We start from the raw sequence: 72,089 nt of genomic DNA on the forward strand, positions 1-72,089 counted from the left end.
CTAGTCTAAGTCCAGAATTTACCTCAACTTGAAGCTCAACACACGCGACAAGCAGCTGCAATTTTTCTCTCCTCTCGGCTTGCTAAGGAACTCGGATATAACTGGCTGAGCTCAGTTTGGCAGGCTGTGGTGTTGGTTGTTGGGCTGATCGCAACTGGTTGAAGATGAGGAAGGAAATTAACAGGTCGGCAGTGATGGAGGAGATGAAGACAGATAGCTCGCACACTACCTCTTGCTCTCTCTCTCTCTCTCTCTCGGACAGTTCAGAAATGCAGCTCACCGACTCTCTCTCCCTTGCTCAAGCTTACAAACGAAATGATGGAAGTGTTGGCTCTCGGTCCTCTTCACCAGCTCACGGATGAAATGAAGGAAGAATGGCAGGTCTCTCTTTTTTTCTTTATAGCTTACGGACAGAGAGAAAGGAAAGAAAATAAAGAGCTCGGCTCCCTCTCTCTCTCACTTCACTCTCGGTTCACGGCAGGAGAATGAAATGGAAATGGAGTGTTGTGGTGAATTGAAGCTGATGTAGTGGAGTGTGTGTAGTGAGGGTGAGCCGGCAAAGATGGAAGGTTGAGTGTTGATGTGGAGAATGGAACCGGCAAGATGGAAATGCTTGGATTTGAAGCTTACCCAAGGAGGTTCCATGGCTGCATGGTTAATTTGAGATGGAGGAAGGCTAAATTGGTCTTTTAACATCTTGTCCGACCTTCCACTTAAGTCTTCACTCGTAATCAAATTCCAAAATTTTACCCCAAATGAAATTTGATAGCCTACTAGTATACTAATCTCGCCAAAAATTCAATTATCGAGATTTTAACGTCCTAAGTGAAATTATAAAGGGTTTTGACCTAAAATCGATTTCGTCTTAATTCTAGGTTCCCGTTGACACTTAACATTATTAACACTTAATATTAGCTATCGGAATTCAAAGAATTAATATTAAAGCAATAAAATAATCTACATCAAGAAATATTAATTTAACTTGGCAAAAATCAAATAATTTAATATTTTGCACAATTAAATTAGTTGTAATCTAAAAATTATTTTTATATACTTATTTAAGAACAACTAATAATAAAATTTATTAAAAGTCTAAAATGCAGTTGCAACATGTATATATGTATATATATATATTTTTTTTTTCAAGGCTCTCACATTACATCTCCCAAGATATAGGGGAAAACCCAAATAATGAACTGGAAAATTCTGCCTAGGAAATTTAGTCACTCGTTCAATAACCCTTCTCCGAGCAAGTGACAATCAGGATGCACCAAGTAGCCACTTTTTGGGCATTAATTAGCTATCCAGAGCTCTTTTGATACATTTCCAGCACCTGCATGATGCTCTTTAGAGAAGTATAAGATCCATTACCAAAGATGCGCACATCGTTAGCAAACACCAAATGAGTTACCGGAGGACAACCATGCGGCACTCTGAAACCCACAAAACCAAACTTAGTAACAAGGTCATTAGGTGCTCTCAATAGAACCTTTGCCCCAATAACAAACAAAGCAGGCGATAAAGGGTCCCATGCCATAGACCCCTACTAGATTTAAATCCATACACCATCCCATTTATAATAATCGAAAACCACACATTGAAGATCAACCTCCAAATCATAACTTTGAATCGTTCCCCAAAACCAAACTTGCGTAATACATTTACCATAAAAACCAAGACACACGATCATATGCTTTGGACACATTCAACTTCAATGCTACATTTCCTCCTCTATACATTTGCCCAATCCCAATCATAATTTCTTGAGCTAGCAAATAATTTTCTCTAATATTACGGCCCTTTACGAATCCATTCTGTTGTGGTGAAATAATTTTTGGCAAGGTGAAAAATAATCGATCTACTAAAATTTTGGATAAAACTTTATCGTAAAAGTTGTAAGACTAATAGGGCAAAACTGAGAAAATCCTGAGGGTTAGAAACCTTTGGAATCAAAACAATAGCAATAGATTTAATAAACTGAGGCAATTTTGCTCCACAAAAAAAACTCAAAACTGCATTATAAACGTCTTGAGCAATGACTTCTCATGTGTAAGTAAAAAACTTATCCGTAAAGCCATCAGGACCCACCGCAATCTCTCCATCCATTTCAAACACTACTTTCCGAATTCCATCCATTGGATCAGCCTCCAAATTAATGTTATCCTCATCCGTCACAAGAGGAGGGATTACATTCAGTAATTTAGAAGAAGAGAGCGAGGTCTCAGAAAACAAATAAAAAAAAAAAACTTAATAGCTTCATTTGCTATATCCTTGTCCTAATCCACCGAAGAACCATTCGAATCCTTTATCAGATGAATTGCCCTTTGCACTCTCCTCTGTTTAACAATCGAGTGAAAGTACATTGAGTTGCAATCCCTATGCTTCAACTACTTCACTTGAGCTTTTTGGCTCCAGAATTTTCCCTCAATTAAAAGTGCATGCCGTAATTTCGCTATGGCCTTATTTAAGTTCGTCTGGGCTTCATCTGAACCATCATTTTCCAAACTTGTTTCAGCCATTAAAACCAAAGATTCTGCTGCCTTAATAGATGCAAAATTTTTTCCGAAACACCGGTTATTCCATTGTTGAATAGCTTTTCTAGCAGCCAACAAATTGGAGCACAAAATACGCAATGGTGAACCACTAACCTCCAGCTGCCAGGTATCCCGAATCACCTCCAACAGCGAGGACTTTGAAGTCCAGACATTCAAAAATCTGAAAGGCCTCGAGTTATCATCGAAACACGACACAAACGAAATCTTCAATGGCGCATAATTCGATAAATATTATTAGTCCTTTTCGTTGCAAGACCGTTTTGTTTCCATTTACTCTTTTTCAAATTTTAATTGGCTACTCTTTGTTTGCCTTTCTCGAATAACATGATTTAGAATGGCAAATGATTATTGACCACGAAAAACTGCAAATAATCTAAGCCTAGTTAACTGGCTATTAGCAATTATATCAGTCTAAAATCTTCTCTTAAAATGAAAATTTTTGAATTATGGGTGATTAAATTTTAGCCTGATACACAATCAGTAGTTCAGGTATTTCTGAATTATTCGACTATTGCCGTAAAATGAGCAATGCTCTTACAGAAAAATGGTTGGATGACTAAAAAAGGAAATGGCAGATTAATGGAGGAGAATTTCGTGACTAGCACTCAAAATTTTTTGTAATATTCATTTAAAAAGTCAGGCACACTAACCCTACAAGAGCTTGTTGGGACTTATAGCATCTAAAATAGGGTCAGTCTTTCAACTTTCAGAAAAGGCCCTCTTGATTTTTGATCAAACATCTTGATTCTTATTTGAATCTCAAAGAAGTGAACATCCGGTAGTGCATTAATAATGCATCTGACAAAAGTGCCAGTCTGTTACTAAGGAATTATAGACGGAAAAAAACAACTCTTAAGAACGGTAAAAGTCGAGGTATATGCTTTTCATGAGCATAGAGGAGCCCAACCAATTTCAAGATTTGGAAGTGGACTTGAATTGATGTATGAACGTGAATAGTATTAAACAGAATACAAAACTTTAAACCAGCAATAGGAGCTGAAAATATCTTTTATTAAACAAAAAGCAACTACAAAAGCCAAGGCCTTAATCTGATGTAACTCGAAGACGATAGTTGCAACACTGAGAAATAATATCAGCTAAGTAAAAATGTCAGCCCCTCCCAAGGAATTAAGAGGAGGAGAAGAAACGAAATTAGTAATCTATGTCTGGGGATTTCTATACTTAGAGATCATCGATCCAATCTTATCAAGTAGTTTAGTTGCACTTTTCTCTCCAGATGGGGAAGGTGTAGTCCATTCCTGATACTGGTGGAGGCTGCCTGTAAAGTCTGTGAAGAGTCCATCCACTCCAATCGTATTAATCCAGTAATCATATTCCTTATATGGATCTTGGCTGAAGTTGAAATGCAAGAATTGGTTCTCATTGCGGTAAGTGTAGGGGTGCACCTGGAACAATCCATCATAGTGAATAAAAATTTTAGCATATGCACTAAAAGATATCCAGCAGCAAGGACAAAAAAATGCTAAACGGAGCAGAAGTACTGCTGATTGACACAAAATTAGCAAAGCACAATAGGTAAACACATCTCATTTTGCAAACAACAGGCCAGAGAAATCAAGCGAGAGCATATCATGATCAAAAAGACAGTACACACTTCGGAGAAGATATGAAATTTGGCTCCTGAAGAATAGGCAAATTTTTATTAGACTAAAATAAAGAAGGCTTCAGAGTTCACTCAAGGAAAAAGGAATGCAAACTATTGAATCAAGAAAATGTCTAAGACTTTCCCACATGCAACACATACTAATACTTCAAAACGCTAAAACGAGAGTGAGTTTGGTACAATATTTACAGAATTATTCTTCTTTTTCCCTCCTCTGATCATGCTGAGGATGTAATTTGGTTAATATTTGTCCAAGTGTAATGCTCCTATCCACTACTAAAGTTGAAATTTCGTTGGATTCTCTGGTTAATAGTGTAGCTACAAGCAGTCAACAACAGTCCAAGAAACATAAGAATTTCACAAGGCAACCCAAACCATACCTGAAGGTTTAAAGCATGTGCTCTCGCAACAAGATCAGTAGGTAGCTGCAAATAATTCTCCGATACATATACTATTGTATCCTTCCAAGGTCCAATACCCATCACATAATTCTTGATGAAGTTGAGATATTTGTCAGAAGTGATTTCCCAGTATGACTGATATTTGAAAATACAACGTTTGTCAAAAGCAGAAAAAGGAAAGCAACTGAGTCACTTATTACATTCACAAATAATAACCACAATCTGGAGATCCAGTTACAAGTCATGTAAAGGGGCAAGAAAACCCAGTGCATCAGTCTTCAAATACATAATCAGAAAAGAGGTACAAGTACATGAGATTAACAGAGAGACATTTACAGTAGCCATAAAAGTGAACTCAATAGAAAATGATGGGATATATTAACAATTTCCTTGGTGACCTCCAAATAGGCCATGGACACAACAATAAGCATCAGGATGACAACAACAGCTTTGTGACTACTAACTTCAAAGTCAAATCTACCATTCTTGAATTATCAAGTAACTTTCATGCTACAATTTTGCCCGAAGAATTTTCTCATAATTTGCCTTTAAGATTGATATTGGGATAATATATGTTGACAAAAGGCTAAAGAGGAAATTGTTAAACCTGATTGGTATCCTGTGTAGGTATAGTTATGTCATCAATTAGGAAGACTTTTGGCAAGTCAGTCAGGTTTGATACATAAATCAGAGATGTTGGAGCAAAGGACTGAATAAATGCTGGCTGTTTCAACCATTGCTTTGACATATACTCTCCCCTGTATCCATACTTATGGAGTGTCTCAACAAACTTGTCTTCAAATTTCTTACCACCTGGCCACTTCACCTGTTGAAAACAATTGTTAAATACTACTACAGTAATAGAAAATTGCAAGACTCGTGAACTTTTTGCATTTGTACACTCTAATAGGAGCCCTCAAGTTAAGAAGCTGAAAAAACGAAGAAAAAAAAAGAGACAACTTACATATTGGTTGACCATTGCAGGATTTTTTATCTCTGGGTAAATTCCTACAACTCTGGGGGCATCTAGTGCTATAGATATGAACTCCTCAAATGTAATGATAGGAAATTTTCCTGCACAACATTTTCACAAAGTAATCAAGTTTACATATGTTCAGAGTTTATTTCCTTAGTACTAACAAAAAAACTCATATGTCAGAAACACATAATTTGATCATCATCTATGAAAAAGTTACTCAAGATTATATTTTCGTTATTTGTGTCATAAAAAATTAAAATAATTGAAATTATGACCTATCATAACATATGTCATAAAGTGAATTCATGCTTTTTTGTTATGCAGAAGTCCACACAGTGAACCATTTTAAACCAGTTAGCTGCAGTTATGCAGAAAAAATTCAACCTGGAACAAGGATGAAGCAAGAGCTATGGAACTTGTACACATTCTGACCATAAGAATCATTTAGTTTCCTTCCTAAGACCTATACCACCAGAAAAACCACCAGTATTTGCACCATAACCAAACATAAAGTTGGGGTCGCCCTTTAGCTTTTGGTGATAAAACTAATGCATAAAATACAAATTCTTTCCCAAATACATGATTAACCATTTTGAATTGGTTACTAGTGATACTAATTATTAACTCAGCACAATCATTAAAAATTGATAACTGTGGATCCCATGAAGAGTTATGACAAGTTACTTCTCTGCTCTGTTGATGCCAACAAATAGGGTAATGGTAAGTGTAAGATGGACACATGATCTGGGCACATCTCATACTATCTTAAGTTTCATGTGTCCAGACATGTTCTAAAATTATGAAGAAATGCATAATTTGACATTTGACATGAAATTTGAATAATACTAATAGGACTGCAATGCATACTGACTGTTGTATTGTTGATCCCGGAAAGGATATCTTTGCTTAACACCCAATGACTTCAGCTCTTCCAGTGTAAAATCAACTGCATAATTGCAATGGAACCAAAAAGAAATTCAGTAAATGCTTTCCTTAGAATAGACAGTGTATGTCACTGTAGAGATCTTTTGGTCATCCTCACACAAGAATATGTGCAAACATGATAAGCAAACTAGCACTTTTATGTTTTTTAATAGTAAGTTAAGCCTCTCAAATGTCAGTATGTGACTTCAAAACTAGAGACATATGACAAGTCAAAGATAACAAAAGATTTTAGTTAATAAACGAATGCCATGATATCCTACAATGGAAAAAGCCGGTTGTGTTTGTGCCTTGAACGTTACAGGCTCTCTTCCTATTTGCAAACTCCTTGTGTTCAGCAATGTCTGTAGTATCATCAAGTGTTACATCATGTTGCATTATGAGAACACCATCTTTGGAGGCTAGGACGTCACCTTCTATAAAGTCAGCACCCTCCTCAATGGCTCTCTGCAAATAAAACAGGTTTCAGGGAAGACAACTAAATGAGAAGAGCATCTTCACCTTCTATTTTAGCACCAAATTTTACTGGATGAAAAATACTGATACATTGCAAATTGTTCACTTTTTTCTGTAGTTTCAATTTACTGCTAATTTGTTCTGGGCAGTTTGAATTTGCACTAAAATTCAATAGATATCAGTATTGATGCCAGTTAGTGAAGCAATGAGTTACCTAACAACCATAAAAAAAAGTTTGGAAAACCAAACACAAAGGGCAAAGTAAAAGCCCCTTCGGTGCAGGTAGAATAAATGGTTTGTATATATGTACCATATATGCAGCAGCTGTTTCCTCAGGAAATTCTCCGTTTGAACCTCGATGTGCAAGGTTGTAAGGGCGAAAAGTCTGTAATGGTTTTTTGCTTCCATCATATCTTTTGCCAGGAAGTGGGTAAAGAGGCCTTGAAGCACAGCCAACCAGCAGGAGCAGGAAACTTAAAGGAACAAGACCTGCCACTGGCATTACCAATAAGATCACGTACTAATAGCAAAAATGAATTTTTCACATTAACAACAAATCTCTTGTATTAGACCATACTAATTCTTGCAGGTAGAACAGGAAAAATGATATCCTTCCAATCATCATCAGTAACGGGTTGTGTATAATCAATCTCATCATAGTTAATCAACATCTTCAGTCCATATCAAAGACACTTCATTTGATAATCAAAAGCCCACCTTACCAAATTGTAAAGCAAAGCCTTCTCTTTCCTTTCTGACATTAATTTTTTGAGCCTATAAAGCTAATAATTCCCAAAACATTAATCATAACCATCACCAGAACCAATTCCAGTACAAAAGGTTAAACAAAGCAACCAATTTTATCTAAATTCCTCATTCCCTAAAAAATGGTAATGACAACAAACTTACAGAAATGCAAGCCCTGTATATCAGACGTATGCAAGAAATCTAGCAAAGAAATGAGAAATTTGCAGAAATTAAGAGGTAGGTATTGGAGCTTACGAGCTGAAGCCATGGAGTCCCTCCCTTTCGCAGCTCCTATTCTTGACTTTTGTTTTGGCTGTTTGAGGATGGCAGTCAATTCAAACATTTATATAGCACTATGATGGAGACCTTCTGCAGAATCGTTGCCGTGGATTTACATGTAATTCTGGGAATATTCCATTAATCCATAGTTGTTGAGAAGTACTAGAGAATTTGGACTCGTTCTCATCTCGCCGGTGAATCAAACCAACCCGTGTTAAACTTTAATGGTTTGAATTTTTATATATTAACTAAAACGCACAAATAATGATTTATTTTTTTGGGATAAAATTTAGAGTTGATTCTTGTTTTTCATTTTTTATTTCTGGATAAAATTTAGAGTTATTATATTATGTGATTAAGAGTCTGTCTAATGAAATATCCATTGGGCCGGGTATTTCAGTTATCATATTTTTTAAGTGTAAGATTAATTAGATAAAATAAATAAATACAACAGAGGATAAGTAAAATTAAATATGAAAAGTTCATAAATGTAAGATAAGGTAATAATTATTAGTATATATATATACATAGTAAATTAGGTAAATTTTATGTGTGTTAATAAGTGTCCATTGGGCATTCATTAAAAAAAATCCTTTGATTAATAGTTTTGGTCTGCCAAAAATTACTTTTGCTTAATCTTGATCAGTGATGATTAATGACAATTATGAATTAGGATTTTAATGCATAATTTGTTTTCAAACTTTCGCCGCTGATTTTTTTTCTCATATATATGCAATACTCGTATAATGTTTGGTTGAAATCCCAAAATTTAGAGTTTTTCAAATCCTTCCTTTCCCCTCCTCACTTTTTAAATCCTATCATTTCTCGTTAGAAAAAGATTAATATATATGCAATTGAATAGAATTAGCATGTCTAATGAATGGAATAGAATTAGTGGATCATCGATATATTGGAGCATCAATGTTATCTATTTATGTGTGTTGATTTTTTAGATCCATTTTTATCTACTAATTGTCAAATATGTATGTTGTTGTGTAATGTTTGATTTGATATACTTTTCTGCCATTGATGCAATTTTATGAAAATTTTCTAATAAAAAAAGGAAAAAAAAGAATTAATGGATCAATTGGGTTTTACCTATTTTCTAAGTGAAGACAACTTTTCAATTAACCAATCATATGTGAGAACGTAAAAGTAAAATTTCACTATAAATTTAAAATTTTAAATTGTAGTAGATCAGAACAGTAACATGGAGTCCCATGTTCAATTTTTAAATTTAATGGTTTCAGATCTTAACATGCTGATATGCGTTTGATAACCACAAATTAAATATCTAAATTAATTAAGTGGTAATGAATTTTTTAGGCAAAACTTGTTTCCAAAAATAAATAATAATCTATTCACTTATCACTTAATGTGATATACACACAATTGTATCAAATTTAATAATTAACAATTGAATAACTTAATGAATTTAAACTTTAAATTTTAGATTTCAAATTTAGTTTTTAGATTTCAATTTTATCAAACGAACCCTAATACTATTTGCTCCATTTGAAATTCAGGCAGAAACTAGAAACATTTAGTTTTTGGTTTCTAAAGATTTCAAAATTGATATGTATCATATCCTAACAAACCTGAATGTAGATTGCAAATTAAGCGGTTATAGTTTTTGTAAGCCCCGATGCAACCAAATACAACCAAAATACTCAACCAGACAAGTAGTCAAGTAAATACAATGACAAAGAATATAAGCAATTTTAAAGCACAAAAATAGAGTAACAATAAAGTAAAAGAAATTCAAACCAATCAAACTCCCAAACTTCTTCCAAACTTGGAGTTGAATCCACCAAATAGCTTCTTCAATTGATGGTAGTGCTAACCAACTTGTACAAGTGAAGGCTCACTCCTTCCTCACCCCAAACATACTTTGGTTGAGCAAAGGAATTTTATTACTCTCCAAGTAAACCCTCAACTAGCTACAATTGAAAGCTTACCCACTCAATTAAGAACTACTTTATACAAGTGAGGCAACCTTTATCAAGGTTTTACCACTCCAAGTGATAGGTTCACCTTCACCAAGGTTTTACTCCTCCTAGAGAGTAACCTTCACTTGAGCAACCTCACAACCCAACTTTCCCAACCCCTTATACAACCAACAAAGAATATTTCTACTCAAAGATCTCACTTGTAAGCTTGTATTTAGTGTTGGCAAAAGTCTGTGTCTTCTTGTGTTTTGGGGTATTTATAGAAGGTGAGAAATGGCTCCAAAAAGGCTCTCCAACGGTCAAATATTAAATGCTGTCGAAACTAGTCGTTGGCCTGTCGGACGTCCGAACCATTTGCTCTGCGTCCGAACCATGCGTCCGAACCACCTATCGGACGTCCGAACCATTTGTTCTGCGTCCGAACCCTGCGTCCGATAGAAGTTAGAATGTTCAACTTTCATTCTTTTTGTGTCGGACGGCCGAAGTAATGAATGAGCGTCCGATCCAAGCGTCCGAAGAGTATCGTCGTCTGTCGGACGTCCGATCCTCTACATCCGAACCTTCATATTTCTTAACTTCTCTTTGATTCAAATCTTTTCGATTCTCTTTTGGATCAATGACCTGTTCTAACAAATTTCTCACATAAAAACATTAGTCCAAATCTACATTTTGGTTTGTTAATCATCAAAACCAAGGACTGATCAACCAAGGTCAACAGTTTTAACTGACCACATATTTCATCATCTAACACTGGATGCAACTAAAGGATACCATGGCCAGAAGGACTTAAAATCTCCGAAAATTGTGTTATGCATAAACAAATACCATCTATTGAAAGCTTTTCAAATTTTCTTTTCATAGTTAATTATGAGTTTGACTACTGGGTGACTCATTAGGTAACCTAGTTGTTAATTAGGGAAAGAATCTAAATGACGGGTTATAATAAATTTGGGTGTGTATTCATATGGTATATTGGGTATAAATTAAGTGAGCATTAACTTGACCACTAAGTATCCGTTAGAAAAATTCATTAACTTTCAATATTACGTTTACTTTCTTAAATTTCACTATCTTAAGTGGATTTATATTTTCATTTTAATTGTTTTTTTTTTCTTTTTGTTTTGTTTTCCTTTGGTTTGCATGTCAAGATGTCCATTTCTGCCAGCTACATTTAAAAGGCTATTACTTAGGAAGATGGCATCACAGGATTGTGGAAATGCATCAGAGATCCTGGGTTTGCGTTTATCAATTCAAACTGCAGAGGCCCCGTCCTGGGCCGAGACACGTGGCAGCCCAGGAAGGCCAGAGCTGGGCTCGGACCCCAGGCCCATGGCCACTGTCCTGAGGCACACCGCCGCTAGGGCTCTGAGGGGTTCCAGAGAACAATCCCGCAGAGGGCGGAAAGATCCCCCTCGGCGCGGGATTGAGACTATTCTGGGCAGGTCCCGAAACGTACGGAGGTCGGACTTACCAGCAGGTATAAATGGTAACGCACATCCACTGCACAAGGCACGCTCACCGTAGGCAAATTACCCCCAACTGTTTTACTTCTCGTGGATTCCACTCACCGGAAGACTAACTTGACCGTCGGAGTGCTCCCGGGGACAACCTCGGGGCTCCCCTGCTAGTCATCCTCTAGACCTCTTCTCATTTATTTTGCAGGGCTTGGACACGCTTTTCTCATCAGCACGCCGAGCTCATCAGGTCAGCTCGGTCCGGGGAAGCTCATCGCTTCTTCAGTTGGCGCCGTCTGCGGGAAACGAAAGGTACGTGTAGTTGTGTTGATGGCGAGAACGCGTTCCAAGCGCACCATGGAGAACACCGATCCCGGAGCCGGCGAGGGGTCCCGGCGAAGGGTGTGAGAACCCGAAATTTTTCCCATTTTCTAGGTTTTATTCGGGTTACTGGCATGTTTTCTGCATTTTCTTTATTCAAAAAGTTTCTAGATAATTTTTATGAGTAAATATAGTTTTTAGGTGAGTTTTCTAGTATTGGTTAGTTTTTAAGAAATTAAGAGCGTATACCGGACGTGGGACCCACTAAGGCGAAAAGTTCGGAAAAATTCGGCCAACTAGGTTAAGTTTTGGATATTGGGCTTAAATTATCGGGTGCTAGGAGATAATTAGAGGATACCTTATGGATTAGAGTGAGAGGGAACAAAAGGATATTCATGCATTTAATGGGGTGACAAGTGTCACCATGTGATTAAATCTTGCCATTTTGACCACTATTCATGCCTTTACCAAATTAATATCAAAATTCACCAAAAATTCACCATTTTTCTCCCTCTCTTGGCCGGCCTCTTCAAGCAACAAAAGAAAAGAAAACTCTCCACAATCTTGTCTTCAATCTTGCCCAATCTTCAATTAAACCGATTAATCTTCCAATTACTCCATAAAACCTCTTAGTTTGGTGGAGTTAAGCTTGGTGGTGAAGTGGTTTGGAAGCTTAAGGTGTTAAGTTGCTTCTTTCTTGACTTGGCAAGGTGAGTGGTGGAGGAACTCCTTTTCTCTCTTCAATAATGCTTAATTAGTGGTTAATGTGAGCTTAAGTGATGATTTTAGTGGTTATTTGTGATTTTTGGATGAAATTTGTGAAGTTTTATAATTATTGGTGATTTTTATGTTTTCATATGATTATTATTATGGGATCATGTATGATGATTGGAAATGATATTTAAGGAAGCTAGAAGGTGGAAAAAGTGGTTAATTGCAGGAAATTTCTGTTTTGGAAGAAATTTGGAAAGTTAGGGTTTCATGTTCTTACATTCTGCCCGGCACTGTAGCTCATAGTTAGAGGCCGAATTGCCCTTGGGTTAAAACATGAAAGTTGTAGGGAATGATATTTTAGAGACGCCTACAAAATTTCAGGTCAATCGGAGCAACGTACCTTGAGAAAAGACTGAAATACCCCTACTACCCTGGTTCTACCCGAATTTGATAATTGCGTCAGTAATTGGTTAATTTGGTTGGGAATGCTTCTTATTTGGTTGTTGGTGCCTTCTGATGAATTGTATCCATGTATCTTATCTTTCGTATGGCTTTGGAATTACTTGATTTGGACTTAGGTAGCCTGACTTATGATGTTTGAACCAGAATGCGGTTTGTGAACCTATTTTTTCGGTTCTGGTGTAGTATATTGCATTTTTGACCTGGTTACACTCGAAACGGGACAGAGTATCCTTCTTAAACATTGTAGCCCTATCTCTTAGCTTCGAAACGGTGTATCTTACACCTCCATCCGATAGTCGTAGTGCCAATGGTACCAAAACCGCAAACTGATGTCAAAAACTATTTTTTTTGGGTTAGAGCTTAATGCCATTTCCGGATTTTCCTGGTTTACTCTAGTGCTTATACATTCTAGTGGAACCTTATTTTGGTGGTATTTGGCATTGGTTATGACTTGTAATTGAGTCTTATTATGCTTATTTGAATGTTCTAGGCCGTGACGGTGGTGCAAGACGCTCTTAGGCGGAAGTGCATGAAATATCATTTGCTTGCTTGGTGAGTGTACCACTCACTTGTTGTTTACAATGTGGCTTTGGTATATGTGAACTTGATGCCTTGAAGGCTTATTTGCTCCGTTGAACTTAATTAAGCGAGGGTGTACTTGATCGCCCTCACCCATTTGGTATCTCATATGACTGTCTACTGTTTTCCTGTAATGATTGAATGATACATGAAATACTGAATTGGTTCATGAATTTGGTGTCGCTTGGACGAGTATCCAACGACCATTACTGATACGACTGAGCTCAACCCCATTGGTAGTCGATTGGATCGAGCCGGCGAGGGCTTGGTCGTGAAAATTGACGAGCCATGGGGACTGTTATATGGAATCTTGTAGTAGTGAGACTCTTGATTCCGGTATACTCGAGTATTACCAAATTTCTACTGTTTGGAGTTCGGGCCCGGTAGGGGTATGTTGGGTGGAAGGAATGGAAGTAAAGTGGAGCCTACGGTTGGTTACTCTTAAACATTGACGGAGGGTCAATGAGGTTCGATCAAGAATGCAAACGAGGAAAAGGGCTCTTGAGAGCCGCCCGTATCCTTTTATCACCACTATTGATGTGTGCCTTTGCTTACTTTTGATGAGTTGGAATGAAAAGCTTTATGCTTATGTGAACTTTGCTGCTTGAGTGGTATTATCTCACTGGGCGTAAGCTCACTCTATTCCCTTTTGTTTTCCTTACAGGAAAATAAATATTTTTGGACTGAATTTGATAGTTGGTTGCCGAATTGAGCTAGATGGACATATCTTTTGTATAGCTCCTTGATTGAAACCCTAAATGTACTTTTGGGTCCGTTTCTCTTTTGATTTGGCAAACCATACATGTATCCACTTTTGAATAACTTTTGTATGCCACTTTGGATTGTATATGCTTAATTTCAACATGTAAATATTTGCTTGATGTTTGGTTGGATTTTGACGTGTCGATTACTATTCATGGCCGACTCCGATTTCATTTTTTTATTTTGACATTTTGACTTGTTTACGCGCTGTTGTATGTTCCGGAACGTATTAGATCGCTTTAAACTGAACCGTTAGTCCTGGCGAGAGCTAGGCAGGCAGTCCGCTAACCCCTTTGGTTCGCCTTAGGGGAAGGTGGGGCTGTCACAGGTGGTATCAGAGCTACTTCGCGTGGTCTCTGCGCGGAGTGAGTTTGGGCCAAGTGGTGTTATGGTCCTGCTTTCGTGAATGCGTTGAAAGGTATAAGTGCTCTTTTGAGCGTAAGCTATGAACTGTGCATGTCATAAGTGTAAGGATCATTACCATGGGACTTCAGGAAGTTAGGTATGTATGTCGGGTAGGAATCTTTAATATGGATGATTTACGCTTGGGACAGGCCGGCTCGAGTTGTGAATCATCTTAGATGGGATTCTTGCGCCCGGATACGAAAGAGATGAGAGCCTAGGTTAGAAAGGATTGGGCAAACTAGAAATACGATTCTATGAAATTTCGTGTGGTCTGTTCGGGTATGGTTAAGCGTGATCAACCTTGATTAAGATATAAATGGTGTTGTTCTCGTAGATTATGGACGGAGCCCTAGGGGGGGAAAGTTTTTCGTGAGTTCTTTTGTACTCGTGACCTAGTCTGTCTATAGTACTTTTGGAGGACCCCTTTTGTTTCATGGGATAACTTTGTATGTACTTGACTGACTGTTCTGTATAATTGCTTGATCCGGTTATGTGTTCTATGTATATGTGTTATGTGTTTAAATGCTCTACGAGGTAGTTGTTTTAGTTAATTGTCCTTGTTTAATTGTTCCTGTTTAGTGCTACGAAAAGGAGGGTTAGGTGCCCTTTAACAGTATATTTATTTTGTGACCTAGATCGACTTAGTTTGATGGAAGGCACTCGTAGTGGTCGAGGCCGTGGACGCGGGGGTAGGCAACCCACGCCTGAAAGGGGCACTGGGGAAATCTCATCTGGACCTAACCCTGACCCTGAATCTAGGGTTGATCCTAACATCCAAATAGCGGCTGCTATGCAGCAAATGACTAATTTACTAGCCCAAGTGGTGCACCAATAGGGCCAAAACCCAAACCCTAATCCTGGAAACCCTGGCAACCACGTCGAGAGCGACGACAGGGCACTTGAAAGATTCCAGAAGTTTGCCCCACCGAAATTTATTGGGGGGCCCGACCCGGATGTCACCGAAAGGTGGCTGGAGAAAATGATAGATATTTTCGCTGCCCTGCACTACACCGAAGAAAGGCAGGAGATTTTCGCCGTCTTTCAACTAGAAGGGGCGGCCCGTTCCTGGTGGAACGTCATTCGGCAAAAATGGGAGCGGGAACAAACGCCCAGGACCTGGGTGAATTTTATGCAGGAATTCAATGCTAAATTCTTCCCTCCTCTAGTTCAGGAGCGGAAGGAAGATGAATTTATTCGGCTTTGTCAGGGGGCCCAATCTGTAGCGGAGTACGAGAGCCAATTCACCCGCCTATCCAAATTTGCGTCCGAACTCATTATGACCGAGCAACGAAGAATACGGCGATTTGTTCAGGGCCTGAACGTAGAAATCCAGAAGGATCTCGCAGTAGCCCAAATTAACGCTTTCAGCGATGCAGTGGAGAAGGCGCAACGAGTAGAGAATGCTAGGCTACAGGTGAGAAACTTCCAGGCGAAAAAGCGAGCATTTCCTGGAAGTAGTTCGGGGCAGGGGGATGAGAGTATCCCTTCCAAGTTTGGACGGGGAACGGGAGGAGAAAGGATGCCGGAAGTATCACGAGAGGGCCCGTCACGAGGCGTCCAAGTGGGGAGAGGCCAGAGAGGAGGCTCGGCTTCGGCAACACGCGGACCTTGCGGGTATTGCGGAAAGTCAAACCACTCGGAGGACAATTGCTGGAAGAAGGAGGGAAAATGTTTGCGCTGTGGAAGTGCAAATCATCAACTCGCTACTTGTCCAGTCCTATCACGAGATGGAAAGGGGAGTCAGCAATCGACGAGGACTACTTCCAAACCCGCCAAGGAGGAGGGGACCAAACCTAAGGTAGCAGCTCGAGTGTATTCACTGGAGCCACAACAGGTCCCCGATTTTTCTGAAATTGAGGAAGGTACGATTTCGGTATTTCACCGATTTACGAAAATCTTAGTAGATCCCGGTGTTACTCATTCATTTGTCAACCCCAATTTTATGTACGGAATAGATACAAAACCTGTTCGTCTACCCTACGACCTGAAAGTAGTACTCCTATGGGGAAACATCGTTTGAGCACTGGTATGGTTTGTAAGGATTGCCGCGTTTGGGTAGGAGGGAAGGTTTGGGGTGTGTGTTGACGCAAAACCAGAATGTGATATTTTTTTGCCTCTAAGAAATTGAAACCCCACGAACAAAACTGTCCAACCCACGATCTGGAGTTAGTCGCAGTTGTTTTCGCTCGGGAAAAGTAGAGAAATCATGAGATAGAAGAAGCTATCTGAGAAGTGGAAGTGGAAGAAGAGATGCAAACGAAATATCCTGAACTTTTCGTGAGTTAAGGTGAGAAATTTCGAGGGCGAAATTCTTTTAAGGGGGAGAGAGTGTGAGAACCCGTAATTTTTCCCATTTTCTAGGTTTTATTCGGGTTACTGGCATGTTTTCTGCATTTTCTTTATTCAAAAAGTTTCTAGATAATTTTTATGAGTAAATATAGTTTTTAGGTGAGTTTTCTAGTATTGGTTAGTTTTTAAGAAATTAAGAGCGTATACCGGACGTGGGACCCACTAAGGCGAAAAGTTCAGAAAAATTCGGCCAACTAGGTTAAGTTTTGGATACTGGGCTTAAATTATCGAGTGCTAGGAGATAATTAGAGGATACCTTATAGATTAGAGTGAGAGGGAACAAAAGGATATTCATGCATTTAATGGGGTGACAAGTGTCACCATGTGATTAAATCTTGCCATTTTGACCACTATTCATGCCTTTACCAAATTAATATCAAAATTCACCAAAAATTCACCATTTTTCTCCCTCTCTTGGCCGGCCTCTTCAAGCAACAAAAGAAAAGAAAACTCTCCACAATCTTGTCTTCAATCTTGCCCAATCTTTCAATTAAACCGATTAATCTTCCAATTACTCCATAAAAACTCTTAGTTTGGTGGAGTTAAGCTTGGTGGTGAAGTGGTTTGGAAGCTTAAGGTGTTAAGTTGCTTCTTTCTTGACTTGACAAGGTGAGTGGTGGAGGAACTCCTTTTCTCTCTTCAATAATGCTTAATTAGTGGTTAATGTGAGCTTAAGTGATGATTTTAGTGGTTATTTGTGATTTTTGGATGAAATTTGTGAAGTTTTATAATTATTGGTGATTTTTATGTTTTCATATGATTATTATTATGGAATCATGTATGATGATTGGAAATGATATTTAAGGAAGCTAGAAGGTGGAAAAAGTGGTTAATTGCAGGAAATTTCTGTTTTGGAAGAAATTTGGAAAGTTAGGGTTTCATGTTCTTACATTCTGCCCGGCACTGTAGCTCATAGTTAGAGGCCGAATTGCCCTTGGGTTAAAACATGAAAGTTGTAGGGAATGATATTTTAGAGAGGTCGGCACGTTGCCTCAGTGGAATGATATTTTAGAGAGGTCGGCACGTTGCCCGGGAGGTCGGCACGTTGCCTTAATGGATCAATTTAGTGCTCGACCCAGGAGGTCGGCATACCGCTTTGGTTGCTAGAGTTTGGCACAGGCGAGAATTGCAAAACTTTCATTCGAATTACGTATAAACAACCTATCTATTACAAAGCCTACCGAGCTATAAAAGGAAAGGAAAACCTAGCTATATACAGCTCGGCCCCTCTTTTGCCCGGCCGCCTTCTTTTTGCTGGTGACCTGCTTGGAGGGGGACTGAGATTGGGATGCCTCCTTCTGGGGAGCTGAGCTGCCCCCAGGAGTCGGAGAGGCCTCGGAGGTCTTCTGGGCGGCCTCTGGCTGTGGAGTCGGGGTGATCGGCTCGGAAGGCACGCCCAACAGTTTGGAAAGCCTCCTCACTGCAGCAAATGTCACCAAGTTAGCACAAACAGGACAGTGAAAGAAAGAAGCAAACGGCGGACTACATAAGCACAGAGGCGGCATTACGGGCGTCGTGGTCGGCAGGAGAGGGCACCACCTCTCCAGGGTACCCGGACAACGTCCCCATCAGCCCGGCCGCAGAAATCTGCTCGGTGGAGAACTTGGCCGCATAGAGCTTCACCTTGGAGCTCACCAGCTGGCTGAGGGCTTCGGAGTCCAAGCCCTCCGGGTAGGGGTTGGCTTTGACCTCCCCGACCTTCCACACATCAGGGGGAAAATTGTGGACTTAACAAAGAAGAAATCCCCCTTCCAGTTCTTCACGGAAGAGGGGACCCCGAAGAGCAGATCCTGGGTGCCTTCCCACCCCGAACTTTGCCAACAGTTCGGCGGGAGAAGTAGTACCACCCAGGAAGGGAGAGCTTGAGGGTATAGGAAGCTCAGAAGAAGAAGAAAGAGGAGGAGGAGATGATGAAGATGAAGACGAAGACGAGGAAGAAATGAGGATTCTGGGGGCTCTACGGTGGGCTGGAATCTGGGATGTGGTGGAGGTAACGCCGGAACGATCCGACATAAAATGCAGAATGTGGCAAAGGAGGAAAAGAAAGTGCGAAGGAGGAGGAAAAAGGACTTACTGGTGAACAGAATGGGGAAAAGATGGAGGAATCGCCGGAGTCTGGACACTGTAGGCCGAAAGTCTTGCTGTTGGAAATTTCGGGAGTAAGAAAATATGTGAAGAGAAGAAAATGGCAAATAGAGTCGGAAGGAAATCTGGCAGTCCCTATTTATAGGGAGTGAAATGGGGGGAAACGGCTGCTTGAATTTGAACCGTCCCCATGTGAACGCATTTAAGAACGGTACGGAAACCGAGGAGACGCGACAACCGAAAGGACGCGAGCGCATCTTTTCAGTGATTGCACTGTGCCTGAGGTGGCCATGGCAGAGCAGGGCGACGCCGGTCTCCCACGTGGCAGGGGCGTAGATTAAGTCTTTCTGGAAGCCCTACCTAATTTAGGGGGCTAGTGCAGAGACCCCGTCCTGGGCCGAGACACGTGGCAGCCCAGGAAGGCCAGAGCTGGGCTCGGACCCCAGGCCCATGGCCACTGTCCTAAGGCACACCTCCGCTAGGGCTCCGAGGGGTTCCAGAGAACAATCCCGCAGAGGGCGGGAAAGATCCCCCTCGGCGCGGGATTGAGACTATTCTGGGCAGGTCCCGAAACGTACGGAGGTCGGACTTACCAGCAGGTATAAATGGTAACGCACATCCACTGCACAAGGTACGCTCACCGTAGGCAAATTACCCCCAACTGTTTTACTTCTCGTGGATTCCACTCACCGGAAGACTAACTTGACCGTCGGAGTGCCCCCAGGGACAACCTCGGGGCTCCCCTGCTAGTCATCCTCTAGACCTCTTCTCATTTATTTTGCAGGGCTTGGACACGTTTTTCTCATCAGCACGCCGAGCTCATCAGGTCAGCTCGATCCGGGGAAGCTCAGCGCTTCTTCACAAACAAATTTTTTGAATATTGGAAGAGTTGAAATTTGCATCTGTTTAAATGTTGGAAGAGTTGAATATTGCATCAAATAATTTGGCAAGAAATATATGGTTTGCAATCAAAATTGACCATGCTTCTTCCTTTCTTTTTTTTTTAATCTAATCATTCTACTTAGTTACTAATTTTGGTTTTTTTTCCCAAAAATCAGGTTTACGAAAAAATACTAAAATTTGGTACACGATATTATTGACAAAAGTTTGGAGTTATTAGTAATAATCCATACTAACAATTATTTCACTTCTACATGAATATCATTCCACCAGATATGGATCTTTACTTTTCCAATCCTAGCTTTTTAGGTATTTTCTTTTATTTGCTCTGCACATTCTTTGATCATCCTAGAAGATGTTAATCATTTCATCAACTTTTATGAGTATCAAAATCCCTATATCTTGGTTCAAAAAATACATATATATATTTGTTTTACAATTTTTTGATATTATTATATTGCGTTCAATATTTATTTCTTGATTGTCGTTAATTTAGGATCAACCTAAAATAAAATTTTGAAATTTGCAAGTAGTTCAAATTTTTTGCCCTCCATTACATTCTATCACTTTTCTAATGTAATTTCATTTCTTTATTGGACAAAAATATTGTGCATTGTTGTCTATTGTACATCGTCATGCAAATAATTTGTTTTGGGTTAATTTACAACTTGCACTCTAGTTTCAATTTTGCCCACCTCAACTAAAAATATATTTGCACCTGTACTTAAGGTTAATCTGTGATAGCCCCATCTTCCCCTAGGGCGTACCAAAGGGGTTAGCGGACTGCCTGCCCAACTCTCGCCAGGACTACTAAGACGGTCGTATATAATCTAAAATGTTTCAGAAAATATTAGCGCGCTCACGCGATTAAAATCGTAAAATGGGAAACGAAAATTAAAATCGCAAATGAATAGTGACTTCCACTTCACCGTCCAACTAGAATCCAATTGTATGTAGATCTCACCATATACCTCGGAGAAACATTCCCAAACCACATAGGATACATGAACAGGGTTTAACAGTGTGATACACATACGTTTGTAATTTACAAATCAAAAGGGAGAAATTTAGATCAAAGTACATTTAGGGTTTTTCCAACCATCGAGGAGCTTTACAAAAGAATATATTCAAACTATATGAAAACTAGCTCAACTTGTGCTTCAAAACAATATAGTTCCCTCAAAAGTTATTCATATCCCTGTAAGGAAAACAAAGTAACGAGGGTGAGTTTATACTCGTGAGGTACCAATAAGACACACCAATAAACACATTTTATCACATAGTGATTCCAAAGCTCATAAACAAAACAAGTCAATGAAAGGATACAATTGGCTCTCAAGAGCCACTTTCCACTGGCCGCACTTGATCTCCAACCCGTTGACACTCCGTCAACTTTTGAAGAGAAGAACATCCCGTAGATCCCTACTTTACTCCGTATCCCTTCCACCGATCACCCCCTTACCGGGCCCGAACACCTCACAGTAACAGAGAGGGTAATACTCGAGTATACCATAAGGTCGAGGAGTTAACACTCCACTCGACTGCAGTGAACCCAAGGTCCCTTATCGATTCTCCCAAGCCTTTACCCGCTCGATTCGATTAAAGACCAATGGGGTATGAGCTCAGATAGCATAGTTAAGTTGTCGAGCAAAGCCCTCAGCCATGTCAAATCATACATGTAGACAATTTCACATTTTGACAGTAACAGTAATACAGATAAGAGATCGAGAGCGATAAACTACACTCTCGTCTCATTCAAGCCATTCAAGTTCACATAACAAGTATAAGCAACCATTTAAGCAGTTGACCATATAATGGTACACTCACCAAGGTAAGTAAGCAAATTCACAAGTTCGCTTCAGACGTAGGTCCCGGGTCACCGGCACGACCTATACAACAAGAATATCACAATTAAGACTCGAACACGAGTCAAATCAAACCCACACACTACCAAAAATAAGGCCCAAAATAACGTATAAGTGCATGGTCAAACTAGGGACATGTGCGGAAATGAAGTTTAAGTTGAAAAGCAAAAGACAGTTTTGACGTTACTTAGCGGAACTGTCACAACTGGAGCTACACTTATCGGTTTGGGGTACAAGTTACACCGTTTCGAAGCTAATAGAAAGGGTTACAATGTTGAAGAAGGACACTCAGTCCAGTTTGCAACGTATCTAGGTCAAATTTACCAAAACAACCCCAGATTTTCCAGTTCGCAGCTTACTGTGAAATTCAATGAGCAGTCCTGATTCATTCAATCATATCTCAGCACATACGACTCCAATTCAAGTGATTCCAAAGCCATATGAAAGCTAAGATACCAGGCTATAATTCTTATGAAGACATCAACAACCAAATCAGTAGTATTCCCGGTTAAACTAGCCAATTACAGAAGCTGATTATCAGGTTCGGACAGAAACAGGACAGCAGGGGTATTTCGGTCTTTTCATAGGCTATGTTGCTCCGATTGGGCTGAAATTTTGCAGGAAACTATAAAACTTCATTTCCTACAACTTTCATGTTTTATCCTAAGGCTGATTCTGTGACGGCCCCACCTTCCCCTAAGGCGAACCAAAGGGTTCGGCGGACCGCTTGCCCAACTCTCGCCAGGACTACGGAGTCAAATCTTGTAAACCCTAGAGCACGCACGATAGAAACCCAAGAAACAATCCATCGGCGACTATTACATTGGAGACATGATTCCTAACCTTCAGGTACAATGATGCTTTAATTAAGTACTGCAACGAAAGAAAACGGAAACAAAAACGAATCGAAAATGAACAGTAACCACCAAAATTTTCTTTCTTCCCTCACTCAAAAGCCGCGCCCGTCTGATCTTCCCAACAGTGACATAAACATTCACCAGAGCTATAAAACATAGCATCTCAAACAAATACAATTAAGAAACAAGGTTAAATACTTGCTTACATATATTTACATTAGAGTCTTGAACAAATTAACTAAAGTACAAGCCAAAGTATTCCTACTATTCAAAATACAATTAAGGTTTCGGTTGCGAAAGAGCTTAACAAAATTTCATATACAATAGCTCGACCCTTTTCTTCCAAACCCATGAGTTCATAGTTTGTTCCCTGTAAGGAAAACAAAGATAACGGGAAGGGGGTGAGCTTACGCTCAATGAGGTACCCAAAATAATAACAGGCAAGAACCAAGGAACTTCATGCTCAATTAATCACATAGGTGTACCAAATAAGGAGATGAGCCAAACATCTTAGATAGAAAGGATACAGGTGGCTCTCAGGAGCCAAATCCCCGTTGCAGTACTTGATCCGACTACGTTGACCCTCCGTCAACTTTCAAATAAGGAAACCAGTCTAGTAGAACACCACTTTAACGCCAAATCCCGTTCACCAATCATACCCCCTTACCGGGCCCGAACGCCAAACAAGAAATAGGAATGGTAATACTCGAGTATACCGGAATCAAGAGTCTCAATACTCAAAGATTCCATAAAAACAGGCACCCACGGATTGTCAATTTCCTCGACCAAGCCCTTGCATGGATCGATTTAATTAACTCCCCATGAGATTGAGCTCAGGTTTAACAAGGAGGTCGTTGGACACACTTCCAAACGACATTATAACAAGTGCAGGTAACAGGCTCAAGTTCATAACAAGTACAAGTAATAGATTTCAGCTTGTACAACACATGCAAGAGAACGAGTGTGATAAAGTACACTCTCGTCTCAATCAAACTAAACAGGATTCATAGTCATTCATGTCATAGATTTCAAGTACAGATAACTCAAATAGCGACCATGCAAGGGTGTGGTACACTCACCAGTTCAAATAAGGATAACTTCAAAAGTTTCATTCCCAAGTGTGGCTTTAATCGTCAGCACCTCCTAGAACAATCAAGGCAAACACTTAAGACTCGACTCCAAGACCTAGTATAGAATTTGCAAGTGAGACTCGGTTACGAGCCATATGCTTAGTCAAAAGAACCATTAATGCAAAGCGAAGAGGTGACCTCGGAGTGAAAAGGTAACAATTAGTCTTAAAAGCATGAACAACCTCAAAGCCCTACCTACAATTGTGACGCCCGAAAGAAAAGAAAAGGGAAAATTTCTTTCTTTATTTATTTATTTTTCCGCGTGCATTTTTCTTACTTTATTTTATTATCAAAATTTTCCAGAGAATTTTATAAATGAATATAGTTTTCCAATCATTTTTCTAGTAGAAATTAGTTCATGAGAAATAAAGAGTGTATATTGGACGTGGGACCCGCTAGTGGCGTTAAGTTCGATAAATTCGACCAATTAGGTTATGTTTTGTATACCGGGATTAATATACTAGGTGTTAAGAGATAATTAGAGGTTACCCATATGGATGGGTGTTGGAGAGACAAAAGGATAGCTATGCATTAAAGAGGTGACAAGTGTCACTTTGTGATTCAAGTTGGACTTTTGACCATCTTACCTCAACTTTACTAAAACCAAAATTTGACCAAAAATCAAGCCATTTTCTCCTTCTTGTGGCAGAAACTTTGAGAGCAAGAGAGAGAGAAAAATCTTCATCTTTCACTCCAATTTCTTACTCCAATTTTGAGTTATAACCGATAGAATTGCAAATTACTCCACAAAAGTTGTTTACTAAGGAGATTCCAAGGTGTTTGTGGAGCTAATTTGGGAAGAAGAACTCTAAGCCATCACCTTTCTTGAGATTTCAAGGTATCATGTCTAGCAATCCATTCTTTGTTCTTAACAATGGTTTATTAGTGACTGTGTTGGCTTAAGAGGTGATTTTATGGAAGATTTCTTGGATTAAAGTGAAGCTAGTTAAATTTCTATTTTTTTTGGGATTTTCTGTTTTCCTATGATGGATATGGTTAGCCTTGAATTGATGGTTCTAAATGGTGTTAAATAGCTCTCTTGTGCGTTAATTGCCGTTATTTGCGGAAAATTTCAGTTTTGTGCGGAAATTCCAGGTTTAGGGTTTACATTTGCCCTGTTCTGGCCGGATTTATTTGGGCATGCTAGAGACCGAATCAGGCTTAGGTTAAAACATTAAAGTTTTAGGAAATGGAGTTAACTATTTGCCTACGAAATTTCATCTCAATCCGAGAACTGTATCCTATGAAATGACCGAAATACCCTTGACTGTCCATGAACCCTGTTTCGCGCCCAGATTTCTGTTTTCGTGGAAACTTCTTTTTTTGACCCTGAAAATGCATGATTTGGCTTTGGAGGTCTTCATAAGAAATGTAGGGTTATGTCTTGGCTTCGAAACTCCATAAGATTCATTTCAATCCGATAAGTGTAGCTTCAGTTATGGATATTGTACCGAAAGGTGTATTTGATAGTCTATGATGTGTATGTGGTTGATTTGAGATGAAATGGTGTTGCTTGTAGGATGGAAAAGTAAGGAAATTAAGGGGATATGCTGTCTGATCTTTGAAAGCATTTGATTACTTTGAGTTTGAGTTGAAGGGCTTGGATTTGGCCAAGGCAATGATATATGATGGATGGTTCCTAAGCCGTGGAGGTGAGTGACCCCAAACTGTTTCCAAAGCTACTTATGAATTGTTTCTTGCATTATTTACTCGATTGCATATCATGTGTGCTTGCATGTGAGTTCATGACATGATTTGGCTTAAATGAGTTCTTGGGAAGTCTTGGGCTTAGAACCAACGTCTCCACCACGGTTTACTGTTTATCTAGAGCAAATGGCTCCCTATTCCTGTTTCACTGTTTATTGTTAACTGATCAACTTGAGCGTTGGCCGTCTAAGTACCATGATTTCACTGGCTCACGAGAGCAATAAACGTACATTTGATTACTGATTCATGACATCATTGAAATGAACTATTATGAAACTGATTTTGACTGGTTACTCGCTGAGCTTCTAGCTCACCCCAAAAATATTTTATTCCCCTCCATAGGGCACTACAAGAATTTTGGTCATCAGTGATAACTACTTTTCGTCACAAATAATCAAAAAGTCGTCACTGATGACCATTATTGACAACATTTCAGTTGTCGCAAGGCCGTCACTGAATCTCCGTCGGTAAAAGTATACAGTGACAACTTTAAAGTCGTCAGTAAATATAACCTTTTTTATGACAATCTATGTCGTCAGTAAAAGATGAAAGTATACAATGACGACCTTAGAGTCGTCAGTGAATGAAACTTTTTATGACAACATATGTCATCAGTAAAAGCTATAAATCTAGTGACAACACCTTCTCTTGTCAGTGATGCAAGTGATGCATGAAGGGACGATAGTGAGGGCATAGGGGAATTAGTGACAACTTTGTTGTCAATAAACCCCTGATCAACCGTGGCAACAATCCCTTATCAATAGACAGTTTTGATTAAGTGACAATAACAATTGTCAATAAAGACATCCTGCCTAGAAAAATACTACTCATTTACAACACCTTACACATGACTTTCCTACTACAATAATATCTAAAAAATGAAAATATCAGTAATGTTTAATAAATAACAAATGTAGGCACCCGTTACAATAGAATATGCCAAAATAATATATTAAATATTCAAATGTCATAAATAAGTGCAACATCATAGTACAAATAATTTCATAAGTTTGAGTAGAACAAATACTACTCATATAAGTCAAGGCTGCACTAAAAAACATATTCCAAGTCCCAAAACATTTCCTGCGCTTCTAAAACATTTTCTAAACTTAAGACAGCACTATAACCACAGTTTTTGAGTCGACATGTAAGCTGTACTGCTAATCTTCTTCGAAACCTCCAAAATGAGCAATATATCTGCAATAAAGTAGTAAAGTTATTAGTAAAGTTATCAGGTGACAAAAGCAAAACAGTCTCTAATTGCTAAATAAACAACAAAAGTAACAAGCATTCACTAATCTGATACCACCGTAATGAATGCAGCAATTGCAGTAGAAATAGAGTGATAAGGGGGAGAGAAACTAGACTTGAGGAAGAAGAAAGAGAGATATTATTCAAAATGATTTTTCCATGTTGCCCAATCCAGATTTCTGCATTCTTATACAACTCAAGAATAACAAAATAACTACTTGATTGTTGACTCAGCACAACAGTCTAACTAACAAGGAAGATTCCCTTTAACTACTTGAAGGAAATACATTTCGCATGTACTATATTGGTATTCTTCAAGTGAAATACTATACTAGAAATACATTAATTCTTCAAGTTGAAACTGACAATCCACTGCAGAGAGACCAAACAGTACTATACTGGTATTAAAGGCTAGACGGACACAAATTAATGGAAGGGGAGAAGATGGAGAAGGGGAGAGTATGTGTAACAGGTGGAACTGGACTTTTTGGCATTATGGTTGATCAAAAGGCTTCTTGAAGATGGTTATTCTGTCAACGCTACAATTAGGTCCTCTTCAGGTTCATGTTTGCTAATTTACTAGTAATTAGTTCTTTACTTGAATTACTTTACCATTTCCATCTGCAACTTTACATATCATCAGAACAACAGTTTTTGGCAACTAAGTAGGAGCTAATTTCAGAAACGAAGGGTCTGAGACAGAACAGCAAATTCTCTGCAGCATATTTCTAACAAGAAATCAGAAGCTTTGGTCAGCAGAGACAAAGGGAATGAAGAAGACAGTGCCATGATAAAATTCAACCAAGAAAGAAAGGATTTTCCAGAGTAAAGGCGGTAATTAGGAGCCATCAAATTTTCCGTCTGAGCTTTAAAGCCTAAATGTCATTGCAAAACAGAAAAACTAGAATCAGGACACCACATAGCAAATCATTAGGCTTAACTGGAAATTGCATGACATTAATGTTTAGCAAGTATTCAAAAAGCTAAATCAGTATTTTGTTTTTGCTGTTCATTCCTAACCTAAATTAGTAAGCAGATATCAAATCTTCCTACTCTCTCCACAACGACCAGTAGTGACATAGACACTACACTAGTTTGTGTTCAAAACACTGAGAATAATAAGTGGCACCCACAAGAATGAAAGGGAGAGACAGGTCCAGAATTGCCATGAACCTTTGAAACCTGCAAGATGCAAGCGTTTCTGTATCTTGACCATAAAACGTCTTAAACATGACAATATTTTAAGTTTTTAGCTAACTCATTGGCCAAATGACAATAATAATCTTTTCTATTCTTTAGCCCTTCTGTGCTCCTCAAATTAATATCATGAAACAGAAACACTATTGAAGCTTTTTTTTTGTGTAATGTTATTGTTTCATGATAACAAAGCTATGATAAAGCCACAAATGTACTCCCAGGATCAAAACACCATCTGATTAGAACCTTGTGTTGACAGAAGTAATTCTTAAATGTCCCTCCTCATTCTTGATATTACAAGTTAATATTGTCACCTACCAATAACTAATTTGCAATAACTTATGTTAACTTTAAACCATAGCAGCCATTATATCTATTTAGACAAGTATATATAGTTGAAAATTGCTTACCAATCAGTTCGTTCAGATGTGCCTTCATCGTCTTACTTGTTGGCTTGCAGTTGTGCTTTCAAAGATTTAAGGAGATCTTGCATTTCACTTTGTTGGTTCTGCATTTCACTTTGTTGGTTCTGCATTTCACTTTGCTGGTTCACAAGCTTCTCCATAAGTTGTTGTTGAGATTGGACTGTTATTTCCAACTCAGCTGAGCGCTTCTCCGCTTGTTCTGCTCTTTTCTTGAAATCATCTATCTCTGCAAGCTTTTGGGCAATTATTCCAGCTTTGGAGGGACCACGGCCATGTACGTATCCGGTTACACGTCCAGTTACTTCAATGGAAATGTCTTCTTCAGTCCTATTTGCACCACTAGATTCAGATTCCAACTTTTTCTCCTTCATCATGCTCTGTCACAAAGGTAAATTCTGAAGTTAGACTTTCATAAGAGTTGTACAACAATATTAGAGTACCAATTCCATTTTTCTTACTAAGTTCATAGCAGATGTTTCGTCAACCATTGCATTCTTCTTCTTGCTGTAATGGGTGATGTCATAAAGTTCTATTGGTCCAACTTCCCTCCCTTCTTGTGCTTCCTGTTACAATAAGAAGTTAAATAACCTGCCTAAACAATCCAAAAGACATGTCTTCAAGATAATCAAATACCCGGTCAGCTTTATGACGAAGAAAGGATTTTGTTCCAGCTGTATGAGCAGTTTTTTGCTTTGATCTATTGATCTTGTTCCTCTCACTTATCTTCTGCACTTATCAAGTTCAGCCATGATCAAAATTTAACACACAAAAAACATGAGAAAGAACAATAGTAAATGATCAAAAGTCGGCCTCTATACCATAAAATTTGGACTACAGAAATAGTCACAAAGGTAAATCCAATCAGATTCTTCAACATATTGTGGACGATTTGCAAGTGCTTCCTCTTTTGTACTAAATTTCTTGAAAATCTTGTGAAAATTGTATCGTCGACTTCTGTACTGTGTATTTAACTGCTTAAGAAGTGCTGGCTTAACATGTTCTCCTTCATCATAAGCAAAACTATTCTGAAATATGAGTAAAAAATTTATTGTAAATGTCAGAAAAAGTGCATAAATGACCTGTTGCAGAACTAGTTGTTACCAAGTCAAGAAGAAAAACAAGCCTTCAAAGCAATTTCACTTACATTAACAAGTTTTAGCATTCCTTCTCTATCAGATTCTTGGAGTTTGGACCATTTTTCTGCTTTCCATTTGTCATATTTACGAATGACACAACTTGCCTCTGAGATGTACTGTTGTGCCCCTTCTCCAATTACTCTTCCACTAACTTCAGAGACCTGGACTTTTACCTTTTTGCCGGCCTTCTTTTCCTTGGACAGTGCAATATTGCGAGTATATCCTCTTTTCCTAGTTACATTGATACCACCTACCCAAAACATAGTACACAGTTATGAATGTCAGTGGAAAAATCTGAAATGAAATTAGCTGTGTAATATAAATTACAAGTAAATCTCATATACCGGTATCATTCTGTTGAACATCATCGCTCTCATTATTCCGGTCACTTCCACAACCAATGGACTGGTTAGATCCGACTTGTACTGAAGTAGGAGTAGTATTTTGCTGCTCAATAGATGTAGGAGTTGTCAACTCATGTCTTGATGATCCTGTAGCAGTTTTGCGACCATTTGAGGTAGTAGGATCCTAAAATCCAGCCAACTACACATTAGAAATGTATTTTTCAAATATTGCCAACTACCAAAAGTAAGAACTAACCTCAGTCTCATCAAATAGGCGAATTTGAACTGACTTTCTAGATAGGCTAAATTCAGCACCATTATTGGCATTGCTAGCCAGACTACCTTTTGGGCCACCAACTTGCTATAGTGAAGTAAGAAAAACACAGCAGGGCAGATGCTTAATTGTTTAAAACCAATGGTATAAAGAAGTGAAGGTACAAGTACATAGCAAAGTCAATTTTCATCACCTGTTCACCTATTTTTTCTCTAGCTTCTGCTGCATTAGGTATTTCAGCACCTCGAGTTGGTCGCATAGGACATTTTCCTTTCTTCCCTGGCCCAGCCATGTAACTACATGATAAAAAGATATCAATCAGCCATGCATTTAGACTAAATATGTCTAAAAAGCCAGGACAAGGTACAATTACCAGCATGCTCACCCGAAGGAGGAACTTAATTAATATGCCTTGTATTTTACAATAGATATTGCAAATTAGAAGATAAGAGTGACTAAAAATAATTCAAGATAAGAAATACACTTGATTTGAACCAAAAGTTACATGGTAACTATAAATAGAAACTGAAAATGTTATTTACAACATCGTTTAGTCAGACTCATAGTCATCACTTTCTACAAATTTTTCACTTTCATCTTCACTCGAGCTCAATTGCTGAATCTCATCATCATCAACAAAAAAATCATCCATTTTCCTGGCATGTTTAGCTGAAGAATCAGAATTTAGGATGCCAGTTTCTACAGCTTCATCAGCTAGCATATCACCTCTTTTCAAGTTAGACAAATCGACATTCTCTTGAACCCCAATTAGGTCTTCAAGATAATCTTCTTGGTAAACCTCTTCTTCTTCACATGATTTATCCTCATCCTTTTCAAGAACAGCATATGATGAACGTGGACAGACTGACTCGACAACATGCCAATCACCTCCAAGCCTCATATCCTTTACGTAAAAGACCTGTTCGGCTTGGGAAGCGAATACAAATGGCTGGTCTATATACCATTTTTTTGACAAATTGACGCTGCTTAGATTACTGTGTTTGTCTATTTTAAGACATGAGCTATTTTTCAAGTCCCACCAATCACACTTGAACAGAACTACTCGGCTTTGACTGAAGGAGTATTCAACCTCTAAGATATCTGTAATAGCACCATAGAAGTTTATTTCTACATCAGCATGCTCACCCTTCACCATAATGCCACTATTCTGGGTTTTTCTGTCTACCTCACGTGTTTTGGTATGAAATCTAAACCCATTGACATTACAACCAGGATATTTGATCACTCTAAAATCCAGTCCTTTGGCCAAAGACAACAATTCATCACAGCATCTGCCTTGTGTATGCATGTAAGTGACCTATATAACCCAAATAAGAAATTAGAATGACTGAACAAATTAACAACTATATAAATACCACAAGTTTTCTAGTAGTTTGTTCCATACTTACACGATCTTCAAACCACTTTGGAAACTCTAAATCGTGCATCTGCTCTACATTCGACACATTTTGCTGCTGAAGCAATTCTTTGTGCATCCTATACAATAGTATTATTAGTTATCTATGTGCTACGGTTAGTGCTATAATTGACTAAACATATAACACTTCTCATATACATAAGGTAATAAATTTATTACCTTATGTAATCATCAATTTCTTCACAATTTTTCAAGATGAATAAATGTATTTTCATCAACTCTGATTCACTTAAGCAACAAAATGTTGCTGCCCCAAAAGGCCGAGCCATTCCAGAAAAAATAGACAACTTTCCAGCAGCCTCAAAGCGTTCGGTGTTTCTTTCTGGTTCATTAAATATTGTAGGAACATTGTGCAAGTACCTAGAAATGAATGTTAGACATTCATCATCCAAGTAACGCTCAACAATGCATCCTTCCGGTCGAGCTCTGTTGTGCACATAACCTTTGTATTGACCCATTTTTCTGTGTCACAAAAATGCAGCCATAAGATGTCACAGCAGTACGACCCTATGAAGCAAAAGAAGATTCAGTCTTAAAATAGCCTTTACACTACCTCTCAAATGGGAACATCCACCGGTATTGTGCTGGGCCAGCAAGTTTTGCTTCAGCAGGTAAATGGACCATTACATAGAAGAAATTTGGAGGGAAAATTTTTTCAAGTTTGCAGAGTATTACAACAATGTTTTTCTCCTGTGCATCTAACTCATCTACATAAAGAGTCCTGGAACAAATTTTCCTAAAAAAATTGCTTAGTTCTACCAAAGTTTGGGAAACATCCTTTGGCAGCATGCCTCTAATTGCTAATGGAAGTAGACGTTGCAAGAATACATGATAATCATGACTCTTCATCCCTGAAATTTGGCACTCTTTTGGCTTAACACAATGAGATATGTTTGAGGCAAATCCATCGGGGAACTTGAGTGAGCTCAAAAACTGGCATAGTTTTTGTTTTTCGCTGCGTGAAAGAGTGTAGCATGCAGCGGGCATCACCTTTGAATCCCCTTGAGTTTGAAGATGCAATTCTTCCCTCAATCTCATTTCCTTCAAATCCTCTCTAGCTTGCCAAGTGTCCCTATTTTTGTGTCCCGTACCCATCACTGTAGCCAACAAAATTTCACACACATTCTTCACGATATGCATAATGTCCAAGTTGTGTCTAATTTTGTTAGTACTCCAATATGGCAGCTCAAAAAAAATGCTTTTCTTCAACCAATTTGACTGATTTTGCATGCGTTTTCTTTTCTTCTCTTTAAGCAATTCAGGTGCCTTACCAAACACCATTTGATCAAACTCTTGAAGTTGTTCAAAGATTTCTTCACCGGATAAAGTTCTAACAGGCTGTCTAAGATCACTCTTGCCATCAAATGACTTTCTTTCTCTGCGCCATTTATGGTCCGCTGGCAAAAATCGCCGGTGCCCCATATAGCAACATTTTAATCCATTTCTCAGATATACACTGGTTGTATCATCTAAACAAATAGGACAGGCCTTATAACCTTTCGTACTCCACCCTGACAAATAGGCATATGCTGGAAAATCACTTATAGTCCACAATAGAGCAGCCCGTAACATAAATTTTTCTCCCACGGCTGCATCATAAGTCTCAAAGCCAGTGTCAAAAAACTCTTTCAACTCATCAATTAGAGGCCTAAAAAATATATCCATATAATTTCCTATGCACTTAGGACCTGGAATAATCATTGATAACAGGAAAAAAGGGTCCTTTAAGCATTTCCAAGGTGGTAGATTGTAAGGAACAAGGATTACAGGCCATATACTATATGCATTATTCATGTTTCCATAGGGATTGAAACCATCAGTTGAAAGCCCCAACCTAACATTACGAGGATCTTCGGCAAAAGATGGGTGACTGTTATCAAACTCCTTCCAAGCTATTGAGTCAGCAGGGTGTGTCATTGTGTTTTCCTTGGGAACGCGTCTCTCTTTATGCCACCTCATATCTTGAGCTATCTCCTTGTTTATGAATAGTCTTTGCAACCTTGATTTTAAGGGGAAATAGCGAAGCACTTTTCTAGGAATTTTAGAACCCGGGGATTTATAACGAGGTGCTTTACATTTTTCATTTGGGCAGTGATCGAGGCTTTCATTTTCTTTCCAATAAAGTGCACAATCATTTTCACATGCATGTATTTTTTCACACTTGAGTCCTAGCTCACGAATTAAATTTTTTGCATCATAGTATGAGCTAGGAATTGATGCCATGGGGAAGACTTGAATGAGGAATTTCAGCAGCATATCGATGGATTTGCAAGTCCACCGATTCATAGTTTTCAAATGAAGGATATGGACAACAAAGGAAAGTTTTGAGTACTTATCACAACCCGGGTAGAGACTTTTTTCAGCTTCAGATAATAATCTAAGAAACTTACTTGCTTCCCCCTCTTGCTTATTTGGTATATCCCTATTATGTTCCCCCGAATTTCTCCAATTCTCGCCAAAGTTTGCAGTACCAACGTCATTTAACATTTCTTGAATATCATCTGACTCACTGTTTTCTTCATCTAAAACTATGTTATCATTTTCATCCTCATCAGAATCTTCAAACCTTTCACCATGATATACCCACCTAGTATAGCTCTCAACAATTCCCCCACACAAATGACTTTTCATGACCTCCATAGTTTGATCCTCAAAGTTGTTGCACCCTTTACATGGACAAGGGAGCTTATATGTGGGATCCTTGCCTAAATAAGCAAATTCAACGAATTCTTTCACTCCTGCCAAATATCTAGGATGCAAGTAATCTTTAATTGTCATCCAACTCCTATCCATGTTTTTTCACAAGCACTGTTGATCCTAACACAAAAAAATACGCAACCATGATACTACAAAGACAACACATATAATAAATATAGGAAATTAAGCTCAATACAGGAAATTAATCTTCCCATACAACAATAATAAAAATTAAACAAAATACAACACAGCTATTAGTAAATTCAAACATGTCACAACTACACATTTGGTTCATAAATACAAAAAGGAAACTAACTGTCAAACATGTCACAAATACACCTGGACGTTCTTGTCAAAAAGGAAACAAACTTTTGGTTCATAAAGAAGACAACAAAATGAAAAGGACAGGGGAGAAATTTAATTATTAGATCTCAGTGGAGATTTCCTGGGATGGCACTGAGATCACAGTAACAAACAACCAGTTCAATCAATGGCTATCATTACCTGGAGCAGTATAAAAATTTTAAAAAGGGTATCCCTCTAAAGTTATTAGTTCTTAATTAAGTCTAGGTAGAATATTTTAAAAGGTGTTCTTATCTCATTAAACACTAGTTAAAATATTTTAATCACATGTTATTTATCATCTGAATATACATATTCACAATTATTATTTTCTTTTATATTTATGCATTTTTCTGTTTAACTTTAATTTTCTAAAATTTAACACTTGAATTATTTCTTAATGAGTATCTAATGAATAAATAACCCTTACTTTAATTAGGCAAGTTCAGCTCCTTGTGAGATCTCAGTTGAGGTTTTTGGGGACAGCACTAAGATCACATTAACAAACTAGCGCAATTAGTGGCCATTGTTATCTAAGGCCCTGGAAAGACCAATTAGGGAAAAGGCACCATTAAAGTTTTTACCCCAGTCAAAAGTTTGATAGTAGTTTGTCTAGTTCTTTTTTTCTTTTTCTTTTGTTCCCGCTTAATGTTTTCATGCTTATCTGTTCTTCTCTCGTGTTTGAGGTTGTCTACAATTTTACTTTTGGGTCCAAAATTTGCAGTCAGATGATTAGCAGTTTTGATTAATTTTCAGTGAGAGTTGTATTGTGCACCCTTTGAAATGTATGTAAGTACTAAATCTCGCCATACTAATGGTAAGATATCGAAAATTCATCTACTATCTTAACAGAATTTACATCTTACATAAGTAAACTTACCAGTTGTAACGTGGTAACTTGGTGCCTTCACGACACCACAACATTTAGCAGTTATAAATGTTAAGAATTTTCCATAAAGCCACTTTATAAAATCTTCAATGAAGGTTATCTAATTTTCAAATTTGTTAAGTATAATACTATAATGTGAGCACAACAATATGACCACTTTGCTTTATTCCAAAAAAAAAGTGATGATAATAAATGGATAGGAACAAAACCATCCGAAATGGGACTCAAATCAATATTCAACATTAATTGGTTCACATTTTCCACAAGTCAACATCCCATTTTTTTTAATCTGGATTTGCTTTGAAAGCAAATTGATACACAAATCCAAGATAAAAATAAGAAGAAAACGAGTGAAATATTTCCTCAATAAGGACAGTCTTCATCCAGCATTTGCTGTGATTGAGTTATTATGGGTCCTAGACATAAGACATTTTTTCTTTCTTTTTCCTTTTCTTGGTGCGAGTATCCATAAATTGTTATTTACCATCTGGACAAGAAGGAAAGTCCAAAATACATTCAAAGCATCTCTATCAATTTTCTTCAGGCCCCATGCCATGGACAGAGCATGATAGCTATATATCAAGAACTTTTATTGTTTCAATATACTCTTGCGAATAGGAATTAAAATGCAAAACACAGCCTCGTCTACAAGCTCAATTAGCATGATAGCTATATATCAATCTACTATGTGCAATGCAAAACACAAACTCGTCTACAATCTCAATTAGCCACAACCTATGTAGCCACAATTGTTGAGGAATTCAAGGGATCAGGAAAGGGCTAAATCTGTGTAGCCACAGCCTATATGTTAGGAGGCTGTTATGAACCCATACATACCCGAAATAAAATGTTGACAAAAAATTAACAAGGGTAAAACCCACAAGTAAGTAGAATCCAAAAGGAGGAGATGACTCCATCCATAAATCAAATGAAACCCAAAAAACTGGACTGAAATTTTTGGGAAAAAAAAATTAGGGCAAAACATTTTGGGGGAAAATTAGGGAGGAAAAAGAGAATCGGCATACCTTTTTTGGTAGAGAGTTGCTGCTAAATGTGGTCTTCTATTTGATCATTTCCGAGCCAACATCAATTAGGAGATGGCGAGGAGACGGGCGAGGAGATGTTTCGGCAAGGAGATGGCGAGGAGCAGTGTGCTACGGTTGGTTCTAAGTGTTAGCTGTTGGCTTTAGGATACTGATAGTGTGTGTTTTGTTCGGTGATACTGGTAGTGTTGGCTTTAGGATACTGGTAGTGTTGGCTATTTCGTTCTAAGTGTTCTAAGTGTTTCCGCGCCTCTCCTCAAAATATTGACTTTGAATGAAATTTCAATTCCTTAGATTTCCCCCTTGTTCAGTACCAAAATTTCAATCAACGTTTTTTAGTTTCCAACATTTTAGTTGAATTAATATTTTACTAATATAATATTACTTGCTACTTTTAAATATTTTTGTAAAAATATTCATAATGGATGAGAAAATTATATTGAAATATTACAAGCGGTAAATGCACCTTGGATCTGCTTCAAATAGTTAATTTTTTATGACATCAAACAGTTGATCCGATATTAATATTACAAGTGAATTTTTAGCTTCAAATTTTAATTAAATTTACTAATGTATTTCTAATCACTACTTCTTAACATATTTATCAAACAATTATAATGGATGAAAAATTTTTGCTAAATTCAAAGAACTAGTAAATATATTATTTCTCAAGTTGTAATAGTTTATATAGTTGTTCTAATTAGAAACTTTCATTAATTTTTTTCAGTTAAAAACCTATTGAGTAACTATGACTAGTTTAATAAATCATCAAATTTTTAAAAAATTAAATTAATATTTAAGTAACTATGACTAGTTTAATAAATCATCAAATTTTAAAAAAAATTAAATTAATATTGAGGCTCACAATTAAATAAAGTCATAGTTAATAAATCATCAAATTTTAAAAAAATTAAATTAATATTGAGGCTCACAATTAAATAAATGCATTAGAGATGTTCAAGTTAGTGATGATACTTATGTTGTCACTAACTACGCTATAGTTTTACTGACAAAAATTTGTCGTCAGTAAACATAAACAGTGACAACAATGAAAAGTTGTCAAAAAAAGCGGTAGAATTACAGACAACATTTATCAAGTCGTCACTATCGCAAATCTCGCGCCATCCAAGTCCTATGGCGCGAAATAGTTTTGTGACGATAATTAAAGGTTGTCACTGAAAACTCAGTTGCTTTGAGTCAATTGTGACAACCTTCAAAGTCGTGACTAAACAACCTCATTTTGTGACAACTTTTTGTCGTCACAAAGAAATGTTGTCACTAATGACCTTTTTTCTTGTAGTGGGGCTCGAGGCAAAGGAAGTGCTTGTAGTACTTATTCATGTGGCTGGATGGATTATCTCCTGTATAGTTTGATTTTTAGATTTTTCTTGTGTAATAGTTGGGTTTGTATGAATGTTTGGACTTGAATGGATGTACGTGTACATTCCACGCTTGGGAATTAGTTTCATCTGCGTTTGTGATATGTAATTCTTGGAGAATTTGATATAAATTTGAGATATATCTTGTAATTTAATTGAGGACTGTAGTGAACGACTGAGTCCCGGCGAGAGCTGGGCAGGCGGCCCGCCGAACCCTTTGGTTCACCTTAGGGTGAGGTGGGGCTGTCACAGGTGGTATCAGAGCTTAGGCTTCAGATCTCTGTAGTGTATCCTGGGCTTAAAGTTTAGGATGCCGGATTGTGGGTCTGGTTTGACATATCAGTGATTTCTTGTAGGAATGAAAATCTGACAAGTGGGATTAAAGTAACTCTTCGTGCTTGCTTGGAAATGCTAGTTTGACTTTTGAGGGATTTCTTGACTTGATTAGTATGAGTTGGAATATCGAGGACGACATACTTTTAAGGGAGGGGGGGAGTCTGTGACGCCCGAAAGAAAAGAAATGGGAAATTTTCTTTATTTATTTATTTATTTTTCCGCGTGCATTTTTCTTACTTTATTTTATTATCAAAATTTTCCAGAGACTTTTATAAATGAATATAGTTTTCCAATCATTTTTCTAGTATAAATTAGTTCATGAGAAATAAAGAGTGTATATTGGACGTGGGACCCGCTAGTGGCGTAAGCCATTTTCTCCTTCTTATGGCAGAAACTTTGAGAGCATGAGAGAGAGAAAAATCTTCATCTTTCACTCCAATTTCTTACTCCAATCTTGAGTTCTAACCGATAGAATTGCAAATTACTCCATAAAAGTTGTTTACTAAGGAGATTCCAAGGTGTTTGTGAAGCTAATTTGGGAAGAAGAACTCTAAGCCATCACCTTTCTTGAGATTTCAAGGTATCATGTCTAGCAATCCATTCTTTGTTCTTAACACTGGTTTATTATTGACTTGTGTTGGCTTAAGAGGTGATTTTATGGAAGATTTCTTGGATTAAAGTGAAGTTAGTTAAATTTCTATTTTTTTTGGGATTTCTCTATTTCCTATGATGGATATGGTTAGCCTTGAATTGATGGTTCTAAATGGTGTTAAATAGCTCTCTTGTGCGTTAATTGCGGTTATTTGCGGAAAATTTCAGTTTTGTGCGGAAATTCCAGGTTTAGGGTTTACATTTGCGCTGTTCTGGCCGGATTTATTTGGGCATGTTAGATACCGAATCAGGCTTAGGTTAAAACATGAAAGTTTTAGCAAATGGTGTTAACTAGTTGTGTACAAAATTTCAGCTCAATCCGAGCACTGTATCCTGTAAAATGAACGAAATAACCTTGACTGTCCATGAACCCTGTTTCGCGCCCAGATTTCTGTTTTCGTGGAAACTTCTTTTTTTGACCCTGAAAATGCATGATTTGGCTTTGGAGGTTTTCATAAGAAATGTAGGGTTATGTCTTGGCGTCGAAACACCATAAGATTCATTTCAATCCGATAAGTGTAGCTTCAGTTATGGATATTGTACCGAAAGGTGTATTTGATAGTCTATGATGTGTATGTGGTTGATTTGAGATGAAATGGTGTTGCTTGTAGGATGGAAAAGTAAGGAAATTAAGGGGATATGCTGTCTTATCTTTGAAAGCATTTGATTACTTTGAGTTTGAGTTGAAGGGCTTGGATTTGGCCAAGGCAATGATATATGATGGATGGTTCCTAAGCCGTGAAGGTGAGTGACCCCAAACTGTTTCCAAAGCTACTTATGAATTGTTTCTTGCATTATTTACTCGATTGCATATCATGTGTGCTTGCATGTGAGTTCATGACATGATTTGGCTTAAATGAGTTCTTGGGAAGTCTTGGGCTTAGAACCAACGTCTCCACCACGGTTTACTGTTTATCTGGAGCAAATGGATCCCTATTCCTGTTTCACTGTTTATTGTTAACTGATCAACTTGAGCGTTGGCCGTCTAAGTACTATTATTTCACTGGCTCACGAGAGCAATAAACGTACATTTGATTACTGATTCATGACATCATTGAAATGAACTATTATGAAACTGATTTTGACTGGTTACTCCCTGAGCTTCTAGCTCACCCCAAAAATGTTTATTCACCTCCATAGGGCTCGAGGCAAAGGAAGTGCTTGTAGTACTTATTCATGTGGCTGGATGGATTATCTCCTGTATAGTTTGAGTTTTAGATTTCTCTTGTGTAATAGTTGGGTTTGTATGAATGTTTGGACTTGAATGGATGTACGTGTACATTCCACGTTTGGGAATTAGTTTCAGCTGCGTTTGTGATATGTAATTCTTGGAGAATTTGATGTAAATTTGAGATATATCTTGTAATTTAATTGAGAACTTTAGTGAACGACTGAGTCCCGGCGAGAGCTGGGCAGGTGTAGACACCAAAATTTTAACTTTCTATCTTATTTTACTTTATTTTTATTTTTATTTATTTAGTTGATTTGGTTTTAATTTTGTTTTTTGCTCATTTTTATTTTTATTTCTATTAAGAAAATTGTTTTATTATTATTAATTAATTCAAAAAAAAAAGAAAATTTATCAATCAAACACAAAAGTTTTTTAACATTTTGTTTTTATTTTTTATTCTTGGTTTTGATCGTTGTATTTGATTGTTACTTAAAATGTTATTTTTGTTTATATTATTTTCATTAAATTATTATTATTAAAAAAAAAAAGGGAGAGCAAGCTCACGCCTGTGAGTTGCACTTAATCCAAGCCTTTGCCTTATATCGGAAGCAAAATCATGCACGGGAGTACAGAGGAAAGGCATCACAGCTCCATTTCTCTCTTCCACCACTGGATCTTTTAATCGATTCCACCTGGCTTCATCCGAAATAAAGAAGGTTTGAGAGGAAAGCCAATCGGATGGCTAGAGGGAGGAGGTGAGCTGAAGTTTTTTACCAACCCTTGATGTGAGGGTTTAAGGTTTTCATGGGGTATAAAAGAAAGAGCGGACAGAAGATTAGGGGGAGAAAAAGGGGTAGAAAGGATATGTGGGCGGCGGCTAAGGAAAGGAACTGAGGGAGAAAAAATCAGTGAGCAAGATTGGGGTGACGGCGGAGCATCTAGTGACGGTTGAAAATCTGAAAAATAGAAACAGAGGAAATCTGGTGACGGTTGAGGAGGGTTTTGAGAGGAGGAGCTAACGGCTGGAACAAGGAGGTTTTCTGGACAGAGGAAAAGGGAAAACCAAACGGGCAAGAAAAGGCTCGAAAGAAACGAGAGCTGAGGGTTCCATCTGAGAGTTTGGGAAAGCCAGAAAGGAAAGGGCGATGGGATGGCCGGAAAAGAGAGGAAGAAAGAGAGATAGGAGATTGAGAAAGGATCTGCGGGGAACAAGAAAGAAAGGAGAAAAGGGTTTCAGTCGCGGGGAGAAAAGAAAAAGAAAATCCGTGGGAGAGGGAGGAGCCAATAGATCCGAGAAAGAACGTGGGAAAGGCTGAAAACCCAGGAAGATTTCTTCATCAGAATCTGCAGTGATATCTTCATCGAACCCAGGTTGGAGTTTCGAGCCCAAAGGCGGTAAACAGGTAGTCTTCAACTCCTCCCATTCCGTATAACATCTATTCGGTGTAACCAGAAATTCTGGGTTCTTATTCATGCTTGGATGTTGAATTATTATGGGGTGTCTTGATTGCTAGAGTAAAGTTTGGTGTTTGTTTGAGTCTCTTTGACATGAAAACTATGAAACTCAGGACCAGCGAATGTGGTCAAAGGATGAGAGACAGTCTGATGTTTACCTGCGTTCACTTGCATTTCACAGACCAAAGTCTATTCTTTGTTCTTGTATTTCATTGACATACTGTGTGTGTGTTCACCGCAAGTCCCTTCCCTAGCGTCTTTACTGCATTTCATTTTAATATCCAGTCGAACTTGTGAATTACCAAATTCGTTGGAATTTTCTTGGGTTGCTTTGCATAGATATGTCTCGGCCAAGTGAAACAAAAAACGCAGCAGCTTGCTTGTGTTGTTGCAGAATCTCTTGCTGCATTTTCTTTTCTTTCTTTTGTTATCGGTCAAACCAGATTTTCCACCTTAATCTTGCAACAAAAAGTTCGTGTTTGATTGAGTCGATAATCCTGGTAGTTGGTGAGCTTGTTTGCTTGATGAAATGGAAAGGAAGTTACGGGTGAACGGTAGTCATGCCCAAATGTATACGGCAAAAGCTGCTGCATCCTTCTGTGCTATTTCCTTCTCCGTGGCTGCTCATTGAATTTTTGCACTTAAGTTGCATGCTTAATCTTGTGAAGAGAAAGTTGAATCGCTGGTGCTGAGTTTTACGTGTTTGGGGTCCAAAAAAACACTTGAGTCAGGATCGAATGCTTGCTGAAAACAAATTTCTGATTGCCTAAGAAAGTTGCAGCTGGAATGGTGTAGAAAAGAAAGATTCTTAAGAACTTGCATAATTTCCTTCTAAGCTTTGCTTGTTTGGATGTGAAAGATATGTGTCTTGTTGCTTAATTTAAGTTTTGAAGTTTAGATGAAAAGGTTTTAATCAAAGTTTGTCTGGAATCCACATTTGAACGAAGGTGCTGATAGTTTGTTGTTGCAGAAGCCTTCTCCGTAACATTTGCATGCTAACTGCATGAAAATCTTCCAGGAATTGCATTCTAGTCCCTTGGGTTTTTAGCTAATGCGATTTTGGCCCAATTAGTTGAATAATTTAATCGATTGTATCCCTCCAAACATGCCTTTTTTCTTTAACATGTCTTAACATGATTCTTGGATAGATTCTTTATGATTTTTAGGATGAAATAGTGAAAAGTTAATGATTTTGAAGAATTATAGTTTCGATTTCCATTTGCTTAAAACCTTAGCTAATTTTGTTGTTTAACCACAACAAATGAGTTTTTCATTAATCTTTTGTGAAGTTTTAGCATTGATAGGTCTCATCTTAAGCCATAAATTCTAGTATTTTATTTTAGGCCCTTTCAAACTTTTTGATTTTTTTAATTGGGTCCTTGTTGCTTTAATTTCTTGCATATGGATGTTTTGTTTTATGTAAATACTTTAATTGACTCAATTTAGTGATTAATTTTCATTTTTCATATTTAATGTTTATTTCATGTAATTGCTTGCTTAAAGTGATGCCTTGACCTTTTCTTTTATTTTGGAGGGTAAATAAGTAATTTCACTCCATTAGGGCTCCAACTCAAGCGAGGTACACTCTATCCCTTATTTTTGCTTTATTTGATCCTATGTGCGCACTTACGTGACTTTATGTGCTTGATTGCATGCCTTTTAAATGTTTTCATTTTATTTATTTATTTATTCGCTTTATTTGTTTTAATTTAGTATATTTATTTCATTTTAATTTTTGATTATTTGGAAGGGCATTTAAATGCCGAGTTGTAATAGTTAGGGGTTTATTCGCTTATTATTTTCTTTTTATTCATCCCCCATTAGATTGTAGTAGGGCGTCCCCCCAATGTAATAGATAGGTTTGGTTTGCTTTCTTTGCTTGATGTGTGTTTTGCATATCTATGTGCTATGTGTTATCGCTTTCTTAGGGTCTTCCATCTAGATATCATGCTTATGTGTTATGTGCTATATGTGATTTATGTGTTTACATGCTTTTATTAGGTCTTACATGATTTATTTGATTGTAACCAATGTGTGACGTCACCACACTAGTCCAATGCTAGTTGTGGTCAATTTCTCGAATCCACACTAGTCCAACGCTAGTTGTGGCCCTTTGTTCTGATTTTTCTCACTAGTCCAATGCTAGTGGGAAATTGTAGCATGTGCTAGTCCAACGCTAGACCCTTAGGAGCCCCTCGAGCGTTAGATCATGATTGTGTGATAAAATCACTTCATCTCATGCATGTTTCGCTTTTTAGGGTCTTTTCCATGTTGCATGACACTTTTCTTATATATACATTTTTTTTATCCCATATTACTTCCTATTTATATCCCCTATTCCATATTTCCCCTTGTATATGTATATTCTTCACCCCTTTGTATGGAAACATGACATTAGACTTGCATTTCATATAAGCATTAGAACTAGGGTAGTGCATTTGCTTGATTAGATTAGGAAATACCCCTTGAATATGGGATATGGATGAGTTTGGCTTTCTAGCCTTAGCACGCTCGTATTCCCTCTATTAAAAGGGAAAATTGAGTCACGAACATTAGTCCCCCGTACCCGACATGATGCATTCCTTTAAGACATGTATATTTGTATAATTATTTTATCCTTTTCCTTTTCTTAGAGTCTCATATTTTTGCATTATTCGTGACCTCTCCAAAGAGTCATTATTGGGCATCACAACTAATGTGATTGACACCATTCAAGCTTTGAAGAGAAATTTTGCCCCCCGATGCCCTCCTAGGTCTAGGGTATGCATTCATATAGTACATCCAAATGTGATGAATCTTAAGGTTAAAACAAGAAAATCTTTGACTAAATCACGCAACTAGCCTTGGCTAGGTCGAAGGGGTGCCTTGAATTTTTATCCTTGCCTTCCCCTTCGTCAAATGTGACTCCCGAACCTTTTTTCGTTGGTTTACGTAGACTAGGAGTAGTTTAAAAGGGGTTTCTTTCAACCTTTTCCTTTAAAAAATTCATTTTAGGTGACTTGGCACACCTTAACTCTATACCAAGTGGCGACTCCGATTTTCATTTCAAAAACCCTTTTTAAACTATATTTTGGGTCAAATCGTCGCATTTTCGAAGTCCCATTTAGACCCATATTTTTCTTTATTTTCTTTGCAAATCAAAATTCATTTTTCAAATAAAAATTCACTTTTTAAACCATTTATTTATTTTATTAAAAATGGGGAGCGACAGCAGGCGGCCCGCCGAACCCATTGGTTCGCCTTAGGGTGAGGTGGGGCTGTCACAGGTGGTATCAGAGCTTAGGCTTCAGATCTCTGCAGTGTATCCTAGGCTTAAAGTTTAGGATGCCGGACTGTGGGTCCGGTTTGACATATCAGTGATTTCTTGTATGAATGAAAATCTGACAAGTGGGATTAGAGAAACTCTTCGTGCTTGCTTGGAAAAGCTTGTTTGACTTTTGAGGGATATTTTGACTTGATTAGTATGAGTTGGAATGTCGAGGACGACTTTCTTTTAAGGGGGGGGGGAGTCTGTGACGCCCGAAAGAAAAGAAAAGGGAAAATTTATTTATTTATTTATTAATTTTTCCGCGTGCATTTTTCATACTTTATTTTATTATCAAAATTTTCCAGAGACTTTTATAAATGAATATAGTTTTCCAATCATTTTTCTAGTATAAATTAGTTAATGAGAAATAAAGAGTGTATATTCGACGTGGGACCCGCTAGTGGCGTTAAGTTCGATAAATTCGACCAATTAGGTTATGTTTTGTATACCGGGATTAATATACTAGGTGTTAAGAGATAATTACAGGTTACCCATATGGATGGGTGTTGGAGAGACAAAAGGATAGCTATGCATTAAAGAGGTGACAAGTGTCACTTTGTGATTCAAGTTGGACTTTTGACCATCTTACCTCAACTTTACTAAAACCAAAATTTGACCAAAAATCAAGCCATTTTCTCCTTCTTATGGCAGAAACTTTGAGAGCAAGAGAGAGAGAAAAATCTTCATCTTTCACTCCAATTTCTTACTCCAATCTTGAGTTCTAACCGATAGAATTGCAAATTACTCCATAAAAGTTGTTTACTAAGGAGATTCCAAGGTGTTTGTGGAGCTAATTTGGGAAGAAGAACTCTAAGCCATCACCTTTCTTGAGATTTCAAGGTATCATGTCTAGCAATCCATTCTTTGTTCTTAGCAATGGTTTATTAGTGACTTGTGTTGGCTTAAGAGGTGATTTTATGGAAGATTTCTTGGATTAAAGTGAAGTTAGTTAAATTTCTATTTTTTTTTGGGATTTTTCTGTTTTCCTATGATGGATATGGTTAGCCTTGAATTGATGGTTCTAAATGGTGTTAAATAGCTCTCTTGTGCGTTAATTGCTGTTATTTGCGGAAAATTTCAGTTTTGTGCGGAAATACCAGGTTTAGGGTTTACATTTGCCCTGTTTTGGCCGGATTTATTTGGGCATGTTAGAGGCCGAATCAGGCTTAGGTTAAAACATGAAAGTTATAGAAAATGGTGTTATCTAGTTGTCTGAAAAATTTCTGCTCAATCTGAGCACTGTATCACGTGAAATGATCGAAATACACTTGACTGTCCATGAACCCTGTTTCGCGCCCAGATTTCTGTTTTCGTGGAAACCTCTTTTTTTGACCCTGAAAATGCATGATTTAGCTTTGGAGGTCTTCATAAGAAATGTAGGGTTATGTCTTGGCTTCGAAACGCCATAAGATTCATTTCAATCCGATAAGTGTAACTTCAGTTATAGATATTGTGCCTAAAGGTGTATTTGATAGTCTATGATGTGTATGTGGTTGATTTGAGATGAAATAGTGTTGCTTGTAGGATGGAAAAGTAAGGAAATTAAGGGGATATGCTGTCCGATCTTTGAAAGCATTTGATTACTTTGAGTTTGAGTTGAAGGGCTTGGATTTGGCCAAGGCAATGATATATGATGGATGGTTCCTAAGCCGTGGAGGTGAGTGACCCCAAACTGTTTCCAAAGCTACTTATGAATTGTTTCTTGCATTATTTACTCGATTGCATATCATGTGTGCTTGCATATGAGTTCATGACATGATTTGGCTTAAATGAGTTCTTGGGAAGTCTTGGGCTTAGAACCAACGTCTCCATCACGGTTTACTGTTTATCTGGAGCAAATGGATCCCTATTCCAGTTTCACTGTTTATAGTTAACTGATCAACTTAAGCGTTAGCCGTCTAAGTACCATGATTTCACTGGCTCACGAGAGCAATAAACGTACATTTGATTACTGATTCATGACATCATTGAAATGAACTATTGTGAAACTGATTTTGACTGGTTACTCGCTGAGCTTCTAGCTCACCCCAGAAATGTTTTATTCCCCTCCATAGGGCTCGAGGCAAAGGAAGTGCTTGTAGTACTTATTCATGTGGCTGGATGGATTATCTCCTGTATAGTTTGAGTTTTAGATTTCTCTTGTGTAATAGTTGGGTTTGTATGAATGTTTGGACTTGAATGGATGTACGTGTACATTCCACGCTTGGGAATTAGTTTCATCTGCGTTTGTGATATGTAATTCTTGGAGAATTTGATGTAAATTTGAGATATATCTTGTAATTTAATTGAGGACTGTAGTGAACGACTGAGTCCCGGCGAGAGTTGGGCAGGCGGCCCGCCGAACCCTTTGGTTCGCCTTAGGGTGAGGTGGGGCTGTCACAGGTGGTATCAGAGTTTAGGCTTCAGATCTCTGTAGTGTATCCTAGGCTTAAAGTTTAGGATGCCGGACTGTGGGTCGGGTTTGACATATCAGTGATTTCTTGTAGGAATGAAAATCTGACAAGTGGGATTAGAGTAACTCTTCGTGCTTGCTTGGAAATGCTTGTTTGACTTTTGAGGGATATCTTGACTTGATTAGTATGAGTTGGAATGTCGAGGACGACTTTCTTTTAAGGGGGGGGGAGTCTGTGACGCCCGAAAGAAAAGTAAAGGAAAAATTTATTTATTTATTTATTAATTTTTCCGCGTTCATTTTTCTTACTTTATTTTATTATCAAAATTTTCTGGAGACTTTTATAAATGAATATAGTTTTCCAATCATTTTTCTAGTATAAATTAGTTAATGAGAAATAAAGAGTGTATATTCGACGTGGGACCCGCTAGTGGCGTTAAGTTCGATAAATTCGACCAATTAGGTTATGTTTTGTATACCGGGATTAATATACTAGGTGTTAAGAGATAATTACAGGTTACCCATATGGATGGGTGTTGGAGAGACAAAAGGATAGCTAGGCATTAAAGAGGTGACAAGTGTCACTTTGTGATTCAAGTTGGACTTTTGACCATCTTACCTCAACTTTACTAAAACCAAAATTTGACGAAAAATCAAGCCATTTTCTCCTTCTTATGGCAGAAACTTTGAGAGCAAGAGAGAGAGAAAAATCTTCATCTTTCACTCCAATTTCTTACTCCAATCTTGAGTTCTAACCGATAGAATTGCAAATTACTCCATAAAAGTTGTTTACTAAGGAGATTCCAAGGTGTTTGTGGAGCTAATTTGGGAAGAAGAACTGTAAGCCATCACCTTTCTTGAGATTTCAAGGTATCATGTCTAGCAATCCATTCTTTGTTCTTAGCAATGGTTTATTAGTGACTTGTGTTGGCTTAAGAGGTGATTTTATGGAAGATTTCTTGGATTAAAGTGAAGTTAGTTAAATTTCAATTTTTTTTTGGGATTTTTCTGTTTTCCTATGATGGATATGGTTAGCCTTGAATTGATGGTTCTAAATGGTGTTAAATAGCTCTCTTGTGCGTTAATTGCTGTTATTTGCGGAAAATTTCAGTTTTGTGCGGAAATACCAGGTTTAGGGTTTACATTTGCCCTGTTTTGGCCGGATTTATTTGGGCATGTTAGAGGCCGAATCAGGCTTAGGTTAAAATATGAAAGTTATAGAAAATGGTGTTATCTAGTTGTCTGAAAAATTTCTGCTCAATCTGAGCACTGTATCACGTGAAATGATCGAAATACACTTGACTGTCCATGAACCCTGTTTCGCGCCCAGATTTCTGTTTTCGTGGAAACCTCTTTTTTTGACCCTGAAAATGCATGATTTAGCTTTGGAGGTCTTCATAAGAAATGTAGGGTTATGTCTTGGCTTCGAAACTCCATAAGATTCATTTCAATCCGATAAGTGTAACTTCAGTTATAGATATTGTGCCTAAAGGTGTATTTGATAGTCTATGATGTGTATGTGGTTGATTTGAGATGAAATGGTGTTGCTTGTAGGATGGAAAAGTAAGGAAATTAAGGGGATATGCTGTCCGATCTTTGAAAGCATTTGATTACTTTGAGTTTGAGTTGAAGGGCTTGGATTTGGCCAAGGCAATGATATATGATGGATGGTTCCTAAGCCGTGGAGGTGAGTGACCCCAAACTGTTTCCAAAGCTACTTATGAATTGTTTCTTGCATTATTTACTCGATTGCATATCATGTGTGCTTGCATATGAGTTCATGACATGATTTGGCTTAATGAGTTCTTGGGAAGTCTTGGGCTTAGAACCAACGTCTCCATCACGGTTTACTGTTTATCTGGAGCAAATGGATCCCTATTCCAGTTTCACTGTTTATAGTTAACTGATCAACTTGAGCGTTAGCCGTCTAAGTACCATGATTTCACTGGCTCACGAGAGCAATAAACGTACATTTGATTACTGATTCATGACATCATTGAAATGAACTATTGTGAAACTGATTTTGACTGGTTACTCGCTGAGCTTCTAGCTCACCCCAGAAATGTTTTATTCCCCTCCATAGGGCTCGAGGCAAAGGAAGTGCTTGTAGTACTTATTCATGTGGCTGGATGGATAATCTCCTGTATAGTTTGAGTTTTAGATTTTTCTTGTGTAATAGTTGGGTTTGTATGAATGATTGGACTTGAATGGATGTACGTGTACATTCCACGCTTGGGAATTAGTTTCATCTGCGTTTGTGATATGTAATTCTTGGAGAATTTGATGTAAATTTGAGATATATCTTGTAATTTAATTGACTGTAGTGAACGACTGAGTCCCGGCGAGAGTTGGGCAGGCGGCCCGCCGAACCCTTTGGTTCGCCTTAGGGTGAGGTGGGGCTGTCACAGGTGGTATCAGAGCTTAGGCTTCAGATCTCTGTAGTGTATCCTAGGCTTAAAGTTTAGGATGCCGGACTGTGGGTCGGGTTTGACATATCAGTGATTTCTTGTAGGAATGAAAATCTGACAAGTAGGATTAGAGTAACTCTTCGTGCTTGCTTGGAAATGCTTGTTTGACTTTTGAGGGATATCTTGACTTGATTAGTATGAGTTGGAATGTCGAGGACGACTTTCTTTTAAGGGGGGGGGGGAGTCTGTGACGCCCGAAAGAAAAGAAAAGGAAAAATCTATTTATTTATTTATTAATTTTTCCGCGTGCATTTTTCTTACTTTATTTTATTATCAAAATTTTCTGCAGACTTTTATAAATGAATATAGTTTTCCAATCATTTCTCTAGTATAAATTAGTTCATGAGAAATAAATAGTGTATATTCGACGTGGGACCTGCTAGTGGCGTTAAGTTCGATAAATTCGACCAATTAGGTTATGTTTTGTATACCGGGATTAATATACTAGGTGTTAAGAGATAATTAGAGGTTACCCATATGGATGGGTGTTGGAGAGACAAAAGGATAGCTATGCATTAAAGAGGTGACAAGTGTCACTTTGTGATTCAAGTTGGACTTTTGACCATCTTACCTCAACTTTACTAAAACCAAAATTTGACGAAAAATCAAGCCATTTTCTCCTTCTTATGGCAGAAACTTTGAGAGCAAGAGAGAGAGAAAAATCTTCATCTTTCACTCCAATTTCTTACTCCAATCTTGAGTTCTATCCGATAGAATTGCAAATTACTCCATAAAAATTGTTTACTAAGGAGATTCCAAGGTGTTTGTGGTGCTAATTTGGGAAGAAGAACTCTAAGCCATCACCTTTCTTGAGATTTCAAGGTATCATGTCTAGCAATCCATTCTTTGTTCTTAGCAATGGTTTATTAGTGACTTGTGTTGGCTTAAGAGGTGATTTTATGGAAGATTTCTTGGATTAAAGTGAAGTTAGTTAAATTTCTATTTTTTTTGGGATTTTTCTGTTTTCCTATGATGGATATGGTTAGCCTTGAATTGATGGTTTTAAGTGGTGTTAAATAGCTCTCTTGTGCGTTAATTGCGGTTATTTACGGAAAATTTCAGTTTTGTGCGGAAATTCCAGGTTTAGGGTTTACATTTGCCCTGTTCTGGGCGCAATTATTTTGGCATGTTAGAGGCTGAATCAGGCTTAGGTTAAAACATGAAAGTTGTAGAAAATGGTGTTAAGTAGTTGGTTGAAATATTTCAGCTCAATCTGAGTACTGTATCCTGTGAAATGACCGAAATACCCTTGACTATCCATGAACCCTGTTTCGCGCCCAGATTTCTGTTTTCGTGGAAACCTCTTTTTTTGACCCTGAAAATGCATGATTTAGCTTTGGAGGTCTTCATAAGAAATGTAGGGTTATGTCTTGGCTTCGAAACGCCATAAGATTCATTTCAATCCGATAAGTGTAACTTCAGTTATAGATATTGTGCCTAAAGGTGTATTTGATAGTCTATGATGTGTATGTGGTTGATTTGAGATGAAATGGTGTTGCTTGTAGGATGGAAAAGTAAGGAAATTAAGGGGATATGCTGTCCGATCTTTGAAAGCATTTGATTACTTTGAGTTTGAGTTGAAGGGCTTGGATTTGGCCAAGGCAATGATATATGATGGATGGTTCCTAAGCCGTGGAGGTGAGTGACCCCAAACTGTTTCCAAAGCTACTTATGAATTGTTTCTTGCATTATTTACTCGATTGCATATCATGTGTGCTTGCATATGAGTTCATGACATGATTTGGCTTAAATGAGTTCTTGGGAAGTCTTGGGCTTAGAACCAACGTCTCCATCACGGTTTACTGTTTATCTGGAGCAAATGGATCCCTATTCCAGTTTCACTGTTTATAGTTAACTGATCAACTTGAGCGTTAGCCGTCTAACTACCATGATTTCACTGGCTCACGAGAGCAATAAACGTACATTTGATTACTGATTCATGACATCATTGAAATGAACTATTGTGAAACTGATTTTGACTGGTTACTCGCTGAGCTTCTAGCTCACCCCAGAAATGTTTTATTCCCCTCCATAGGGCTCGAGGCAAAGGAAGTGCTTGTAGTACTTATTCATGTGGCTGGATGGATTATCTCCTGTATAGTTTGAGTTTTAGATTTCTCTTGTGTAATAGTTGGGTTTGTATGAATGTTTGGACTTGAATGGATGTACGTGTACATTCCACGCTTGGGAATTAGTTTCATCTGCGTTTGTGATATGTAATTCTTGGAGAATTTGATGTAAATTTGAGATATATCTTGTAATTTAATTGAGGACTGTAGTGAACGACTGAGTCCCGGCGAGAGTTGGGCAGGCGGCCCGCCGAACCCTTTGGTTCGCCTTAGGGTGAGGTGGGGCTGTCACAGGTGGTATCAGAGCTTAGGCTTCATATCTCTGTAGTGTATCCTAGGCTTAAAGTTTAGGATGCCGGACTGTGGGTCGGGTTTGACATATCAGTGATTTCTTGTAGGAATGAAAATCTGACAAGTGGGATTAGAGTAACTCTTCGTGCTTTGAAACTTCTTTTTTTGACCCTGAAAATGCACGATTTGGCTTTGGAGGTCTTCATAAGAAATGTAGGGTTATGTCTTGGCTTCGAAACGCCATAAGATTCAATTCAATTCGATAAGTGTAGCTTCAGTTATGGATATTGTGCCGAAAGGTGTATTTGATAGTCTATGATGTGTATGTGGTTGATTTGAGATGAAATGGTGTTGCTTGTAGGATGGAAAAGTAAGGAAATTAAGGGGATATGCTGTCCGAACTTTGAAAGCATTTGATTGCTTTGAGTTTGAGTTGAAGGGCTTGGATTTGGGCAAGACAATGACATATGATGGATGGTTCCTAAGCCGTGGAGGTGAGTGACCCCAAACTGTTTCCAAAGCTACTTATGAATTGTTTCTTGCATTATTTACTCGATTGCATATCATGTGTGTAAGGTCCAAAGACAACCTAAGAGGGGGGGTGAATTAGGTTGATTAAAATCTTAATCAAATTTATGCAATTTTTTTTGCTTAATAAAAATTTACCTTCTTTTCGAGTAATGATCAATCAAATAGATTAGAAGAAGAGAGCAATATTGATTCGAAAAACAAGTATAGATAAGCAATGAGAATTTTATTAAACAAAAAGGAATAAGATAGAATATCAAACAGATTGTCTACCAAGCTTTCCTCAAACTTGAAGACCAATCACTAGGTTGAGCAACTTCTCTTTGATGAAAGATGATCAACTAGATGTACAATGGAGGGAGTGTGACGCCCCCACTTCTCCCAAGGGCGAACCCAAGGGTATCTGCGGAACGCCTGCCTAGCTCTCGCCAGGACTCGAGACAAATCAATTCAAATTTAACAATATATAACAATTTATACCAGTCTAATAAGGAAAAATCGCTTCCATAAACGAATATCCAAGTCTTGTACCACGTGTTCAAAATACATCCGTTATCCAATTCTTACGTCAGGATCCAAAAGATACATCAATTCTCAAATATATACAATAGCCAAAATGTCTAGTCAATTACAATTGAAACCCTAATACAAAAGTACATCCAAAGGGTTCCAACGAGTTTCACTCCATCCATTCCTGTTAAGGAAAACAAATCTACGGGGTGAGCGAAACGCTCGTGAGGCCAAGAAAACACACATGCAAGCACGTTGTCCAAATAACAATCCCAATATTCAAGTAATTTACAATTCGAGCGAGAAAAATAAACAGAAACAATTCAAGGATATAGGAGCTCTCAGGAGCTATTTTCCTCTTGCTTCGCCACGGCTCGATCCGATACCCCCTCGTGATGACACTCCGTTATCCTGGTGGGTATTTTATCCGTAGAAACTTCACTTATTACTTCCTTCGACCAACATTCCACCCTCTCGGATCCGAAACCAAACACGCACGAAAAAGGCGATACTCGTCGAGTATGCCACACGAGATCTCAAGAGATCAAGTTTTGATTTTTGAACACGCACGGAAAGGGCGATACTCCACGAGTATGCCGAACAAGATCTCAAAAGATCAAGTTGTGTTTTGTTATTCTCTTGGTTTATCAAACTTCTCGACCAAGCCCATGCCGGCTCGAGTTGTAAGATTGGTTAAGAGAATTGGGCGTCCCCATAAGTCGAGGAGGTTCACTCCACCCGACAACAAGACACGCACGACATACACGACATGCATGGCAACACGACACGCACACGAAAACGGGTATATTTTAGTCGACGAGATTCACTCAATCGACTTTGAAAACCAAGTTAATACAAGTAAAGTTCAAGTAAAGGAGAGCGAGTGCGATAAAGTACACACTCGTCTCATCAAGTGATATTCACGTATATAAGCAGGTAAATCAAGTAAACACGACAAGTCAGGCACTTGACACTCACCAATTCAAAAGTAATTGAGCGAGAAAATCTTTAGTTGTCCCCTCCGGGATTCTTTTCAAGACTCGCTTGAGCACCTGAAGCAATTAACAAGTATTTTTCACTCACAATCACGTATTAATCAAGAAAGGAGTTACGCTTATTTGGACTAGTCAATACCTCAAACCAAGAACCTTAGCCACTCAAAATAAAGGTTCAAAAGTGAGGTTTTATTAACACAAGAAAAACTGATTTCCTTCATGAAATCAAGTTTAAAGCGATCAATTATCATCAAGAAGGAGTAACAAGTTTTCAAATTTTCATTTTCTAAGAAATCAGCAAATTTCAGCTTTGCGCGTCAAATTTAGAAAAATCAGATCTTGCACTCAGTAGGTCCAAAATTATAAAACGTGGTACCGTTGGAAACCTCTTAGAAAGTACTAAAAGTTCTTAAAAGACACTTTTCCATGAATCTAAGTGGAAGGTATTCAAAAATGAGCTTGAAGGTACAGGTTCGGCGTACAAGGCAGAATTAAGTTGGATTTCGGCCAACTTTGGAAATTCGGCACGATTCACATGTTGCAAACCGGCCTCTGAAATTTACAGCTCAATTAGTGTTACAAGTGAGGTTTATAACAAAACAAGCGGATCAAGAATCGGAGTTTCGAGTACCGAGATACGGTAGCTCAAAGTTGAGGAAGATTCAAGACTGAAGAAGAATTTCCAGTTTTGAACCTCCAACACTAGCAATTTAATTCGGCATCGAAACGAACTTGAATTGGTGCCAAAATTGGCAGTATTTTACTCCTATATGCAAGGTATTCCTCTATCAAATTTCAGGGAAAAATACCCTCGGGAAGGTAGTTAATTAGTCAACCAAAGTTCAGGAAAAATTCTAAGGCAATCTGCCTTGTGACTTTCATTTCACAATTTCAAATCGTTTAACCAAGAAAACTATCCGAACATGGTTCATTTGTGAAACAAAGGTCTAAGACTCATCCATGATACCTTTGGTAAGTGATGAGCATCAAGAACTTCAATTAATAAAATCATTCCCAAGTTTTGCCCCAAATCAGTCCAAATACTACGTTTTTCCAAAACAGGGCAGTCCTCTTGTTTTAGTCACAACTCAATCAATTTAACTCGGCATGAGGCATGGTTTATGGCGTTAGAAAATACATTCACGGGACTAAAAGTTCACAGAAGGAAATGTTCTGAAATTTGGCAAGTAACCAGCTCAAAATTGAGCCTCAAGTTGCTGCCTCAACAAGCCATTCCAGCAAATCCGAGAGACAGGACAGCTAACTTATAACGTTTGGTTCGGATCACTCACAAAGAATCAGAACGTGCATTTTATCTCAAATTAAAGCTAGGAATGTCTAGTTTCAAACGCCACTAACGGCACTTGATTTCGACACCCGAGGACAGAGTTATGGTCAAAATACGACCACTGGACAGTTTTACCCGAAAATAATTTTCCAGCATGCCTAGTTCATGAATAAATTCATTTGCCCATCCAATCGTTAATGTTTTCCAACGAAAATTTCTACACATATAATATAACATATACACATCAGGATCATGCCAATAAATCACCAAAAATGGGCCTTATCATGGCCGAACAAAACAGGGGCAGATTCGGCAATTTCTGGTCATGACCTCTACTTGAGTTCCCAACAATAACACTCCATAAATTCATCATTATAACCATTAAACTACCATTAAATCCAACATTGATCCTCAAATCAGCAACAACAACCCAAGTGTGGGAATACAAAGAGCCCACTATCACATTTTACATCCATATCAAGCTAACCAAATGCATGCATGAACTTAACAAGGTAAGATAGCTTCCAAACTTCAAGTTTCCAAGAGTGGATCATCACTTACTTTGGGTTGATGTTCAGCAGAATTTTCGGCCCTCTATTACCCCAGAAAAACCGTGATTTCCAGCCCTTGTTTGCAGCTCAAAATGCTCCTCAAGTGTCAAGCTAGGTGTGGTGCAAGTTTGGTTGAATTTGGAGATGATTTGGGGTGGTTTTGAGTGAGATTAGTGAGCAGAAATTTTGAAGCAATGGAGTTAGAGAGAGGAGGGTGTTTGGTCGGCTATGAGGAGAGAGAAGATGGAGAGAAATCTGATTTCCTTTAGCTTCCAAGAGAAGGTGAAATAAGTGGTGGAAATTCACCCAAAAGTCAACTCTCATTAGGGGCCGTTTGGTGCGATTACGGCTCGATTTTCTCGCGCGTTTGGTTCACTAATGCACTAAACCTCCAATGCATATATATTCATGTAAATATTATTCACTCTTCATTGTCCCGAAATAAGGGTCTAAAGTCCCTTAAATAAAGTCGCGCGTGTGAAAATGCGTACCGTCAATTTTAACGATATAACGCGAAACTTCCGAGAAATTCTTATAACGATTGTACTACTAACTATCACTTGAGTATTTATTCATAAGATTACCTATTTTAGGACCATAGTACAAGTCTTCAATATTCCAAGCTTATTGTGCTACTACGCGGATAAAATCTCCAAGTACTATTCACTATTTTTACTAAACGTACTCCAGGAAATTAATTTTCAGAACGAGTCACTTTAAAAATATAACGAAGTTATATTTCCATGTATTTAGGTCTAATAAGGCTAGAAAATATTCCTCGTGGCAAAAATCCAATTAAATAGTTTATTAAGCCATAAATTAGGCATAAAATAATAGTTTTTACGAGTCCTCATAGGGAGCACTTCCTCCTTGCCCTAAGCCTCACTTAGTCAAGCTAAGAAGTTTTACAATCACTCAGAAAACCCTCAACAAAGCTACACTAAAGAAACTTTCAACCACAAGAGAAATGCTCACAAGAAATTCACACCACTTGGAGAACAAATCTAGCTTTGGAGACTATTTTCTAGCTAAAATATCTCTTGAGATCTTGTAAACAAAGTGTGCAAAAGTCCTCTTCTGAATCAGAATCGTTTGTATTTAAAGGGAGCCAAAAATGAGCTTCATTAATACTTCCAACGGATAGAAGGCAGATGAAGAGTCAGCTAGCCGTTGGAGCTGTCGGACGTCCGACGTCTTAGTCATCGTCCGATCCCATCGTCCGAAACTCAGTCAAGTTATTGTTCGGACGTCCGATGGTATTTTATCGTCCGAGCTTCTGTGTCCGAACGTCGTCCAGAGAGTTATCAAATCTTCGTGGAATTTTTAGGACGTCCGATGAGATTGATGTGCGTCCGAAGCATGCGTCCGATCCTTTAGGACGTCCGATGCTTCCTTACGAGCGTCCGACAGAGTCTTGGCAGAGAGTCATCAACATTTTGTGGAATTTTTAGGACGTCCGAGACGTTCGATGTGCGTCCGAGGAGTACGTCCGATCCATCTGGACGTCCGATGCTTCCTCACGAGCGTCCGACAGAATCTTCTTCTTAATGATCTTCATCCTTTCGGACGTCCGACCAATTCCTTAAGACGTCCGACATGAGTGTCCTGTTTTTGCTTCTTCTTTTGGTTGATTTTCAATTCTTGACATATTCGTACCTGATTCTTTGATAGGCAGAAAACACTTATATTTGAAGAGAGTTAAACAAACATTTCAAAGACCTTTGTGATCATCAAAATCAAGAATAACATTCTCCCCTTTTTTGATGATGACAAAACAAAGGTTTGAAATGAGATTTGATGATTGCAATAAAAAAAAAAAAAAAAACTCCCCCTTTCTCAATAGACAAGAACTCCCCCTTACTTAGTGAATCATAAAAAAATTTTGAAAAACTCCTCCTCACTTGGCTGCCCAACCGAATTAAACAATTATCCAAAATATGACAATTAAGCAGCCAACATCCAGCATTTTACCAATTCAATCCATCAGCCAATCCAAATTTGATCAAATCATCAATCATCAATCAATCCAGTCCTCTCCCCCTTTTTGTCATCACAAAAGGGCAATCAATCACATCCATCTCATCCACAAACATCATTAAAAAATACTTAAACATTCACACAATCATCCACAAAATTCATTACATCCACACAATCATCATTCAAAATACTTAAACATCTATCAAACAGTACCAAAAGAAACATAAACATAATCATAACCAAATGTTGAATTCATCTACATATCCATTGTTGAACACCACAAACACATGAAATAAACAAAATGCAAATGTCCTAAATGGTGAACTATGTGGATCCAGGTGTTCTTCGAGAGAGCTGATATTGGGAGAGGTCCTCCTCTTCAGTTTCTTCATCATCTGCAGCAGCCTCTTCAACTGGTGCCTTGCCTTTATCTGTTGTGGAAGGGCCATGAGGAGTCACAGGAGTTGATGAACCAGGGTCTGGAATTGATGAGCTTGGATCAGTGGGGTGTGGTTCTTTGTCATGGGAAACTTCCTCAACCACAGGTGGGGGAAAAAGAAGGTTCTTTTTGTCTAGGAAGGCTGTTTGTTGCTCAGAGGACATGGTGAGCATTAGACCATGTTCTAGAAGAAGAACATGCTGTTTGAGTTCACGAAGGAACTCAATCACTTCATCATTGGAGGAGGAAGCTGCTTTAGTGGCAGACTTCCTGGGATGAATGGGAGTGAGTGAAACAGATGAAGGATCATGTGCAGTTTTAGACCTCTGTTCACTAGATGATGCCCCCTTATAAGCCCACAGATTATCTTTAAAAACAAGATTTTTCCTTTTCAAAATATCCTTTGGTAAAGGCATAAGAAGATGCTTCTTTGGGACAAACACCTAGAATTGGAACTTTGTAAAACTCAAAAATCTTTTGAAGAAACTTTCCATAAGATAATTTTCTGCGAGAATCAGTGGCATAGCGAAGTAAAAACTTGCACATGACAAAACCAAAATCAATACGAATTTTTTCTCGAAAACAGTAAAAGAGATACAACTCCATTTTGTTTGTATCAGTTCTATGGCCATCAGTGGGTACAAGCAGGTTTGAAATGATTGAAAAGGCAATTAGATTCACAGGAGCAAGATCATTCAGTTTAGCATCAGCAGGGGAGGTAAAACTTCTTTTAAAATAAGTTAATATTTTAGCCCCATCAAAATGATTATCAGCAGTAGGGTGCTCTTCATAGGAAAAGAAATTTGCAATTTTGTCCTTGCATCCAGGTTCAATGGTAGTTTTTAAAATATCATTCACAATTTCAGAATCAAAGACTAAGTCTACCCCATTAACCCTGGACATAATCTCAGTCTGATCAGTGCCTTTCCTAAGATTAGCAAAGAATTGATACAGCATTTCAGGGTAATAAACATTGGGCATAGAAACGAGATGTGACCATTTCTGGAAAGCAAATAGACTCAGAATGGATTCTAAACCTATGTGGCGAAATTCAGAAGAGTTTACAATTCGTTGAGGGATGACACCTTTCTGGGATATCCAGGAGTGTTTGTCTTTTGCCGCATCATCAAAGAATATAGGGAGTGTGGCTGATTTTGGAGGCAGTTGAGAAGAGGTTCCCTGTCCAGTTTCAGGTTGAGAGGTGGGTTGTGGAGTAGGCCGTGACATTTGACCTTTTATGGCTCCTCTCTTGAAGCGTTTGGATGAACGTTTGACCGTAGGAAGATCCTCCTCCTCATCCCTGAGTGGATGCTTGCGTCCGGCAGTAACCTTTCCTCCTCTTAGATTCACCATTGTGCGAAATGTGTGGAATGAAGGATGCAAATGATGCACACAGTAGTAGGGAAGTGAATCGCACAGAAATTTTGGGACAAACAGGCCTTGAACAAGATTTGACAGAGCGGTTATGAGAAAGTAGGGTTTTGAGGGAAATTTGGGACTTTACGAAATGTTATGCGATTCGGTGAAATGATCAGGAGAAACGAGTCGCAATCGATCAGGAAAAGTTTTGGTTGAGTCAATTTGGGAATGAGAGCTTCAGACTGGTATGAATTTGAGAGTGAGAGATGAGAGAGTTCTCGTCCGAGAGGAAATAGAAGAAGAAGAGTTTGAAGCAAATGAGGAAGAAAGTTACTTTAAAAAGTGTACCGTTGCACTGTCGGACGGCCGAATGAAGTCGTGCGTCTGACATATTCGTCCGAACAGGTGTTTTCTGGAAAAAATAGCTGAAGAACATTATCGGACGTCCGTTCATATTCTTTCGGACGTCTGAAGACTTTGAGAAATTTTAAGATGATTTTTCGATTATTCCCAATTTTGATCTTAGATGAGTGAACTGATCTAATGGCAAAGCTTTGGTAAAAATATCCAGCAAATTGATCTTTAGAACAAACATAATTTACACAAATTTCACCTTTTTGAACAAGATCTCGAATAAAGTGGTGCTTTATATCTATATGCTTTGTCCTAGAATGTTGAATTGGATTTTTGGTCAAATTAATAGCACTAGTATTATCACAGAATATAGGCATGCAGTCATATAACAATCCAAAATCATTCAAGGTATGCTTCATCCATAAAAGTTGAGCACAACATGCACTAGCGGCAATATATTCCGCTTCGGTTGTAGACAAAGATATTGCATTTTGCTTTTTGCTAAACCAAGAAACTAAGCAATTACCAAGAAAGTGACAAGTTCCACTAGTACTTTTTCTGTCCACACGACAACCACCAAAATCCGCATCCGAATATCCATATAAAGCAAATTCACAAGATCTAGCATACCAAAGACCATAGTCTAATGTACCTTTCAAATACCTAAAAATTCTTTTAACAGCATTTAAATGTGATTCTTTTGGACAAGATTGAAATCTAGCACACAAGCAAACAGCAAACATAATATCAGGTCTACTTGCGGTTAAATAGAGTAAGCTTCCGATCATACCTCTATAGTGCTTTTCATCCACATGATTACCTTCTTCATCCTTGTCAAGTTTTGTAGAAGTGCACATTGGAGTCCCAACTTGCTTTGAGTCTTCCATGCCAAACTTTTTCAGCAATTCCTTGGTATATTTTGCTTGATTTATAAAAATTCCCTCAAGGGCTTGATGTATTTGTAGTCCAAGGAAGAAATTTAATTCTCCCATCATACTCATTTCAAATTCACTTTGCATAGTGGTGGAAAAATCCTTGCATAGATACTCATTAGTAGCACCAAAAATAATATCATCAACATATATTTGCACAATAAGAAGGTCATTTAACACTTGCTTAGTAAACAGTGTGGTGTCCACAAAACCTCTCTTGAAACCATTTTCAATCAAGAAACCACTTAATCTTTCATACCAAGCTCTTGGAGCCTGTTTTAAACCATATAATGCTTTAGATAGTTTAAACACATGACTTGGAAATTTTGTATTTTCAAAACCGGGAGGTTGATCCACATATACTTCTTGATCAATAAAACCATTTAAAAAGGCACTTTTAACATCCATTTGAAACAATTTGAAACCTTTGAAACAAACAAAAGCAAGAAGCATTCTAATAGATTCTAATCTTGCTACGGGAGCAAATGTTTCATCAAAATCAATTCCTTCTTCTTGTGCATATCCTTTAGCAACTAATCTGGCTTTATTCCTTATAACAACACCTTTATCATCCAATTTATTTCTAAATATCCACTTTGTGCCAATGATAGGTTGATTTTGAGGTCTATCAACAAGTGTCCAAACCTTATTTCTCTCAAATTGGTTAAGTTCCGCTTGCATAGCCAAAATCCAGTTATCATCCTTTAAAGAATCATTGATGTTTTTGGGTTCAAAAAGAGAAACTAAAGCAAAATTGTCTATGTGACAGCCCCACCTTACCCTAAGGCGAACCAAAGGGTTCGGCGGACCGCCTGCCCAACTCTTGCCAGGACTACGGAGTCGAATCACACAAATCCGATATTACACGAGATAGGACCCAAAAGAATTGAATGATTGAAAACCGCCAAGCTTAACAGTAACTTACCAAAATCACATGGAAAAAAAACATTTTCATATATACATGTCGCTAGGTTTACAATTCAGATGGAACCAGTGAAACGAAGTACATTTAGAGTTTGCTTCCCCTCGAGGAGCTATACAAAAGAATAAAAGATTATCTAACTAGCTCAACTCGCTTTTCAAAATCATGATTTCCAAAAGAGGTTCCTGTAAGGAAAACAAAAGGAACAGAAAAGGGTGAGCTTGCGCTCAATGAGGTACCAGACATATAGCAGAAAAATCATGGCATTTCACATTTAACAAATCAGATACACATGCTAGATGTAAAGTAAAGTAACTAATGATTCACATAGGAAGGATACAGGTGGCTCTCAGGAGCCAAATTCCCATTTGCGTCACCGAAGCTTGATCGAAGTTGACACTCCGCCAACGTATATAGAACCAACGTCCGTAGACCCCTCTTTACACCGAATCCCGTTCACCAAACACCCCTTTACCGGGCCCGCTCACCGCAAACGAACAGAAATGGTAATACTCGAGTATACCCGGAATCAAGGGTCTCAATACCCAAAATCCCCGAACAGACTACCGTGGTTCGTTATCTAATCGTCCAGGCCCTTGCCGGCCCGACTCGAATAACTTAGCCACAGGATTGAGCTCATAGGTCATAGAAATCCGAACAGATGCAGACACAGATAACAGATTCAAATTTTGCATGATAAATTGGCATATGAACAGACAAGAGAACGAGTGTGATAAAGTACACCCTCGTCTCAAACAAATTAAACAGATTGCAGAGCAGAAATCAAGTTAAACAGCAATGGAGGGGAGTGGTACACTCACCGGCTCAACTTCAAAAGTTTTCACTTCAGATTGGCCGTAATCGCCAAGAAACCCTAAAATAATCAAAATAAACCAATTGAAGGTTTCATATCCAAATCGAGCAAACGGAATGCACAAGTGAGGCTCGACTACACATCGTATGCCTTGCCAAATAAATACTAATGCAAGGGTGCAAAAACATGATTTTCTTGGAAACAAAAAGGTAAAATGAAGACTTAGGCGCAAACAACCCAAAAGCCTTTCATTTCTACCAAAAGGCAAATCCAACTTAAAGGAACCAAACGGCCTAGAAAATCGGGCAGCACTTCCCCTAAATTTCTTACTTTTCCAGCCCTTAAGGCTTCACTATTACCTCAAATCAGTCCCAACATCTCACACAAAAGTCATCTCATTTCCCAAAAGCCGTTCACTAGGCTCAAAGTAGTACAAGTACAAAAGTTAGCTAGGAAATGATCGGAATGAAAACAAGCCTTAAAACTATTCAAATAAACACAATAAGATTCGTTTACAAGTCATAAACCAAGGCCAAGTATTACCAAAATAAGGTTCCATAGAATATATAAGCATTAAAGGAAACCAGAAAATCCGGAAATGGAAATAAGCTTTAATGCAAGAAAACAGTTTTTGACGTCATTTTACGGTTTTGGCACCAAAGACACTACGATTGTCGGATGAGGGTGAAAGACCCACCATTTCGAAGCTAAAAGACAGGGTTACAACATCACAGAAGGTCACTCAGCCCAGTTTTGAGTGCAAACAGGTCAAAAATACAAGATACTTCATCAACAACGTAAAACAGATTCACCAAAACGCATTCAAGCGGAAACATCATAACTCAGGCTCTACAAGTCCAAATCCAGAAATTCCAAAACCAGTTGAAAGCTAAGAAACAAGGATAAATTTCATCAGAAGACCTCAACAACCAATTCGGAAGCAATTCCAGCCAAAACAACCAATTACAGTCGCAAATCCCAATTTCGGGTAAACCAGAACAGCAATAGTAATTTCAACTTTTCTCACTCTACACAACTCCGATTGACCTGAAATTTTGTAGGCACCTCTAAAATGTCATTCTATACAACTTTCATGTTTTTAGCTAAGGCCAATTCGGCCTCTATCTAGGACCTAAAAATTCGGACAGAATGTTCATCACAAAACCCTCACTTTTCAATTTTTGGTCCAAAACAGAAATTGGTTGCAATTAATCACTTTTCCCACCTCATAGAGTCCTTAAACATCATTTCCAATCATCAAACATAGCCACACAATCATGCTTATATTAAAACAGAAAATTCCCCAAAAATAATAAAACTTCATTATTTCAACCACAAATCAAGAATTAATCCATAAACTTGCATCTTATACAACCACTAAGCATGCTTTAAGCATCAATCAAAGGAGGAGGGTGGTTCTACACAACTTACCTTTAAAACAAGAGAGAGAGAGCTATGGGTCACCTTAACTTTCCAAACAACTTCACACACCAACTCACAATCACTACTTGAAGAGGTTTTATGGAAGGAATTCAAGATTAAACGGTTAGTTTGTGAGATTGGACAAGATTGGAGCAAGAAACTTGGAAGCTTTTCTTTCTTTTCTTGTAAGAGGAGGTTCGGCCAAGCTTGAAGAAAAAATGGAAGATTTTTGGTCAATTTTGATATTAATTTGGTAAAGGCATGAATAGTGGTCAAATGGCAAGACTAACTCTTATGGTGACACTTGTCACCTTTTATTAAATATCTACCTAACTTGTCTCCCTCATATCAATCCGCTTAGCACCCTCTACTTATCTCCTAACACCCGGTAAAATAATTCCAGTATTCAAAACTTAATCTAGTTGGCCGAAATTTTCCGAACTTTTCGCACTAGTGGGTCCCACGTCCAAAATACGCTCTTAGTTTCTCAAAATCTATTCGATACTAGAAAAATCATCTAAAAACTATATTTACTCATAAAATTTATCTAGAAAATTTTCCGGATACAGAAAGTGCAGAAAACAAGCCATTGAAAACAAGAAAACCGAGAAATATAATAAAACCTAGAAAATGGAAAAATTACGGGTTCTCACACTCTCTCCCCCTTAAAGAAATTTCGCCCTCGAAATTTTACCTTCCAAATTTAAAATAACCAATGGCCTGTACCTTCTTCGTCGTCAGAGTCAGAAGAAACGAGGTTCTTCATCCCAGTCCCTTCTCCACTTGACGGTCCAGGGTCGGTCTTGGTTGGCTGCTGGGTTCCCTTCTTTTCGGGCACTAAACCCGGGCAATTAGCAATCAGATGCTCGGCGCTCCCACAACACAGACATCTCCTCCCCTTTAACCAACAATCTACTTCAATATGATTGGATTTTCTACAATAACTACAATTTTTCACACCACCCGATCCACGGCCCCTCTTAGCAAATGGCCTTCCAGCTTTACCCTTTTTCTTTGCATGGAAGATCTTCAGTTGTGGCCTTGCAATTCCTATCTTTTGAACTTCCTCTGGAATCCCCATAAAAGTATTGCTTTGTGCCATTTCTACTGTCTCCTTGGAAATCTCTTCGTATTTCCTCTTTAGCTCCATGTTTTGGTGTAAAAGCTCAAGTTTCTCCGAATACTCTTGCTTCCATCGCCCTTCCCAGTACTCGGTTAGCCTCCTTTGAACCTCTATTTTGTCTCGGAGAACCGAAATTTCTTGATACGGATCAACCCAGTGTGTCATCTTACGGAGTTGCTGGAACTCGAAGGCTAGCCTGTCGGCAAAACAATGGGTCATAATACATTCCTAAGTACAAGTGGCATTCTCGGTCCTTGTCCAGCTATTGTTTCCCTTTCTTCTCTTGATTCTTGGCCTCGCTTAGCTCTACGGCCACGACCACATCCGTGTTTCCGTCTTTCTTACATATATATATATATATTTTTTTTTTCCTCTCCTTTTTTTCCCCCCCAAAGATATTTTAGTAAATAAACATAGCAATAGGAAATTGACTAAAGTATCTAAAATTGAGACCACCAATTACACAAATAAACATATATGCACATAACATTCCACATATCAAGGAAACAAATGATCAAATATACAAATACGTATCAAATTAGGCAATTATTCATATACACAATTATACAACCGACGGCATGTGGTAACAACATACGAGCGAATCAAAAGAAAAGGGATATATCGTCCCAAACCTCTAAAATAACCCCGTCCGGTCTCTCACATCACCTATTATCCAAATGAAATATCCATTAATCTCTTGTACTCATTCCAGTCGAACAAAGCCTATTCATGTTCCCAAAATGCAAATCTCACCTATGAACACCGCCTCAACTCTGGAGTACTCAGGCACAAGAATCCGAAATAAGACAATTCACCTCTCGAGCTGGCCAGTCCCAAGAGTAAACCATCTACAATCGAAATTCCCACCAGACGTACCGATCTATGATCCTCAGATATCACAAGAAAAGTTAAGGCCTATAACATTCACAATTCAGAGCTTAGGCTCGAACGAGCACTTAATCCTTCATACCTATTCACCACTTAGTCCAGGCTCACTCCGCGCAGAGACCACGCGAAGCAGGCTCTGATACCACCTGTGACAGCCCCACCTTACCCTAAGGCGAACCAAAGGGTTCGGCGGACCGCCTGCCCAGCTCTTGCCAGGACTACGGAGTCGAATCACACAAATCCGATATTACACGAGATAGGACCCAAAAGAATTGAATGATTGAAAACCGCCAAGCTTAACAGTAACTTACCAAAATCACATGGAAAAAAAACATTTTCATATATACATGTCGCTAGATTTGCAATTCAGATGGAACCAGTGAAACGAAGTACATTTAGAGTTTGCTACACCTCGAGGAGCTATACAAAAGAACAAAAGATTATCTAACTAGCTCAACTCGCTTTTCAAAATCATGATTTCCAAAAGAAGTTCCTGTAAGGAAAACAAAAGGAACAGAAAGGGGTGAGCTTGCGCTCAATGAGGTACCAGACATATAGCAGAAAAATCATGGCATTTCACATTTAACAAATCAGATACACATGCTAGATGTAAAGTAAAGTAACTAATGATTCACATAGGAAGGATACAGGTGGCTCTCAGGAGCCAAATTCCCATTCGCGTCACCGAAGCTTGATCGAAGTTGACACTCCGCCAACGTATATAGAACCAACGTCCGTAGACCCCTCTTTACACCGAATCCCGTTCACCAAACACCCCTTTACCGGGCCCGCTCACCGCAAATGAACAGAAATGGTAATACTCGAGTATACCCGGAATCAAGGGTCTCAATACCCAAAATCCCCGAACAGACTATCGTGGTTCGTTATCTAATCGTCCAGGCCCTTGCCGGCCCGACTCGAATAACTTAGCCACAGGATTGAGCTCATAGGTCATAGAAATCCGAACAGATGCAGACACAGATAACAGATTCAAATTTTGCATGGTAAATTGGCATATGAACAGACAAGAGAACGAGTGTGATAAAGTACACCCTCGTCTCAAACAAATTAAACAGATTGCAGAGCAGAAATCAAGTTAAACAGCAATGGAGGGGAGTGGTACACTCACCGGCTCAACTTCAAGACTTAAAACTATTCAAATAAACACAATAAGATTCGTTTACAAGTCATAAACCAAGGCCAAGTATTACCAAAATAAGGTTCCATAAGAATATATAAGCATTAAAGGAAACCAGAAAATCCGGAAATGGAAATAAGCTTTAATCCAAGAAAACAGTTTTTGACGTCATTTTACGGTTTTGGCACCAAAGACACTACGATTGTCGGATGAGGGTGAAAGACCCACCATTTCGAAGCTAAAAGACAGGGTTACAACATCACAGAAGGTCACTCAGCCCAGTTTTGAGTGCAAACAGGTCAAAAATACAAGATACTTCATCAACAACGTAAAACAGATTCACCAAAACGCATTCAAGCGGAAACATCATAACTCAGGCTCTACAAGTCCAAATCCAGAAATTCCAAAACCAGTTGAAAGCTAAGAAACAAGGATAAATTTCATCAGAAGACCTCAACAACCAATTCGGAAGCAATTCCAGCCAAAACAACCAATTACAGTCGCAAATCCCAATTTCGGGTAAACCAGAACAGCAATAGTAATTTCAACTTTTCTCACTCTACACAACTCCGATTGACCTGAAATTTTGTAGGCACCTCTAAAATGTCATTCTATACAACTTTCATGTTTTTAGCTAAGGCCAATTCGGCCTCTATCTAGGACCTAAAAATTCGGACAGAATGTTCATCACAAAACCCTCACTTTTCAATTTTTGGTCCAAAACAGAAATTGGTTGCAATTAATCACTTTTCCCACCTCATAGAGTCCTTAAACATCATTTCCAATCATCAAACATAGCCACACAATCATGCTTATATTAAAACAGAAAATTCCTCAAAAATAATAAAACTTCATTATTTCAACCACAAATCAAGAATTAATCCATAAACTTGCATCTTATACAACCACTAAGCATGCTTTAAGCATCGATTAAAGGAGGAGGGTCGTTCTACACAACTTACCTTTAAAACAAGAGAGAGAGAGCTATGGGTCACCTTAACTTTCCAAACAACTTCACACACCAACTCACAATCACTACTTGAAGAGGTTTTATGGAAGGAATTCAAGATTAAACGGTTAGTTTGTGAGATTGGACAAGATTGGAGCAAGAAACTTGGAAGCTTTTCTTTCTTTTCTTGTAAGAGGAGGTTCGGCCAAGCTTGAAGGAAAAATGGAAGATTTTTGGTCAATTTTGATATTAATTTGGTAAAGGCATGAATAGTGGTCAAATGACAAGACTAACTCTTATGGTGACACTTGTCACCTTTTATTAAATATCTACCTAACTTGTCTCCCTCATATCAATCCGCTTAGCACCCTCTACTTATCTCCTAACACCCGGTAAAATAATTCCAGTATTCAAAACTTAATCTAGTTGGCCGAAATTTTCCGAACTTTTCGCACTAGTGGGTCCCACGTCCAAAATACGCGCTTAGTTTCTCAAAATCTATTCGATACTAGAAAAATCATCTAAAAACTATATTTACTCATAAAATTTACCTAGAAAATTTTTCGGATACAGAAAGTGCAGAAAACAAGCCATTGAAAACAAGAAAACCGAGAAATATAATAAAACCTAGAAAATGGAAAAATTACGGGTTCTCACAGTCTATCAATATTCTAGATGAAGAACGAGTCTTTACCTTTTCGGATGGATCACCAATTATAAGCTCTCTTGGATGATTTTGGCTGAATTTCCAAGCATTGGGAAGGTCTTTGACTGAATCATCATTCTCATCTTCATCACCCTTTTCTTGATCATTATGAGCTTCATCCATCATTTCCATTGCTGCTGGTTTAGATATTCCTTCATCACCAATTTTCAGCTTTTCCATTCCCTCACGAACACCTACATCATCATCCTCACACGAACTTTTGGAATTATCATCATTAGTTTCATCAAATGTTATGTGAATGGCTTCTTCTATCACAAGAGTCCTTCTATTAAAGACTCTATATCCTCTTTTGTTCTCACAATAACCCAAAAATATTCCTTCATCAGATTTTTTCTCAAACTTACCAAGATGTTCCTTTAAATTTAAAATAAAACATTTACAACCAAAGACTTTGAAATATCCAACCGTAGGTTTTTTATCAAAAATCAGTTCATAAGATGTCTTATTCAAAATGGGTCTCAAAAGGATTCTGTTCATCACATAACATGCAGTGTTTACCGCTTCAGCCCAAAGGTATTTTGGCAAGCTACATTCACTTAACATAGTTCTAGCAGCCTCTTGTAGTGTCCTATTTTTCCTTTCTACAACACCATTTTGTTGTGGAGTTCTTGCAATTGAAAACTCATGTGTTATGCCATTATGATCACAGAAATCTGGAAAACCACAATACTTGAATTCCGTTCCATTATCACTTCTAATCCTAACAATTTTTAAGCCAAGCAGATTTTGCACTTTAGCAAACAATGAAGTGAAATTCTTGAAGGCATCATCCTTATGAGCAAGAAATATCACCCAAGTATATCTAGAATAATCATCCACAATCACAAAGCAGTATTTCTTACCTCCCAAGCTAGTGATTTGAGTAGGACCAAATAAGTCAAGATGCAAGAGTTCTAAAGGTTTAGAAGTTGAAACACACTTCTTTGGTTTAAAAGAAACTTTTGTTTGCTTTCCAAATTGACATGCATCACAAATTTTATCCTTTTCAAAACAGATTTTTGGCAAGCCTCTAACCAGCTCCTTTTTCGAAATTTCCTTTAGTAAATCCATGTTAAAATGACAAAGTCTCCTATGCCACAACCAAGGATCTTCATTTGAAGCTTTAAGACATTTGAAGCTAGAAGAATCAATTTTATCAAGAACCACAATATATATGTCGTTAAACCTCTTACCTTTGAACACAACATTATATTTGGAATCAAACACAATGCATTCATGCTTTTTAAACAACACATTCAAGTCTTTATCACACAATTGACTAACACTAAGCAAGTTATAACCTAAATTATCAACTAAGAGCACATTATGAACAAAAGTTTCACCATCCTTACCAACATCACCTATTCCAATTGTCTTAGCTTTCACATCATCACCGAATGTCACCTTTCCACTTGATTTTGATTTTAGCTTTATGAACAAAGAGGGATCACCGGTCATATGCCTTGAGCAGCCACTATCAATAAACCATTTGGACTTGTTTGAGCCTTTTTTCCTGAAAAGAGAAAATGTTTGGTACCCTTTTTAATTTTTGGGTCCACAATAGTTAGCATTGTATCTCACTAACCATATGCATTTCATCCCTTTGTTCAGATTTCTTTTCACATAGCAATCACCTTTCAAATGCCCTTTTTGACAACAAAAATCACACATAATGGAAGATTCCTTAACATGTACTGGTTTGACATATCTCAATCCATTTCTTCTATATGTTGTGAAACCATGTGCATTTTTGTTGCGTGCTAATGTTCTTTGATGAGCAGTAAGAAAGGTAGATGACATGTTCTTTTTGAGAAAATCTTGTTTTCTTGCTTTCAAAGTCTCATCCAAGTTGTCCATTCTTTTCTTCAAATCACCATGTCTTTCCTTCAGCATTTTACAAATATTTGTCTTTCTATCAAGCTCATTTTGAACATTAAATCCGGCTCTTACAAGACAATCATTGTCAGTCTTTAGTTGTTTATTTTGTTGAAGAAGACTTGTATTTTCATGAATGAGAAAAGCAATTTTCTGCTTTAGCTGCTTGTTTTTATCATAAGATTCCTTCAAGGCATTATGCAGTTTTTCAACAAAGGATTCAAGATCATCATCTTCTTCATCATCACTTTCAGATTGAGAGTGTATGGAAGTTACCTCATTATCTCCAATAGCCATGAAGGCCATTTGAGCTGATTCTTCCTCTTCTTCAACTTCCCCTTCAGAGTTGCATTCATTCCAAGTAATCTGGAAGTTGTTGAATCTTGGCTTTCGATCAGCTTTCCCATCTTTCATTTTCTTCAAGGGGCATTCGTTTGCATAGTGTCCAGGCTGTCCACATTCATAGCATTTATCCACTAGCTTCTTGTTGAATTCTTGTTTTCCTTTGTTCCTTGCATTTGATGAATAATTTTGAAATTGATTGCTAGGACCTCCCTTTCTAAACTTCCTTTTATTCAAGATTCTCTTGAAGCCTCTTGTGATGAGAGCAAGATCATTATCATCACCATCTGAGTCTTCATCATCCAAGTGAGCTGGATCATCTTCACTTTGAGTAGTCTTCAGAGCAATATTTCTCTTTGCTCTAGCATCATCCTCCTCCTGCACTTTAGATTTCAGTTTCAACTCATAAGAGGTTAGTGAGTTAATGAGAGATTCAATAGGCACAGAATTTAAATCCTTAGCCTCCTCTATTGCAGTCACTTTATTTTCCCATTCTTTGCCCAATGCATTGAGAATTTTCCTGTTCTTCTCTCCCAAGGTGTACTCTTTGCCCAACACCTCGAGATCTTTGATCAAGTCATTGAACCTACAATACATTTTGTCAATATCCTCAAGAGGTTCAATTTTAAATGATTCATACTTTGTGACCAAGATAGCCTTTTTCTGTTCTCTCACGTTGTCACCACCCTCATGGATTTCTCTTAGCTTATCCCACATTTCTTTGGCCGATTTACAGCCTTTTACTCTAATTGATTCATTTGAATCTAAGGCACTATAAAGAAAATTCATGGCTTTGGCATTCAATGTGAGATTAGTCCTATCTTGAGCATTCATTTTAGCTCTTCTTTTTGGCCGAAGCAACCCTGTATCTGCATCAAGAAAGTTAGCTTCATGCGGTCC

At 38.0% G+C, this 72,089-nt stretch overlaps 2 protein-coding genes and 1 long non-coding RNA gene across 4 annotated transcripts; all 3 read right to left on the reverse strand.

Annotated features, from left to right (window-relative positions):
• Window positions 1-3,547: 3,547 nt before the first annotated feature.
• On the reverse strand, window positions 3,548-8,198 carry LOC113740595 (glycerophosphodiester phosphodiesterase GDPD6-like). 2 transcript variants are annotated; one of them, XM_027268145.2, is made up of 8 exons: window positions 7,960-8,198; window positions 7,268-7,446; window positions 6,765-6,948; window positions 6,431-6,505; window positions 5,545-5,654; window positions 5,188-5,406; window positions 4,560-4,715; window positions 3,548-3,961 (listed from the first exon to the last, which is right to left on the reverse strand). In XM_027268145.2, exons 1-8 carry the CDS (start codon window positions 8,045-8,047, stop codon window positions 3,716-3,718), a joined length of 1,257 nt encoding a protein of 418 aa, XP_027123946.1. In that variant the 5' UTR covers window positions 8,048-8,198; the 3' UTR covers window positions 3,548-3,715. The 2 variants fall into 2 exon arrangements, with proteins under 2 accessions (XP_027123946.1, XP_027123945.1); XM_027268144.2 differs by having other exon boundaries at window positions 7,268-7,452.
• A 21,102-nt stretch (window positions 8,199-29,300) lies between these two features.
• LOC140005748 (uncharacterized) lies at window positions 29,301-29,607 on the reverse strand. The gene is made up of 2 exons (XR_011813317.1): window positions 29,540-29,607; window positions 29,301-29,420 (listed from the first exon to the last, which is right to left on the reverse strand). It is a non-coding gene; the product is annotated as an uncharacterized lncRNA (long non-coding RNA).
• Window positions 29,608-30,110: 503 nt separating this feature from the next.
• On the reverse strand, window positions 30,111-34,380 carry LOC113740898 (uncharacterized). Its single transcript, XM_027268412.2, has 6 exons — window positions 32,141-34,380; window positions 31,747-32,049; window positions 31,559-31,646; window positions 30,710-31,467; window positions 30,343-30,445; window positions 30,111-30,236 (listed from the first exon to the last, which is right to left on the reverse strand). The coding sequence occupies exons 1-6, from the start codon at window positions 34,378-34,380 to the stop codon at window positions 30,111-30,113; spliced, it is 3,618 nt and encodes a 1,205-aa protein (XP_027124213.2).
• Between the last annotated feature and the right edge of the window lie 37,709 nt (window positions 34,381-72,089).

The sequence above is a fragment of the Coffea arabica genome, chromosome 4e, assembly GCF_036785885.1.
Source record: "Coffea arabica cultivar ET-39 chromosome 4e, Coffea Arabica ET-39 HiFi, whole genome shotgun sequence".
NCBI lineage: Eukaryota > Viridiplantae > Streptophyta > Magnoliopsida > Gentianales > Rubiaceae > Coffea > Coffea arabica.

Bases quoted from the DNA above. Each gene is read 5' to 3' on its own strand.
- LOC113740595 (XM_027268144.2), bottom strand. From the start codon at position 8,047: ATGTTTGAATTGACTGCCATCCTCAAACAGCCAAAACAAAAGTCAAGA. The intron at 7,453-7,959 runs GTAAGCTCCAAT...TGGTAATGCCAG, and splicing joins GGACTCCATGGCTTCAGCTC to TGGCAGGTCTTGTTCCTTTA. The intron at 3,962-4,559 runs GTATGGTTTGGG...GGATTGTTCCAG, and splicing joins CACATGCTTTAAACCTTCAG to GTGCACCCCTACACTTACCG.
- LOC113740898 (XM_027268412.2), bottom strand. From the start codon at position 34,380: ATGGATAGGAGTTGGATGACAATTAAAGATTACTTGCATCCTAGATAT. The intron at 31,647-31,746 runs GTAATAAATTTA...ACTATTGTATAG, and splicing joins GAAATTGATGATTACATAAG to GATGCACAAAGAATTGCTTC. The intron at 30,237-30,342 runs GTGATGAAAATT...ACTTCACTATAG, and splicing joins GAGAAAAAATAGGTGAACAG to CAAGTTGGTGGCCCAAAAGG.